This window comes from Salvia miltiorrhiza, chromosome 2, assembly GCF_028751815.1.
Source record: "Salvia miltiorrhiza cultivar Shanhuang (shh) chromosome 2, IMPLAD_Smil_shh, whole genome shotgun sequence".
NCBI classification, from domain to species: Eukaryota; Viridiplantae; Streptophyta; class Magnoliopsida; order Lamiales; family Lamiaceae; genus Salvia; species Salvia miltiorrhiza.
Genome location: NC_080388.1, coordinates 26,917,367 through 26,989,455, shown reverse-complemented (window position 1 = coordinate 26,989,455; position 72,089 = coordinate 26,917,367). Strand labels below are relative to the sequence as shown.

The 72,089-nt window shown below is 37.2% G+C and overlaps 1 protein-coding gene and 2 long non-coding RNA genes across 5 annotated transcripts; 2 read left to right on the top strand and 1 right to left on the bottom strand.

Annotated features, from left to right (window-relative positions):
• The first annotated feature begins 29,446 nt into the window (after nucleotides 1–29,446).
• On the top strand, nucleotides 29,447–31,635 carry LOC131007722 (uncharacterized). 2 transcript variants are annotated; one of them, XR_009096223.1, is made up of 3 exons: nucleotides 29,450–30,476; nucleotides 30,794–30,872; nucleotides 31,444–31,635. It is a non-coding gene; the product is annotated as an uncharacterized LOC131007722 (long non-coding RNA). The 2 variants fall into 2 exon arrangements; XR_009096222.1 differs by having other exon boundaries at nucleotides 29,447–30,872.
• A 21,078-nt stretch (nucleotides 31,636–52,713) lies between these two features.
• On the bottom strand, nucleotides 52,714–56,073 carry LOC131007721 (uncharacterized). 2 transcript variants are annotated; one of them, XR_009096220.1, is made up of 2 exons: nucleotides 55,931–56,073; nucleotides 52,714–55,061 (listed from the first exon to the last, which is right to left on the bottom strand). It is a non-coding gene; the product is annotated as an uncharacterized LOC131007721 (long non-coding RNA). The 2 variants fall into 2 exon arrangements; XR_009096221.1 differs by having other exon boundaries at nucleotides 55,629–55,947.
• LOC131007661 (G-type lectin S-receptor-like serine/threonine-protein kinase At4g27290) lies at nucleotides 52,910–56,210 on the top strand. Its single transcript, XM_057934586.1, has 7 exons — nucleotides 52,910–54,206; nucleotides 54,369–54,503; nucleotides 54,620–54,741; nucleotides 54,810–55,020; nucleotides 55,108–55,345; nucleotides 55,420–55,570; nucleotides 55,652–56,210. The coding sequence occupies exons 1-7, from the start codon at nucleotides 52,910–52,912 to the stop codon at nucleotides 55,943–55,945; spliced, it is 2,448 nt and encodes an 815-aa protein (XP_057790569.1). The 3' UTR covers nucleotides 55,946–56,210.
• The last annotated feature ends 15,879 nt before the right edge of the window (nucleotides 56,211–72,089 follow it).

The following is a 72,089-nucleotide window of genomic DNA, read 5'->3' as shown; positions in this document are numbered from 1 at the left end:
GTACTAAAACCATTGAGTACCCGTTTTGGGATAATATTATGTACGGTCCCCTTGTGGCCTTCATTGATATCTAGATATTTCGATTGATTTCCTTATACAAGTCGAGTCATCAAGAAACCGAATATGCCCCTTTCTTACTCCCGCTCCTAAATTCCCTCCCTTAGTCGCGGTTTCCCCGAATTTGCTATCCTTAGCAAGTGCGGTCGTGACAGATCAATTCAGGAAGATTATGCTAAATCATTCTTTATGCCCGAAAATAATAAACTCCTTGTCTCGTAGATGTGAGTTCTTTATCTAATTTTACACCAAATGAAGTAAATGAAAATATGCTATTATAAGCATAATATTCCTTCTGAAACTAATAGCTTCTTCTAATTTGGATGTAAACAATTCATCCTACTCTGGAGGAACTTCAGAAAATGCAAGTTTAATTTTGCATTATCATCACAACAAAAATCAGGAGCTTCATATTCAAATTTTCTAGCACCACAATGAATGCAATCAGACACCTTTTTTAATCCATGTAGCAATAAACCTAAATTGATAAAAAAAAATATACTTAAAAAAATATTGATAGTTTATCATAATGTAACAAAACATATTTTTATTTTAAAAGAATGTATTACTTACGATTCTAATCACTTCCATGTCGTTTACGTTTCATTTGCTTTTCTAGATTTCTTCTTTATCTGTATACCTCATTAGTTGCAACTTGCAATATATAAATATAAGCATATTAATAAAATAATATTTTTATTTGTGTTCATGTTATGTGATATATATATATATATATATATATATATATATATATATATATATATATAGGGTTAGGTTATATTGAGAAGCTCAAATATGTTGAGAAGTTGAGAAGCAATCTAATAGATGAACATGCCAATTAGTTTTTATGAACACGAGTTTGATCTGGGGTTCGATCCTTGTCGGTGACATATTTTTTAACAAATTAAATAGATTTGTATGTTCGTTAGTTATATTTGGTATGTTCAAAGAATTTATTGATCTAGGGTCTAATTACCATGTTCATCAAAATGTACTAACATGTTCATCTATTACATTGCTTCTCAACTTCTCAACACATTTGAGCTTCTCAATTGAACCACTCCCTATATATATATATATATATATATATATAGGGTGCGGTTATAGTGAGAACCACAATTATCGTGAGAACATAAGAACCAATAAAATTATTGCATCTGTTATACAAATTAATGCATCCGCTATTAAATTTAATGCATCCAAAAAAAATAATTTTTTTGCTCCCTTCAGGATTCGAACCCAGCATCTGCATCCATCCACCAAGATGATGCATCCACCGTAGATCTTGATGATCGAATGGCTTAAAATGGTTCTCTGTTCTTATTTTATTAGTGGTTCTTATTTGAACCTCTCCCTATATATATATATATATATATATATATATATATAGGGCAGGGCTAAAATAAAAACACTTCTTAAAATATAAAATATAAACAATTTTCAGCCCTTAGATCATCAAGATCTATGGTTGATTCGTAACCCTTTTGGATGAATTCGTGGTCCTGGGTTCGAATCCCAAAGGTAGCAAAAATTTATTTTTCACAATTCGTAACCATGTTGGATAAAATTCGTACATTAAAAAACGTTTATATTTATATTTTAAGAAGTGTTTTTACTGTAGCCCTCCCATATATATATATATATATATATATATATATATATATATATATATATATATATAGGGGAAGGCTAAAATAAGAACGCTTCTTAAAATATAAATTAGGAACCATTTTCAGCCCTTAGATCATCAAGATCTACAGTTGATTCATCCCCTTGTTGGATAAGTTCATGGTCCTGAGTTCGAATCCCAAAGGTAGCAAAAAATTATTTTTCGCAATTCATGCCTTTATACAGTTTATTCATGCGTGTTATACATAAAATTCATGCATTTTTGCTGGTTCGTAATTCTTAAAATAAGGGTGGTTTATTGAATAACCGCCCCCTATATATATATATATATATAGGGGAGGGCTACAGTAAAAACACTTCTTAAAATATAAATATAAACGTTTTTTAATGTACGAATTTTATCCAACAGGGTTACGAATTCATCCAACATGGTTACGAATTGTGAAAAATAAATTTTTGCTATATTTAGGATTCGAACCCAGGACCACGAATTCATCCAAAAGGGTTACGAATCAACCGTAGATCTTGATGATCTAAGGGCTGAAAATCATTTATATTTTATACACTTTAAAGTGTTTTCATTCTAGCCCACCCCTATATATATATATATATATATATATATGTGGAAGGACTACAGTAAAAACAGCTCTTAAAATAAAAACTACAAACCAGCAAAAATGTATGAATTTTATGTAGAACACATATGAATTCACTGTATAAAGATATGAATTGCGAGAAATAATTTTTTGCTAGCTATGGGATTCGAACTTAGGACCATGAATTCATCAAACAAGGTGATGAATCAACCGTAGATCTTGATGATCTAAGGGCGGAAAATGGTTCATATTTTATACAATAAAATGTATTTTTATTATAGCCCTCCCATATATATATATATATATATATATATATATATATATATATATATATATATATATATACTCCCTGCATGAATAACTATGTGTATATGTGTGAACCACATATGTAAGACACAATAACAACATATTAATATATAATAACTAATACGAACTATACGTGCAAAAGAAATTTGTGAACGAATAAAATTGTTAGTTTATGCTAAGGATTTTCATATTGTTAATGAATATTTCACAGTCACTGCATGAATTATTTCGTATATATTCGTGCACTAAAAAACATGCAATTCAGAAAACAAATAAACAGAAAATTAATTCTAAAGCATTTGTATTGATCTGGGCGATGCAATGTTTGTGCAGAAAACTCTAGATTACTTCTCTGAGATAATAACGGTGCAAAGTTAAGCCATCATGAAGATATGGAAAACGTGATCCCATAATTCATGGGATTCATATTAATTAATGGAAATGTATTTACCTTATTAACCTCCTAATATAAATCGGCTAACACATCTAAAACATGATCTGGCCGTTTATATAATTGAGATCAAAAGTTGAGATTGAGGCTTATTTTATTGTATAAGATTGAGTTTTATTTTAGCGCAACCCTATATATATATATATATAGGGTTGGGATCTATGAAGAAGTAACTATATTTCGTTCTGAATAAGTCAACAAATTTACCGAATAAATCACGTGACCGCACGAATAATTATTTTACTGAATAAATACGTATATTTTTCGTTCATGCGCTCGCGTTGTAACATCCCAAATATTTAGATTTATTATATAAGTTGAATTATTAGTATTTTATTTTATAGTTTATTTTTTTAGATAATGACATGAAACATATAGATATGCACCATTAATTTTATCGGATGTATTATCATTATTATTATTATTATTATTATTATTATTATTATTATTATTATTATTATTATTATTATTATTATTATTATTAATTCGATTCCTATTAGAACTCGAACTCTTTCTTATAAGAACTATTAGTGACAATTGTATAATATTTAATTCATGGTTAGAGCCTTAAAGATTTGGATAATTAGGCGTAAAAGGAATTTTTTTTTATTGGAGTCCTTAGCTTAGTTGTTGGGTATATTTTTCACCATAGAAACATACAATATTATTATATAGATACGTATATATGTGTTTATGAAAGAAAATTTACTTAAGGCCTTTGTTCTTTAAATATATATATATATATATAATAATAATAATAATAAGTTTTGGATTGATTTTCAAGTGTGATCATTTTTTTTAATTGTGTTTTTGTCCGAGTGGCCTATATGTATTGAAAGCTATTTAAATATATTTAGTTAAATTCATACTTTATTGTGATTAGCTTTATTAGTTGGTTTAATATGTGTTTGGGATATAACTTTATATAGATACGTATATATAAAAGTAATTTATTTTGATTAAATTCATGGTTATCAAGAATTATTCCCACTTATATATATATATATATATATATATATATATATATATATATGGGTTTACAGACGGAAAGAAGGGGGCTCAAAGTTTATGTATACATATTTTTTTCTTCCTTTTTCGGATTGAGGAGTTTTTAAGTTGTGATACGGGATCAACAACATTTTTTTAGGATTCGTCGAAATATTTCAGATTAAGATTAAGGTGAGGGATTTTACGCTTATTCATATTGTTATATATATTTTTACTTTCATGTTTGATTATGTGTTTATGTGCATCTTATTGATCTATGATGTTATGTGTGATCATGGGACATAAGACATTGATCTATGATGTTATGTGGGATCATGGGACCTAAGCCATTGATCTATGTATGTGTTTGGTCATGGGACTTAAGCCATCGACTCAAACTATGATTATGTTTGTCAAGGGACTCCGGTCTCTTGGCGTATGTTTGCAAGTATGATAACGTGATTTGATTATATATGTGACATATATGGATATTTGTTATGTTCCTCACTGAGTATATTTTTCAATATGTTCACTCCTTATCTTTTCAGTTTTGCAGTTTCAGAGTCGAAGTGGCCATGGAAGTGGAGAATGACTAGGGATAAGGATTTTTCATTGAACATTTTAGTTGAACTTATTAAGTTTTATTTTATTTTTATGATACTACTTTAGTTTTGGCAAATTGATTTTTAAATTAGTTTAAATTTTTCCTTATAAATCAAGAAATTATTATTATTATCTTTTGTTATCTAAATTTTTAAATAGTAAAGTTTATGAAAATTGGGGCGTTACACGCGTGATTTATTCAGTAAATTTATTGAGTTATTCAGCCTTCGTTGTTTCCTTCTACATTTAGCATTCTTCATTGATCCCTTCCATATATATATATATATATATATATATATATATATATATATATATAGGGAGATGTTCAAGAAAGAACCACTAAATGAAAGAAGAACGGAGAACCATTTTCAGCCTTTCGATCATCAAGATCTACAGTGGATGCATCATCTTGTTGGATAAATGCAGATCCTGGATTCGAATCCTAAAGGGAGCAATTTTTTTATTTTTTTGAGTGCATTAATTTTAACAGCGAATGCATTAATTTTTACAGTGGATGCATTAGATTTGATGGTTCTCACAAATAATGTAGTTTTCTCTCTAACCACTCCTTATATATATATATATATATATATATATATATATATGTGTGTGTGTGTGTGTGGTGATTATAACATAGAAAAATATTATATAGGTTTCTCTCTCTTAATATAAATAGTTAGAAGCTTGTGCGTCCATGCTAGTAATTTTTAAAACAATTAATACAAAAAGTACTTAAAGATGAGCTTGATTTGCGCAATGCATCTGGTGAAGCTTCACACCAACACTTGATCTAAACATTGAAAGAGGTATCGAAAATCACCTGTATTGTTGAGACGATTCCAGAAAACTTGTAAAACTTAAGAACTTCATAATACTTTTTGCTATTTCATTCAACTTAACTTGTGAAAAAGGTAACAAGAAGTATTTATAGGAGTCAAAGGGTACATCGAACTTTCTACTACAAATCATGTACTCTACATGTTATGGTGCGAACGAGGGTCACTATCTGAAGAATATTCTCTAGTAACTAATTTGCAGCTTTACATGTCACATCCCAAAACCATTTACTTCCTTTGCAAATTTTATTTGAAAATTATTATAATTTCAAGTCATTAATATATATATTAGTCGAGTTTGTGATGAATCTAGTCGCGCCCCTAGTTAAATGTGATTTTGAACTATAAATTATATCTATAAAAAAATAGAAATTTATTTTCCCAAATATTCTTTTAATATGAATTTGGGCCTAAATAAACTATTTGCAGCCTATTTAGATCATCCATATTGGGCCATAATTACTTATTTATTTACTTACTTTTTGGGCTAGATTTTTAAAAGAGCCCATAACATTTTAATAGCTTAATGGAGTAATTCTTTTGTTTGTACTGTTTCCTAATCTTGTGACTGCAATACGTGTTTCCTTTCTCAAGAAGCCACAATTTGTTTTTCCATTTTCAGCCACAAATTTTAGTTCTTGGCAGCCAAGTTTCCTCTTCAGCCACTCAAATTTTCCTCAATTTTGTGCAGCCACATTCGTTCCATTTTTATCTCTTCAATAATTTTTATCATTTATTTCATGTTTATCTTTCAAAATCAATTCACTTATCTACTTCCTCGATCATTCTCAATCTTGCATAAACATTCTCTGTAAAGCTTTTTCCTAACAACTCACCCCCAAAATTTAGCCAACTCAAATACTCTCTTGCTTTTGTAAATTTCCAGCTTGTTCTTCTCCAAATCGGTAAGTTTATTTCCCCAAATTTCAATTCATAAAGAACTTTTGAAACTCTGTCAATTTCTAAAATCTCAGCAATGAAAACATTCAGCCTCTTGCATCCAAGAAATCACACACACCAAAGCATAATCATTCTATTTTCTGCAATACTCCCAACACTTTTACTGTTTTACATGAAAAATCAAAAGAAAAAGGGAAGAATTAAAGGAATAATAGTGAGAAATTAGAAGAAAAGGAAAGGAGGGGATGGGGGAATTGTTGGTGAAGATTGTTGTTGCCGGAGAGGTGAAAGGGGGGAGGCAGCCTGACCGGCTGCTGCTGTCTGTCGAGGGGCAGTGTTGGCGCCGGATCTGGAAAGGGAGATGACTGGGCTGCGCTGCTGTCGACGCGAGGGCGGCGATGGTGGCTGCTGCTGTTGTAGACGAGACGGAGATGAGGACGGAGTGGTGGCGCTGGCAGGCGGCGAAGATCGCCGCCAGAGAAAGGGTGGACGCCGCTGTTGCGCGGTGAGGGGAAATAGAGAGAGGGGAGGCGAGAGATAAGGGAGAGGGAGAGAGGTCGAAGGGAAGGAAGAGATGAGGGAAGAGGGAGAGAGGTTGAGGAGAGGACAGGGGGAGGCAGAGCCGCCGGCCTCCGGCGGCGGCGTGCCGTCAGGTGGCAGCGGCAGGGGGCCGAGAAGAGGAGAGGAAGGAGGGCTGAGAGAGGGTGAGCTGCGTGTGGATGTGTGTGGAGTGCGTGAGTTGTGTGTGTGTGTTGGGTGAAAGTTAAATTAGGGGAGTTGGAAGAGTGGGCTTGGGCCAAGGGGTTTTTTTTTATTTAATGGGCTCAGATTAATTAAGTAATTGGGCTTCATTTAATTTGCCTTGAGCTGCAGATTTCTTTTAATTAATTTGGACTTGGTATTTTTGAACACTAACCCAAATTTTAATAAGAGCATGCATTTTATTATTTGATTCATTAAACCGATGATTATTTTTCAAATGATTTTATGATAATAAATTCTTAAGATTTAAACTACTATTATTATTATTTTAAAGTTCAATTAGGCCCTTATGTTTATTATTTGAATTTATCTGACTAGGTGTGGCGCGACTAGGACGTTACTTTTGATTGAATTACTCAAAGTTTACCTTCAAGTTCAAGTTACAGGTGTGGGATTTATTTCAGTACATGTTGTGGTTAATCTTGTCCATTTTAATATTATGTGTTTACCATATGTGAGTTGCATTAAATTATATCGCTAGGGGCCCGCTCAATGGGTCCAGGACATTAAAGTCCTTGGTATGCCACAATGCGATTTCATGTTACAGTTATGGTTGCAACCAGTCGCCAGGGGCCGGCTCAATCGGTCCAGGACGGAAAGGTCCTTGGTATGCCACAGTGCGACTTTCAGTCACGAATGTATTGATCATATGAGATTCTCATTTTATTAACGTGGACAATGATTGCATGTTCCCACACTGAGTGTACCCTGTATGCTCATCCCATACTTAACATTTTCAGGTTTTAAAGGCCGGAGGCGCGTGGAAGGTCGAATGGCGAATCAAATATTATAAATATAGTTTTACTTAAAAATGTTATATTTAGTAAAGTATTTTAAAATAAGATATTTTATTTCATTATTTTCACATTAAATATTTATTTATAGTCATGATTTTCCGCGTGCGTTTTCATTTAAAATTAAAATGGATTTGGGTGTCACAAGGTGGTATCAGAGCAGGTCTACTTTCCTGTAGACTCTGCAAAATATTTTACATAAAATTTTTAAAAGTCATGTGTCAGAAAGTCATTCGACCACTACGCGCTCCGACTTCAAGGTAAAGATATTTCAAATATTTTTTCAAGGGGATGAGTATAGATTGTTTACGTTGAAAGTATGTTGAAATTTGCTGCAATAATTGAAGTTATTATCAGAAAAGTACAAGTTCAAGTTCAAGTTCAGTATTCATGTTATTATGTTGAAGATTATTGCAGCTATGAACTGTTAAATTTCGAGGACGAAATTTTTTTAAGTGGGTAGGTTTGTCACAGCCCAAAACCATTTACTTCCTTTGCAAATTTTATTTGAAAATTATTATAATTTCAAGTCATTAATATATATATTAGTCGAGTTTGTGATGAATCTAGTCGCGCCCCTAGTTAAATGTGATTTTGAACTATAAATTATATCTATAAAAAAATAGAAATTTATTTTCCCAAATATTCTTTTAATATGAATTTGGGCCTAAATAAACTATTTGCAGCCTATTTAGCTCATCCATATTGGGCCATAGTTACTTATTTATTTACTTACTTTTTGGGCTAGATTTTTAAAAGAGCCCATTACATTTTAATAGCTTAATGGAGTAATTCTTTTGTTTGTACTGTTTCCTAATCTTGTGACTGCAATACGTGTTTCCTTTCTCAAGAAGCCATAATTTGTTTTTCCATTTTCAGCCACAAATTTTAGTTCTTGGCAGCCAAGTTTCCTCTTCAGCCACTCAAATTTTCCTCAATTTTGTGCATCCACATTCGTTCCATTTTTATCTCTTCAATAATTTTTATCATTTATTTCATGTTTATCTTTCAAAATCAATTCACTTATCTACTTCCTCGATCATTCTCAATCTTGCATAAACATTCTCTGTAAAGCTTTTTCCTAACAACTCACCCCCAAAATTTAGCCAACTCAAATACTCTCTTGCTTTTGTAAATTTCCAGCTTGTTCTTCTCCAAATCGGTAAGTTTATTTCCCCAAATTTCAATTCATAAAGAACTTTTGAAACTCTGTCAATTTCTAAAATCTCAGCAATGAAAACATTCAGCCTCTTGCATCCAAGAAATCACACACACCAAAGCATAATCATTCTATTTTCTGCAATACTCCCAACACTTTTACTGTTTTACATGAAAAATCAAAAGAAAAAGGGAAGAATTAAAGGAATAATAGTGAGAAATTAGAAGAAAAGGAAAGGAGGGGATGGGGGAATTGTTGGTGAAGATTGTTGTTGCCGGAGAGGTGAAAGGGGGGAGGCAGCCTGACCGGCTGCTGCTGTCTGTCGAGGGGCAGTGTTGGCGCCGGATCTGGAAAGGGAGATGACTGGGCTGCGCTGCTGTCGACGCGAGGGCGGCGATGGTGGCTGCTGCTGTTGTAGACGAGACGGAGATGAGGACGGAGTGGTGGCGCTGGCAGGCGGCGAAGATCGCCGCCAGAGAAAGGGTGGACGCCGCTGTTGCGCGGTGAGGGGAAATAGAGAGAGGGGAGGCGAGAGATAAGGGAGAGGGAGAGAGGTCGAAGGGAAGGAAGAGATGAGGGAAGAGGGAGAGAGGTTGAGGAGAGGACAGGGGGAGGCAGAGCCGCCGGCCTCCGGCGGCGGCGTGCCGTCAGGTGGCAGCGGCAGGGGGCCGAGAAGAGGAGAGGGAGGAGGGCTGAGAGAGGGTGAGCTGCGTGTGGATGTGTGTGGAGTGCGTGAGTTGTGTGTGTGTGTTGGGTGAAAGTTAAATTAGGGGAGTTGGAAGAGTGGGCTTGGGCCAAGGGGTTTTTTTTTATTTAATGGGCTCAGATTAATTAAGTAATTGGGCTTCATTTAATTTGCCTTGAGCTGCAGATTTCTTTTAATTAATTTGGACTTGGTATTTTTGAACACTAACCCAAATTTTAATAAGAGCATGCATTTTATTATTTGATTCATTAAACCGATGATTATTTTTCAAATGATTTTATGATAATAAATTCTTAAGATTTAAACTACTATTATTATTATTTTAAAGTTCAATTAGGCCCTTATGTTTATTATTTGAATTTATCTGACTAGGTGTGGCGCGACTAGGACGTTACTTTTGATTGAATTACTCAAAGTTTACCTTCAAGTTCAAGTTACAGGTGTGGGATTTATTTCAGTACATGCTGTGGTTAATCTTGTCCATTTTAATATTATGTGTTTATCATATGTGAGTTGCATTAAATTATATCGCTAGGGGCCCGCTCAATGGGTCCAGGATATTAAAGTCCTTGGTATGCCACAATGCGATTTCATGTTACAGTTATGGTTGCAACCAGTCGCCAGGGGCCGGCTCAATCGGTCCAGGACGGAAAGGTCCTTGGTATGCCACAGTGCGACTTTCTGTCACGAATGTATTGATCATATGAGATTCTTATTTTATTAACGTGGACAATGATTGCATGTTCCCACACTGAGTGTACCCTGTATGCTCATCCCATACTTAACATTTTCAGGTTTTAAAGGCCGGAGGCGCGTGGAAGGTCGAATGGCGAATCAAATATTATAAATATAGTTTTACTTAAAAATGTTATATTTAGTAAAGTATTTTAAAATAAGATATTTTATTTCATTATTTTCACATTAAATATTTATTTATAGTCATGATTTTCCGCGTGCGTTTTCATTTAAAATTAAAATGGATTTGGGTGTCACATTACAGATGCTACGTGCTCCTTCAGGCAGCGCAGACTAGTATCATGTCTGCCTACGCAGGCGTCATCTTTCTTATCTACTCCTCACTCGTGTTTGGAGCCCGTAATGTGTTCTCCAGCGACTAGTAATGTTGTATGGTAGCCTGCGTAGGCGATTCCTTAATGAGGCTAGATTACTTCGACTTCGCGGCTGCGCAGGCGCGAACTCGATGTAGCTTGATTACTTCTAATGTAAGACTGCGCAGGCGCTTCTTTGGTGTGGCTTGATTATTTGGCCCTAAGGTTGCGCAGGTGCTTTATTTCCATGATCTCCATGCCTTGGCTATTGACCCGTGGTTGCTATAGTCCTGTACTTGTTAGTTTAATCCCATAAACTCACATATTTTCATATGTTCTGCACTGATGAGATCTTCACTCCTCATCAGCTACTCCCCCTAGTCTACAAAAAGAGGTGGAATGATACTTATGAAATTTCGTAGACAAATAATTGTTATGGATGTTGTGTATTGCGTAGGTTGTGTGTTGCGCAAGAAAGTCAGCCCAAAAAACTCCATTTCTAGTCACGTCCCTTCTCATTAAATGGTCCTGACACTTGCTGTTTTTTTTTTTACTCAATCCTAGTCCTCCGTTCGTAATTGCCATTTTCCGGAATGATTTTGGCCCACGCTTTCACATCGCACGTTCCCAACCCTAATCATTTCTCCCATTTCCACTGATTCAAATTCCCTCTCCTATAAATACCTCTTCCCCCTCATCTTCATCCTCTTCTTCTTTCAATTTTCTACGCTCTTCCGCCATTAAACTTCCTTTCAAGCTTTACCAGTTTCTTCGATCTCCCACCATCTCCGGTTTCCCTGTCCCCCTACCTTGTCCAACCACCACTTTTTCTACCAGGTTAGGTTTTCCTTTTCTCCATCTCTCCCCATCGATCTTTTTCTATAAATTTCCCTGTGTATATATCATGACAACTGTGGGTGAGCGCCAAGGACAAATAAATGAGGAAGACAATATGACATGCTGCGGCTGTCATTTCCCTCGCTCCATCGTCACCACCGCTCAAGTAGCGGAGATGCGGCGACTGTTGTATATTTCGGTGGAAGATACGATATTGAAAATCCGTATGCAACGGAATTCAGACGATATGCCTGATGCGGATGGGAAGTGGTCTGCACACACTATCCCTATTTGGACTGCGCAGGTGATGGAAGGCCTGCGCCTACCCCCCTCTCAATTTCTCATCGATGTCTGTGAGCGGTTTGGGATCCTCTTCTTTCAAATCTCCCCCTCCTCACTCCGTAGAGCACACATCCTTCACGTTCTTTGCGCTGTTAACAATTATAGTCACAGCACAGAATTGTTCCACAAAACCCATACACTCAAATGTACCGGTTGTCACTACAACTTCACCGCCAGACCCCACATGAATGTGAAATTTTTAGGTAGTCTCAATTCTAAGGATAAAAAGTTTCGTGATAAGTATTTCTTCGTACAAGTACGCAGAGGAACCTGGGCAGACTGCGCAGGCACTGATAAAGTAGAATGGCATCGGATGAAACACTCGCTACCTCTAAATAAAGACCGCTTAAATGACACAAGCATAATTTCATAAAGTCTCTTAACGAGGCCTTCGCGGCCAAACACTTTAACGTCATAGACTTAGTCACCACTCCTTCTGTTTTGGCCGGCGCAGGCCTCTTCTCTCGATATCCCTCTAATGCCATTGGTATACCTTGTTGATCATTGCCTATTTAGAACTTTACTTTATCACATGTTCACGTTATCGTTTAGCATTTTAATGATGAGGTCTTTTAATTTCTCTCGTTGTTGTGCAGGCATGTGGAGGTCCCAAAAACATGGTCAACTCGCCAACTTCTGGTTTCTCCCCGCTCCTGACGAAGCGGAAGAAACCCCTGCGTAGACTGTGTCTGCGCAGCGTGTAACGCCAGGGTCCTTCAACCATGGACAACCTCGCCAAATTTTGCCTTCAGTCGGATCTCGACCTCTCCAGTTCCGGGATGAGAGTGATGAGGGCTTTCCTGACGGTGAGCCCCTGAACGATCGTAGGCGCCGTAAAGCCCGACAAACGGCTTCATCTCAGCCCCCAAAGAAAAAGAAAAAACTCTCCACTCCTGCTGAGTTTGAGGGTGGTGGAGATTCCTCCTATGAAAACTTACTTGCGGGCCCTCCTCATAAAGCTGCGCAGGCATCTAAGGGGTCGGACTCCGTGGTAGAGATCCCGGGTCCCCGTGCTCTCCACGACTTGACCGGCCCAGAGTGTCGGTCTCAAATAGAATCTCAGGTCGCCTCTGTCGATCTGCGCAGGTATGATGTCATGGACATGAATTGTAGAAGGAGCTTGCCTATGACATGTGCCTAGATGCAGAGCAAGTACGTCGTGTATGTTCCCATTTTTGAATTGTTGCGTCCAAACATCAAGTTCCTATGTGTTAATCATTTTCAAATTTGTGCAGTTGAGGGTAAAGTACTTGGCTGCTTTTCGACATTTGACCCGGGCAGACTCCATCATTCAAGAGAAAGAGAAGGAACTCATGGCCTCCTTGGCGGACAATACAGATCTACGAGAGCAACTGCACAGGTCCAAGGCTGAGGTGGACAAGATGCGGGTGGAGAAGGATTCTGTCGATGCCGAGTTGGATTGAATATCCAAGAGCAGGGAAGAAGAAATCCAAGCCCTCAAGCATTTTCTCTCATAAGATAATAGGGTAAAGTTGAATGAAATGAAGGCAAGCATTGCCGAAAGGGAGAACCAAGCTTTTGTACGCGGGATCAAGGAGCACCGACGTCAATACTTCCTATTTGGGCGGGGCCAACTCTTCCTACGCTATATGTTGGAGAATACTCTCCAAGTCTTCCGCCATTCTCCTGAGATGCTCCTTTCCGCGGGGCCTGCTATGCAATTCATCGCGGAAGAGGTTGGCCGGTTGGCCTTGGATCAGGTGGGCATAACCCTTGAGCAGCGCAGCCGATTCGATCCGGAGAAGTTGTTAAGGCAAGTGGATGAGGGAAAGTTGAATGGATTGATGGATATTGATCTTACCACTCCTCCCACTCCTAGTTCGTGGCTCCCGGTCTTGGATAAGGCTCTCAAGCTCTTTCCTAAGAATGAGACCAGTGACACCCTGCCTGCAACACAGTGATCCGGTCTTCCTTCTTGGATCAATGGCATAGCTCTGTTCGTTCCCCGTGGGGGAACTATCTCGGGGATAACATCATTTATCCTCCCCCTCCCTCATCCAAGTCTGCCCCTTCTCACCAAAGCAAGAAATCTTCCGCTTCCAAAACGGCTGATTTATGCTTAATTGTTCTAATTTTAGGAGTTTGCATGTTCATATTTAAAGTTAAATCTTCTGAAAATTGGTGCGTTTTATGGTTTGTTTTATGCTTTGTAGGAGATTTAGGTTTTATAGATGGAAGAGTGTAATTTTGGAGATTTTGGGTTAAGAATGGCGTTTTTAGGCATACACTGGTGTACAGAGCTGAAAAGCCTGCGCCAGAGCTGAAAAGCCCGCGCCAGAGCAGAAAAGCCCACGTCAGAGCAGAGCGCGGAAATGCCAGAGAAGAGCACGGAAATGCCAAAGCAGAGCACAGAAATGCCAGAGCCAGAGTTGACTTCCAGAGTCAGAGCTGACCATCTCCAGAGCTGAACTTCACTATCAGAGCTGAATTCTCCAGAGCATAACAAAAATGTCAGAGCAGAGCTAAATCGACAGAGTCAACATATGTTTCCAGAGTCAACTTTGTGTGCCAGAGTCAACATATATTTCCAGAGTCAACTTTGCGCGCCAGAGTCAACATATCCAGAGCGGACTTTACTTGCCAGAGCTGAATATTCTAGAGCTGACTTCCAGCTCTGCTATACCTTTCCAGACCGTACTTTCAGCTCTGCCTTACTTGCTAGAGCTCGCTAATGCCAGAGCTGACTTCCAGCTCTGTTATGCCGTTCTAGAGCTGACTTCCAGCTCTGACTTCCCTTTCCAGAGCCGAACGTGCAGAGTAGCCAAATTCTCGCCAGAGTGAAGATAACTTGCAGAGCATGCTTTTGATGGACTTACCTTCTCTTACACGATTCTATTTCCTTTAGGGTCCAACTTTGCATGGAAAATTTGATGGTGATCAAGATTGAATTGAAGTCTATAAATAGGGCCGTTTGTTATTTGTAAAAATAATCCTTCCGTGCCCTAATCTTCGTTCTGCCTTGCAAGAGTTATTCCAGCGCTGCAACCAAGACTAGGCTTTTATTGCTTTCATTGTTTTTCGAGTTTTCAAGTTCTTTATTTTATTTTGATTTCAAGTTTTACTTAGCTTTGTTTATTTCGATTTTGTGATCGAGTGACTGCGATTGCACCTTCGAAACATTTACGGTATTTCGTATTTTAATTCAATTTATTTTGTTTAATCATGTTCATGCTTTAGTTTTACGTTTATGCTTTCTTTTCAATTATGCAATTTAAATTATGCACTTTAGTTTCACGCCTAGATTAGAGGTTTTTAATTCACAAGTCTTTAATTTTAAGTTGTTTAAGTCTTGCCTAGGGTTTTCATAGCTTGTTGCCTAATTTAATTTACAAGTTCAAGTTTAAATTCACGTTTAGTTTATTTTATAAGTTTTTAAATCAAATTCTTTACAGCTTTTCCTGAGATACAATTAGAAGCCCTTAAAGATCTTCCTTGAGAGACGACTTGGGTTAGCTTACACGTTACAATAGATCTCATACTATAGTGAGTCAATCTAGAGTAGTGTTTAGTTTGAGTCAAATTTTGGCGTCGTTGCCGGGGAAGGTTTTAGGCGTTTTAATTGTGTTGCTTTTTATTTGCTTTATTTAAATTTCTATTTTTCTCATTTTTATTACGTTTCTTTCCACTCGGTGCGTTTAATCCGTTTGTTTAGTGTTGTGCATGCAGGGACGCCGTAGTCTTAAAGGCAAACTCGTGTCTCCGTTTCATAGCACGAGCGAAGGGATTTTTAGGAAGAACAACTGCAAATGAGTGTTTGCAGAGGACATAGTAAACGATTCTGAGTCTAGTTCTGAAGAAGAGGCACGTGACAAAGCTGACTGTTTCTACTCTGACTCTGACCTACCAGAGCAGAGCGTAGAAAATGAGGAAGCCAGCTCTGACCATACAGAGCAGACCACAGACACGGCAGAACACACCGTAGAAACAAAGGTGGAAGAAGCCAGCTCTGCCTCTAGCCGAGCAGAGCATAATACAAACGAGCTCTGTCTTGACACCATTCTGGACGATCCCGCGAACTCTGACCACAACCGTACAGAGCTGAATCCAGCACAGGAGGAGAAGGAGATGGCCCAAGATAACCTACAGTACATGGGCGACTTTTTGCGACCTATAATTGAAGCCACCAGCTCTGCCATAGTTCTACTCACTGCAGTCCGCAATTACATACTGAAGCCCCATGATGCCAACCTTCTGCCATCATACTATGGGCAACCGCATGAAGATGCGTTGAGCTTTGTCAGAGATTTCTGTACCCAAGTGCAGACGTTCCCGCTTCTCAACATCACAGAGGACCAATTAAAGTTGAAGTGCTTTCAATATGCACTGAAGGATAGAGCACGTAGCTGGCTGTTATCTCTGCCGCCAAATTCGATCACTAATTGGAATGAAGCTTACCAGAAGTTTATGCTCAAATATTATCCAAATCATAAGACGCAGGAACTTCGTGCTAAGATCATGGAATTTATACAAGGAGCTGATGAGCTTTTACATGAGGCTTGGGACAGATTTCAGGAGCTTCTACGGTAGTGCCCGCATCATCAATTTTCCAAGATGATGGTGATGCAACATTTCTACGATGGGCTAGTGCAAACTGCCCAATTCATGGTGGACAGCATTGTCGGAGGCAACATAGCTCGTAAGACAGCGGAGGAACTTAACTAAATCATCCAAACTTTAGCCGAAAGTTCTCAACAGAAGTTGATTCGCGGAAAAAGGAGAGTTGAGGCCAGCGCTGTGACGAACCAGTTTGAGATGCAGCAACAATTAGCCTCAATTATGTGAGAAGTGCAACAACTCAAGATGGGCAAGATAGAAAATTCCCCCATCACTGTGCAGAATGTCGAGCCTTGTGGCATATGTGGAGATTTCAGCCATAGAGCTAATGAGTGTAACAGAATGGGCGAATTTACTCTAGAGGGTCAAGCTGAGGTCTACGGAGCACAAGGATTTCAGAGCTATAATTAAGGGCAGAGCAGACCACAATTTGGGCAGAACTATAATCAAGGGCAGAGCAAACCACAAAATGGGCAGGGCTATATTCAAGGTCAGCAAAATGTCAATAATGGATGGAGAGGACAGCAGCCCTATGCACCGCAGCAAAATTTTCCCCAACAATATCCACCGAGATATCAACAACAAGGGAATTTTTAGCCTTCTCAGCAATTTCAGAATGCTCAACAATATCAAAAACACGCTCAGCCCCAAAAGTCATCACTAGAAGATACCTTGCAAGCTTTCATGGAGATTAGCAAATAAAATATGGAGATGACTAAGCAGAATATGGAGTCTCAAGCATCCACCATAAAAAGACTTGAGACCACCGTAGGGCAACTGTCGGGCACCTTGAACCAATTGCAGCAACAGCAGCAACCCGGGAAGTTTCATGGTCAACCTCTGCAAGCTAATCAGGCTCTAGCTATTACCATCCTCCCAAAGCAGACTTGGATACCCGAGCAGACTTGGATACCAGAGCAGACCAGGGTACCAGAGCTGACATGGATGCCAGCGCAGCTCAGTTCAGCCCCGCCAAGCTCAGTGCTGCAGAATCCAGACCTGCAGAGTGCAGCCCTGCCACATCCAGCTCTGGAAAATCCATCCCTGGAGAGTTCAGCCCTGGCAAATCCAGCCCTGGCGAGTCCAGCCCTGACCAATTCAGCTCTGCAGAACCCAACACTGAAAAATTCAACCCTCCAGAATCAAGTTCTGCTGAATTCAGCCATGTCAAGTCCAGCTCTGACAAATTCAGCTCTGCCACATCCAGCCCTGCCACATCCAGCTCTGCAGAACCCAGCTATGCCAAGTTTAGCTCTGCAGCATCCTGCCATGCGTAATTCAGCTATGCAAAATCCAGCCCTGCAGAGTGCAACCTTGCCGAGTGCAGCATTGCAACAGTCAGCCCTGCCAAATCCAGTTCTGCAAAATTATGGCATGAGAAGGGCGCCAGAGCTAAGAAGAGTTCTAGAGCTGAGACGAGCGCCAGAGCTGAAACTCCACAAATCTACTACGCCATATCGACCACCGAAAGTTGTCCAACGTCCCAGCCCACCTCTGCCACCACCCATTGTTGATCCAACCCAACCATTACCGAAGCAAGGAGATCCTGGTAGCTTCGTTCTTGGTATTGGTTTGGGAAGAGCTGGAGAGTTCTTGGGAATGTTAGACTTAGGTGCGGCAATCAATTTAATGCCATTTGTTATTTTTCAGAAATTGGGCAGGAAGGAATATGAGCTTAAATGGACGAATATGAGACTTCAGTTAGCTGGTGGTGCAATTAGCTACACCCGTGGCCTCTTAGAGAATGTCCAAGTCACGGTGAGAGGAATTAAAGTGCGGGCAGACTTTGTGGTGCTTGACGCAGGGCAGGACATTACAGGAGAGAATTGCCATCTTGTTCTACTTGGTCGGCCTTTTATGGCTACTACCCAGACTCGCATTGATGTGGGATCTGGAACTGTGAGTATGGCCGGGTCTGGTAGATCGGTAACGTTCTCGGTTTTCGATAAGAAGCCTGTTATTTCTACTTCTTTAATGCATTTTTGTTCTTTTGTTGAGATTTCTGACCATGTGGATGAAATGGGAATTTTCAGCGCTAACAGCCTTTTGCCAGCTCTGTCCAGCACTCCAGCTCTGACAATTTTGCCAGATCTGCCTAACAAACCAGCTCTGATTACTCCGCCAACTATGACGATGGATGCTAGCGCTGCACATCTTTTGCCAGCTCTGACGAGCCCAGCGCTGCCCATCCAGCCTGCTCTATTGAGCACTTGCCAGAATTTTACTAAGGAGAAATTGATGAGCACATGCCCAGAAGAAGAAAAGGAGGCGCCAGTTTTCAGATCGGCAGAGCTGTCTCGGGAGAAAGAAGGTGTGTTGCTAAAGGATGTGTTTGACCCTGGTGAGAATGCAAAGGAGACTTCCAAAGTAGACGGGAATCGCATGAAACCCTTCTATAGGCACTTGAGTACTCGGAAAGTGGTGGAGCCTCCAGCTCTGCACGATCCTCATTGATGAATCAAAGTTGAAGTCGGGCTAGCTAGCGACTTTAAATCTAGCGCTTGGTGGGAGGCAACCCACCGTGGTTTGGTTTTTGTTTTTCTTGTTCTTTGTTTTCCGTTTTTGTTATGTGTTTTCCTAAGTTTTGGTTGCTTGTGCGGATACTTTGATTTTTTTTTGGTGTTAATATCTTTGTTTTCAGCGCTGCAATAGATACTCTGACCTTATTGCCAGCGCTGCCTAGTCGCGCTGCCCAGTCCAGCGTTGCCGTTTCTACTCTGCAAAAGGCCGCAAACCTTATTTTTCGCCACCTCTCACGATGCTTCAACTTTTCAATGCCGATAATTGACGAAGCTATCGTCTGAGCTTTGTGCAAATAAAATATCCTGTGCCCACAACTAGACTAGCTAGTGGTAAGTCCAGAGTCGAATCCACAGGGAACTGAGCAGTAACTCCTCCTGCAAGGGTGTCACTAAAAGGGTTTTGTATTCTGCAGTGTTCTGACCACAACGTGCTTATGGGCAGAACGGGGTTTCCGACTAAACTAAAATACAAAGGTAGATAAATCGAATAACAAAACAATTCTGACTTGGGTTTGAATCACTAAACATGAACTGGACACTCGATCATTAGTGCAAAGATTAATCACTATACTCGCATACCAGTGGTTATAGGCATAAGAATTGTTGCGCCCCTATTGTCACTTGTCACGCACGCAAAAACCCCTTGCCCAATCTATCCTTTCAGTTTATGATCCCTTAGAAGGGTCAGCTAATGGAAATCAACTACCCCGGGCAACATCCACGCTTTCTGCGATGGCCTATCGCTAGTTGTGCTTTGCCCAGAATGCCTTAAGATTTAGATAGACCCACTTGACTCTTACGCCGATATTTCACAGCAGTCACGGCTCCAACACTCGTTGTACTATTTTGGAGGTCGATGGCGTTTCGCCTTGTGCCCAAAGTATTACTTGTGGTCAAAACTCCCTAGTTAACTAGTGATCAATTAATTAACCAAGTTGTTACAACCTTATTGGAATCAAACCTAGTGTGTCGGGAATATGCTCATACAGTTGTTATGCCCAAATTAGACCTCTCGAGTTAAGTGTTCATGCTTAGATCATCTTGCCCAAATCAGAATATAAAACTAGCCGGAAATAAAGTAAATAACAAAGGCAAAAGACATAAAGGAAAACATAAAGTAAAAACTGAAATAGAAACTTACTTAAGGCAAAGAGTACTTACGGCCAAAAGTGCCGCAGAAAATATGAACAGAAAACTAAACTGCTATGCCCATAAGGGGCGACTACTCCTACCTAACTATGGAAAGTAAAACTACAACAATGGTCTCTCAAAATTCGTGCCTCCCTCTCTACTCTCTCTGCCTCCTCGAATGGTTCACAGCTATGTGGTATTTATAGGCATAAGTTAGGGCTACGCAGGCTCGGCCCAAAAGGAGTGGGCTGGAATTAGGGCTCCTTCTGCCAGAGATTGCATCCTGACCTGGAGGCTGATTATTTCCTTATTCAAACCTCAAGGGATAAGGTTTTTGGATTTCTTTCCTTATCTACATCCTCTGCACTCTTCTTCTCTGCCCTGTCTGTACCTTCTGCCCACGATCATCTTCTGGTGCAATTGGGTCCCGAACGGTACTTATGGGCAAAGGGTCGGTTTTGCCTTGAGCAACTCCAAACTTTATCTAAGCTTTTGTAACCTGCTGCTCCAATCTCCAATTGGCTCTGTAGCTGTGCTCATACTTCTTCCCCGAACCGAAGTCGCATTATGCCCAGAACCTTCTTCTGATGCAACTGGATCCCGCGCAGTACTTATGGGCAAAAGGGTCGGTTTGCCCAACATCCTGCTTCTCGGACTTTTGGTCTTCAAAACAAGCTTTTGAGTGTCCCAAACTCCTCTGCTTCAAACTCATGCCTCTTTCGCGGAATGCAGCAACATTATGCCTTAAAAGCACGTTCTGCCCAAAGAATGGGCCTGCCCTGGAACTACGCCCTCCCAGGCGACTGACTCTAGCAAAACAAAGGAAAAAGACTCTATCTAGACCTAAAACAGACACGAAAAACGAGCACAAACATGGGCATTTATAATCAATTCGTATTAATTCCAAATTAATACAAGATTATTATTTCAAAAATAATAATAATTCATTGTTTATAAATTAAATTAATGAATTAGTCAATTTATGTCAATTCCAAATTAATGTAAAGATATATTCAATATTATTATTCAAAAAATAATAATACTAAATAGAAATTCATTAATCTAATTAATTTATATTAATTCCAAATTAATATAAACATACAATGATTATCATTTTTCTAAAATAATAATAATCAAGATTTATTAATCTAATTAATAAATTTAATTCTGAAATTGGGATTAATATTATTAATTTTAAATCAATAACATTTTTTTTAAACTGTTCCAGCCCAAATGGGCATTTATTAAAACAATTCGCAGCCCAGTGGAAGGTCAATAGTAGCAGCCCATAAAATCAAATAAAACAGGCCCAGTCCAATACATAATCCACGACCCAGACCCGTTTCAGATACCCAGATCCAACCCGGGTCTAGAACTAGGGTTTTGGAAACTTTTCTAGCAGCAGCAGCTGCTCTTCTCTCCCGGCGCGGCGCGTCCTCTCAGTCCCTTTTCACCTGCTGAGTTCACCGGTGACCAAGTCTACTCCGGAAAACATGTCGGTAGAGGAGGACTGACGCCGCGAAGCCGGAAGAAATTCCAAACGCTGGGGTGAAGAACACGAGCGCGCAGCCCGTCGCCGCAGCGCACAGCGGCGAATCAGCGACCATTACTCCGGTGACCAAGTCACGCCGGAGCAACGCTTCTGTTTTCAGGCTATTTGCCGCCACTGCTCAAAGCCGCCACAGCTCCAGTGACTCAGTCAAGGCCGAAAACGGAGGTTACTCGCGGCGGTTCAAAACCGCGGGTGGTGCGCCGAGGTCTATCGATGCGATGAGATTGTGTGATAGCCTTTTTGAACCAGCGGCGGCAGGGGTCGGGCGCAGCACACCGGCGAGCCCTGAGCCACCTGTCACCTCCTCCGTCTATCACTTTCCCGGTCTCACCACCGGCGGTCGCGGTTTGCAGGCTTTAAATTTGTTCCCGGACCAAGTCCAGTAATTTAACCAAGTTTCAAAAACATGATTTCAATAGGGCAACGTAAATATGAAATAATCCCAATTCAATGTGAATACAATTCCAAATTAAATTTCGAATACAGATTTCTAAAATCAATGTATAATTAACCCATAATTTATTAGAACATAAAACAATTATAAATTGAGCCCCGGGCTCTGATACCACTATTGAAAATCCTTGACATTATCTAACGATACGCAGCGGAAAAACAATCAAGAATAAGATCTAAATTTACAAAACAATCAAGAATAAGATCTAGAATTACAATTGATTCATGTGTAGATATTACAAACACACAACAACAATTAGAATAACTTACTTGTTGTGTAGCAAACAATTTTGTAACAATTCTTCTAGCAATTCCTGCAGTTGAATCCACTACTATGGTATCCACGTATATTGCAGATTCGATGCAGGAACAATTCCTGATGCACAATTCAATCTTCGAAAGCTAGGAAATCTCCGATTGAATTCTATAGTGCTCTAAGGGCATGTTTGTTTGGCACAGATTCTGTCCTGGGAAAGTAATCTGATGCTAAAATATTAAATTCCTATATTTGGTTAAATTTTTGTCAGACAGGAAAAATAATCGGAATCCTGAAAACAAGGAAAGTAGTGCAACTTTTCAGGATTCTTATTCCTGTCTTTTCTTAGGTATTCTTTTTCCTCATTCTCAGGATTCTTACTTATATTATATATATATATATATATATATATATATATATATATATATAGGGGTGGGCTACCGTGAGAGCACATCTTAAAATAAGAAATAAGAGCAATTTTTAATGTATGAATTTTATATAGAACACGTATGAATTCGCTGTATAAAGATATGAATTGTGAAAAATAAATTTTTGCTACCTTTGGGATTCGAACTCAGGACCATAAATCCATCCCACAGGATTATGAATCAACCGTAGATTTTGATGATCTAAGGGCTGAAAATGATTCTTATTTTATATCTTAAGAAATGCTCTTATTTTAGCCCATCCCTATATATATATATATATATATATATATATATATATATATATTCAATATTATTTGTATTATTTTATAAAGGGTTAAGGTGCAGATAGGCCCCTCAAGTGGAGGCCCTTAGAGCGTTTCAGTCCCCTTACTAACTGTGTGTACAAATTGGCCCCCGAGCTCAAAAAAACGGTGCAGATCGGCCCCTCTGACTTAACACCGTTATGGGCCGTTAGTCAAGGGGGTGATCTGCACCGTTTTTTCGGAGTTCAGGGGCTAATCTGCACCTTTTAACTTTTTAATTAATTCAACTCTCTCGCTCAAAATTTGATCGTCGTTGTCGCTGATTCAAGCTCCGACGAGGCCGGCGGAGGGCGCCGCCCCTTTCTTTCTCTCTTGGGCGCCGCCGCCTGGCTTTTCTCGATGAGGAGTCGCCTAGCTTTTCTCGATAAGGAGTCGCCTCTTTCTCTCAAATCCGGCGAAATCCGGTGATAAAGGCCGACGATGCCCGTCGCCATCTACACTATCGGCGTGCTGTTGAAGAAGGACGCCTTCAAATCAGAGACCATGGCCAACATGATCTCGATCTCGATTGGGGTCACGATCACCGCCTACGGTGAGGCGAAGTTCGATTCGTTGGGGGTGATTCTGCAATTGGGGGCGGTGACGTTCGAGGGAGAATTCGAGTTTCCATTTCGATTATGTGATTTTCGGGAGCAATGACGCCAATTTGGAATTCCCGATTTGGGGCTTGGGAACTTTATTATTATTATTATTATTATTGATTAATTCATTCATGAATTATTTTAAGAAAATCATAATTTAATTCTTAGAATTATGAATCATTATTATTATTATTATTATTATTATTATTATTATTATTATTATTATTATTATTATTATTATTATTATTATTATTATTATTTAATTAGTTCATAATTTATTTTAAGCGAATTATAATTTAATTCTTAGAACTATGAATCATACTTTATCATGAAAATCTTAATTTAATTTTTAAAACTATAAATCATACTTTATGTTGTACATTATTATTATTATTATTATTATTATTATTATTATTATTATTATTATTATTATTATTATTATTATTATTATTATTATTATTATTATTATGTAAGAAAAAAAATTGAATTTGATTTTAGAATTATAAATCATATAATTAACCTTAATAATGTACTTTGTTGTTACTATAAAATTAATTAGAGAAATTTATTATGAAGATTAAATTACAATTTAATTCTTATATATATTGATTAATTATTTATTTAATGATACAAATTCAGAATCTTAACAATTAGTTTTGGTATTTCCAAACACTGGATAATGAATTTATTAGGATTCATTTTCCACGAAATCATTTTCCTGGGAATAACAATCCAAATTCACATTACTTTCATGACAAACAAACATGCCCTAAGTGTTTTCTCTCTTGTGTTTTCACGTATCTCACGTGCGTTTTACAAAAGAAATATAATCTTATAGGAATAATACACGCGTGTAACCCTAGGTTTAGGGCTGGGAATCAGGTCGGGTTCGGGTACCCTACCCGAATAAATCGAGTACCCGAACCCGAAAACTGACCGAAACACCTACCCGATCCCGAACCCGATTCTAAAATCGGGTACCCTAATACCCGACTCGGGTACCCGAATCGGGTATTCGGGTACCCGAAATTACCCGACCAAAATGAATTGAAATTAAGCTGCGAGAATTGGAGAGCAGAAATAGAGATTCAAAAGCAATAATTAATCACACAGATCCATTAATCCCCACTAAATAAATTCGAAAACTGTTTAAAAAAAAAAAAAAAAAAAAAAGAAGAAGCGAGGGTTGCGGTGGGAGTTGCGGCGACGGCGGGGCTACACCTGCACGGCTGCGGCGGCGGCGATTGCTGACTGGGGACACGGGCGGCGGCGGCGAACGGCGAGGCGATTGCTGACTGGGGACACGGGCGAGGGTTGCGGTGGGAGTTGCGGCGACGGCGGGGCTGGACTCTGGTGTGGGCAAGGGGCGGGGCGGCCGGGCTGGCGAGGAGCGAGGGGCGACGGCGCGACGGCTCTGGAGTGAGAGCCGAGAGGTTAGGAGTTTGGGAATTGATTTAGAATATTTTTGAGGGGTTAGATTGATTTGGGAATTGAGGTGAGGGCCGGCGGGCTGGGTTGGGAGTTTGGGAATTGATTTGGATTTTGGGGGAAAGTACAAAGCAGTACAGGGGCAGGTGGGAAAGTACAAAGCAGTTTGGGAATTAGATTTAGAATATTTTTCATATTAATTTAATTAAATAGTTTAAAATTTATTAATTAAAAAATCGGGTAATTCGGGTATACCCGATACCCGATCGGGTATACCCGATACCCGATCGGGTATACCCGATACCCGATTTTTTCACACCCTAAATACCCGATCCCGACCCCCGATCCCGAATTTTTCGGGTATAGGGTACCCGATACCCGATTTTTTCGGGTCGGGTATCGGGTACCCGATTACCCGATCCCGAAATTCCCAGCCCTACCTAGATTAAACAGATCGGACTTTTCTATTATCTCTAATTAATTAATTCAATAATCAAACTATTTACTAATTAATTAAAGCTATTATATATCAAATATATCCTAATCTAATCCATATATCTTTCAATGAGAATTCCTAATTCAATTCAAACATCAATATGTAGCCAATGCGGCCATAGTCCACGAGAGATCGAAAATTTGTGTGGATGAGCTCAACCATCCACGTCTTATATTGCTATTATAATGTGCTTGGATGTTATCTTTCAGTGCATCGAAAAGAATCAGATTCAAATCGTCTCAGCTTGAAAAAAAAAAGAAAAAAAGAAAGAAAAAGAAGAGCTTTAGCACTCTTTACTTGGGTAAAGGCATGAACTTATGATAGAAGATTGCGGATACCAAATTAACTTGAAAAGGAAAATTAAATTTGTGACTTGAAATCATATTAACTTAGGACGTGAATATATGAGATATTTTCTTATATTTATTTGTACACACGAGGATTCTATTCCGATGAGGCGATCTATTCTCTGTTGGCGTGTCCTCCATGGGCGCTTGCCTACTATTGATGTTCTGATCCGGCAAGGGTTAATTGCGCCCAATGCTTGTTCTTTGTGTCTCCAAGATAGTGAGACGATTTCGCATGTGCTTTGGGAGTGCTCGTGTGTTCGCCCTATTTGGACTGATTTTTTAGGTTGGTTTGGTAAAGAGAATCTCTTGGGGTGCATGGATATTCATTCATTCTTAGTTCTGGCTTGGAATCTCTCTTGGAGTTCCCAAATTGGTTCTTTTTGGAAGGCGGGAATTATCACTCTGATGTGGCGTATCTGGTCTGTGACATCCCGTCCTTTTCATAAGAAATATAGAAGACCATTAAAATTAGAATACTATTGATACACGCCCGACATTTAATAAATTATATTATTTCAAAGGGATTTTTATAAATTGAAGTTCATTACTATTATTTTATTGATCAAAGACCTTGAGCCCGTTATTAAGGTATATGAAAAATATTTTCACAAGTATATACATATATTTTATTTAATTATTTAGCTATTTATTTATTTTTATTGGGCCTCAAGCCTAATAATATTTATTTGTGAGTTATTAAAATTTTCTTGGGCCTCCAGCCCAAAAATTTGTGAGATCAACCCTGGCCCAAAATTTGGAGATCAATGTGAGGAATCGAAACATGCGTGTGTGTAGGGGTGGCACGGTACGGTATACCTTATTAAATCGACCATACCTTATACCTTACCTTTACCTCCGGTATGGAGAAAATTCATACCTTTACCTTACCTTTACCTATGGTATACCTTAGTTCGGTATACCTTAAATACGGTATGGAGAATATACAAAACCTTTACCGTACCTTTATTTCGGTATACCTTACCGAATTTCGGTATACCGTACTTTCACGGTATACCACACTTTAACGGTATACCAAAATAATTGGTATTATCAAAATCGGAAAAATTCAATTGGTATATCGTACTTTATATTCGCATACTTGTATGCATTCATGTAATATATAGTAAATTAAATAAATGTTATAAGTTACATATAATTTATATGTTATAAGTAATATTATTTATAATATAATACTAATATTATAACTATGCTATTATATATGTAACTATTATAAGTTAGATGTATAATTTATTGTAAAACAATAATTTTAGTTATATATTATAACTATACTATAATATCAAAATAAATAATTTTATTTTATTGTACAACTTATACTATATACTATATTTTATTTTTTGTATCATTTGATGATATTTATAAATTTATAAGTTATATAGTATATACTATAAGTTAGATGTAATCTAAGTTATAATATAATATCAATATTAATTATAGCTATGCTATTATATACATAGATGTTACACGTCACATGTACTCCCTCCGTCCCCAAAATAAGTTCCTCTTTGGGGACGGCACGGGTTTTAAGGAAAAATGATAAAGTGTATTGATAGTGGAGAAAAATATGTTATAATTAGTATTGAGAGTGGTGAAAATGTGAAAAAGTGTTATAATTAGTATTGGGAGTGGTGAAAAAGTGAAAAGTAAGAATAAATAAAGTATTATTAATGGTGGGAGTTGTCCAAAAATGGAAAGAAAGAAAGAGGAACTTATTTGGGGGACGTCCCAAAAAGGAAAAAGAGGAACTTATTTCAAGGACGGAGGGAGTATAATTTATTGTAGAACAATAATCTTAGTTATATAATATAGAATATTATATTATAACTGTGTTATGATATCAATATAAATAATTCAGTTATATTAAATTATATAACTTACATACTATATTATATTTTATTCATTTTTATATCATTTGATGATATTTATGTTCGCATACTTGTATGCATTCATGTAATATATAGTAAATTATATAGATGTTATAAGTTACTTATAATTTACTATGTTAGACGTAATATTATTTATAATATAATACTAATATTATAACTATGCTATTATATATGTAACTATTATAAGTTAGATGTATAATATATTGTAAAACAATAATTTTAGTTATATATTATAACTATACTATAATATCAAAATAAACAATTTTATTTTATTGTATGACTTATACTATATACTATATTTTATTTATTTTTGTATCATTTGATGATATTTATAAATTCATGTACAATTGTATATATTTACATAATATAGATTATATACATCATTTTATAAAATTTATAAATATTTTTAAAATTTAAACATAAAATTAAATATTATATATTTTAAAACTATAGATTTTGATACGATATATACCGCGATTTTCGGTATACCAATATATACGGACAACTGCGGTATATCAGAATAAGGTATTGTACCTTATTACCAGTATATACCGAATATTAAGGTATACCAGAATAAGGTATGATACCGCATCACCGTTATATGCAGTAATATTCGGTATACCAGTAATACGGTATCATACCGTATTCCGGTATATACTTTTAATACGGTATTTATTGATTTTTTCGGTATATATCGCGGTATCGATATACACCGGTATACCCCGGTATTTGGAAAATCCATACCTTTACCTTACCGTAAATCTTCGGTACGGTATCATACCTTACCAAAAAAACCGGTATACCTTAAATTCGATATTTTGCGGTATTTTACGGTACGGTATGGCCGATATACCGAGTTTTCGGTATACAGGGCCGGCCCTGACATTCTGGGGGCCCTATGCGAAAGGAAAAAAAAGGCCCCTTGGAAAATGAAGCTTCATAATTTTATAGCAAACTTGAGATAGTTGCATATATAACTAACATTATTATAAAGTGCAATAAATCATAAATTAACGATCAAATAATTATAGAAATAAAGTAGATTTTTAATATTTTGGGAACAAAATTATCAATAACCTCTTCAAGAATACCCCATGTTTAAAGTATAAAATTGCTAATACATTTAACCTTTTTTGAGATATAGTAGAATGCAAATATATTGATTTTAATTTAAAAAAACTTCTTTCTACTAAAGTTACAATAACCAGTATAGTCTTTTTTTTAGGGGACAATAACCACATTATAATCAACAATATTCTATATGCAATAAAAATATTAGAAAAATAATCTAAATTTTTTAATAAGATTAATATTAGTGGACTTGTATTTATTTTGGGGCCCCCTAAATTTAGGGGGCCCTAGGCCCTTGCCCCTTTGGCCCTATGCAAGGGCCGGCCCTGTCGGTATATTTTTCCAGCCCTACGTGTGTGTGATTGTAAGAAACTGAAATATTTTCCTTTCTCTCCAAGTTTAACTGTGCAAGATATTTTTCACAATTTGATATTCTATTCCCAAAAACTTTGGCTTTGTTTCAACCACGTCAATCGTTCCAGCTTCATAAATTACCCCAACTTTTCTTATGCTCTTCCACCGCCAGAATCACTTCCTCAAGCAGCAGTATGAAGCAATCAACATAGTAACTCTTTCTATTTCTCAATCAAGATTCCAGCTGGATTATCACAAAAGATTAACACACGAAATCCAAATACCCAACTGTTTCTATTAAAGAAATACCTTGACCAATGCACCAAAAATCAAAACTTTACAAATCTGAGAATTTCTTTTTGCTGCCTTTGGATTTGGGAATGAGTGAGGAAGAGAGGGGACGGTTGTCGGAGGCCCGATGCTGGGCGATGCTGCAGCGGCCGGCGCCGCATGGGTGGTGGCAGCCCGTCGCTGCTCACGGTGAAGGCAGGGGAGGCGGCGCGGTTCGAGGCAGGACGGTGCGAGGCGGCACCCGACGCCGCTGAACTCGGCCGAGGCAGACGAGCGACGGCGGTGGCGTTTCCTCCATGGCCATCTGCCTTCAGACACGGGCACGAGAAAGGGAGAGGCAGATGGGAGAATGGTGAGAGAGGGAGAACGACGAGCGAGGGAAGGGTGGTGGCCGGCGACGATCTCATCGGGAAGAGGGGTAGCGGCGTGACTGGATGAGAGAGGGGGAAGGACGGTGAGTTAGAAAGGAGAGAGTGAAGGGAGGAAAGGAGAGAAAGAGAGGGGTGACGGAGCCGAAGGCGGCGCCCTTCGCCGGGGAAAAAGGAAGAGGCGGCGACGCTAAGCGCCGCGTATGTGTTGAGCGTGTTCTGGAGAGATCGAGAGTGAGTAGAAGAGAGAGAGGTCCGATTGGTTAAAGGGAGAGAGAAAGGGGCTCATTTGGGCTTTGGAATTGGACTTGTTTATTCTATTCTTCTTGGGCTTCATTATTTTGAAGATGGGCTGCATTTCTTTTAATTGGATCTGCAAGTATGTTCACTAGTCTTATTATTTCTCTATAAGTTTATGTTCTTATATTTTGATACAATCTTTAATTATTATTTTGGGCCTATAAATGTTTTAATAAATTTTATTAATTTTCTTTCAAGGTTAAGGATTTATATTTTTAAATTATTAATTATTTTATAAGTTTTAAATTTATTAAGTTATTAATTATGTATTAAAAGTTTATGAATTCACTCAAGGAGTTTATTAAAACGGGCAAAGTGTATCAATAGTTAGCGATTCCATTTACTTAGAAATTAGAATGATACCTCGAGACCTATTAAGAATATAATTTCTTGTAGGCTTTGTGACCAAGTGGGTTAGCGCTGCTTTCCCAAGACAGGTTTATATGTGTATGATCTTCAGGCTTTGCCTATCCAGGTGGGCTATATTTTGGTAAAATGTATCTTGAGTTATATAAGCTCTGATATTTCATGAAAGTTAATTGTTTATCCAATATACATGTTTTTATGTGCGTTCTGTATTGTTTAATGCTCGCATAAGCATCGATCGAGATTCTCATTTGGCCTAACACGTTAGATGAGGATTGTGTACACAAGGTTAGTGGCTCGGTGGGTTGATCACCATCGTGCACTAACCAAGCTAAGCAGGCGTTATAAGGGTGCTCCTGGATACGTTCCAAAGCACAAATGATGATGTGTTCCGTCTGGGTAGCGTCCCGGGTTCACTTAAGCGGCGGTAAGCGATCCGACGGTGGTTAAGTCCCGGGATCATAAGCAGCGAGTAACAATCGAACGTCACATGGCGCGCCACTTAATGAGAAAAATGTTTTGTCATGCTTAGAAGTGGATTTCTATTTTTAAAACCTTCTGAGTTATGATTATGATATTGGATAAACTGCTCTATTTAAGTATTTCATAAAATATTTATAAACTGCATAACCCACTGAGTACACTAGTGCTTAGCCCAAAATATTTTCAAATATTTTCAGGTTGATCAGCTGGTGCAGATGGGGTTGAGCTGAAGTTAGGGATCCGCTTCGTATTTCACTTCCGCTAACGACTAGCTTGCTATCTTGTCTTTCAATCCCCTAAACTCAGAACTTCTATTATATGATAAAATAATATTTTGTTGAGCTTAGACACTTAATTCATATTTCAATTAGTGAAGCCATATTTGATTATGATCAGAGTCACGAAACTAAACTTATGCGCTCCTGGAAAGTTGAATATTGTTAATCGATTATGTCGCTCAATGCCCATTCATTTATTTTATTTTATTTTATCTTTATTTTATTAATCTCTTCGAAACACAGATACCTAATCCTTTTGGGTAAATCTTCATAATTGATCTGCTTATATCACATTATTTTCTTATTTCTTTTGTTTGGGAAGTTGGGTCGTTACATGGTCGGGACGCAATGCGCTTATTTTTGAGGATTTGTGCTTTGATAGACGTGCGGTTTTGGCCTTTGTCAAGGCTTACTTTTTGGAGATTGATGGGGTTTTCCGGAAGTTGGGTAATATTTCTAATTCTTGGGCTGACTATTCGATCACTCGTGCGATTGGGGTGAGGAGCCGTGCTGCTCCTCCCCCCTGTATGGTGGAGGTTCACTGGTGGCCTCCCGTTGGTCAATGGATTAAAGTAAATACAGATGGCTCGGCGGCGGGAGCTCCTGGAGTTATTGCTGCGGGTGGGGTTTTTCGAGATAAGTGGTCTCATGTCCGAGGTTGTTTTCATTTTAAAGGCGGCAACGGCTTTGCTTTCGAGGCGGAATTGTTGGCTGTGATCTATGCTATTCACATTGCTCATACCCGAGGCTGGCGGCATCTGTGGGTTGAGGCTGACTCTGTGTATGTGGTTCACCTTTTGTACTCTCGCTCGAGTGATGTTCCTTGGAGATTTAGGGCGTTTTGGCAGCATACTCTTCGCCTGCTTCGGGATTTTTCTTTGATGGTCTCGCATATTTACCGTGAGGGTAATCAACCGGCAGATATTATGGCCAATGATGATCGGCAGGAAGGCTGTAGGCCTTTTGCGATTGAGGAGATTAGGATTGCGGTTGCAAGGGATATGTCGACGCATAGTCATATCCGTATGGTTATATAAGCAGGTTCGTTGGTTCCCTTAGGCTTTGGTTGGGTTGTTTTCTTTTGTTGTTGGTTTCCTGTTTTCTTTCTCGGTTCTTCTTCTTCCGGTTTTCTTGAGCCGAGCTTCTTAGGGGTGATGGTTAGGCCGGAACTCCTGAAGTTGTCTCTTCCCGCTCCTGAACCGAATGTGAGTCTTTCACGAGTACTCTTTTTCCTTCTAAGGTCTCTTCTTCTTAGAAGGTTTTAATGAGGCTCGGTCTTTTGTTTGCTCTCTTTTTGTAACACCCCGCCTATTTATATTAAGTTTAGAATTTATTTTAAAAGTAGATTAAATGATTTATGCCGGAAGATAAAATGAATTTATTTTAATTCCAACAAATATGATTTACAAAAGCACTTATAAATTTAGTTATTAAATTTATATGTATTGCATATTTATTTAATTTAGCATTCAAGCATTTTTCACGAGCTTTTAATTAGCACACCCTGAGGAATTATTACAGTTCCAATAATTCAGTTATGAGGGATTTTAATTATCAATCCTCATTCAACTCACTTACACTCATACCTTCCATCAGCCGCCCTACACCTATTCAAGCAGCCCAAAATTCAGGCTTTATGCCATGCTTGGCAGAGGCAATTAAATGCCCCATTTTCAGCCTCCAATCTCATCCCCAAGTCAAATATTGCAGGCAAATCTCCATCAAATCTCCATCAAATCTCATCCCGTCAAATATTTCAGCCCAGCTGCCCTATTCACAACCCATGCTTTGCTACTGTATATGTACTTTAACCTATTCAATCTCACCCCTTCAAATACCTTTAACCTCCTCTCAAAATCATTCACCCAACACTACAACAAGCCCTCCTCGGTAATGTTTCCCCTTCAATTCATTCTCTTCTTTCACTTCTTCTCATCAGTAAGATATTTTGAGACTATCTCCTCTGTTTATTAATTCTTTGCAGAACTTGCAGCATCCCAGAAAATACCAAAAAGGTTTTACCTTTGAACTCTTTACTTCCATTTATTTCATTGCCACAACATAATTCACATCCACTCACTGCAAACTAACCAGCAAGTCATTCTTTCATTCAAACCAACACATCAATTTTTACAAAGGCTGTAAACGTATGAACTTTATGAAATGTGTATACAAGTTGGAATACAAGTAGTGGAATAATATTGAACAAGCATGTATAGAACTAGCCTTGTAAACTGTAATTTCAAACTTAAGTCTTGGTCTTGGCTGTTGAATGTTGAGTGAGAGATCTTTTGTTGAACTTGTGGTGTGTCTGTTGCTGGTCATGAGAGTCGAGAGTAGAGGGGAGGGCAGCGACGGCTTCTCGCTGTCGTTCACCGGAAGTCAGGGGAGAGAGGGAAGGCGGCGGTCAGCGGTGGCTCCGAGCTGCTGTCTGGCCGGAGCGCGTAGAGAGAGAGAGAATGAAGCCGAGGGTGCGTGTGTTCTGTTGGCTGGGTCGGAGCTCGGCGGCGGCGGCAGCGGCCTGGCAGCTGCTGTCTGTCGAAGCCAGTGAGGGAGAGGGAGAAGGAAAGAGAGATGGGGCGGAGGCGGCGTCGTGTGTGGCGTCGTCGCTGCCGGAAATTTAAGGTAGGGTCGATCTAGATTTTGGGGATCTAGGGCTCCAGTGGGATTTAGAGAGAGAGGAAGGTTAGGAGGGGAGTGAGGTGATTTAGGGCTTGGGTTTGGGCGAGCGGCGGCGGCGGTGGTTGCAATGCCGCTGCGGCCGCCGGATTTCAGAGGGAGTCGGCGGCCTAAGGTGGTGCGTCGTGTGTGTATTCCGTGGGAGAGAGACGAGAGAGAGAGGTCAGAGGGTGGCGTGGCGTTGACCGGGGTTCCCAGCGGTTGCTGCTACGCCGGAGGAGGGCCGGCGTTGGCCGGAGATGAGGGAGAAGAGAAGGGGAGCCGGTGGGGAGGGGGGGTGTGTCTGCGCTGGTGTGTGTGTGTGTGATGTGTGAGTAGTGTGTGATTGTGTGTGTGCGTGTGTTTTAAAGAAGAAGAAGAAAATGATTTGGGCCTATTTTATTTCTTCATGTTGGGCCGCTTTTAATTAAACTCTGGGCCGAAATTTTAGTTTAAATGGTGGACTGCTATTTACTTTTGTTTGGGCTGCGAATTTTTATTTTAGTTGGGCCTATACATTAAATTGTTTGGGTCATTTTTATTTAAGAAATGGACTGCAAAGTATTTTTATAATTTATTTACCTTACATATTTGATTGATGATTTAATTTCCTAAATATTTAATTAGATCAAACCGATTTATTTTAATTATTTTTTTTAAGATTAAGTTGCATAATATTATTATTATGTGCATATGTATTAAGTGTGATTATTGGTTATATGTTTTAAAGCATGAAAGAGATTTGCATAAAAAAAAATTTGTGCATAAAATCATTTATGATTAAATTGACTTTATTACTAATTCAATTATTTAAGTAAAATCGAGCAAGGATATTGTTGGTGTCTTTGACTCAAGAATGTAGTTTTCAAATATTTATTAAATTTTGAAAACCCGGCTAAGTGAATCATAGAAAGATAAGCACTACACTATGACTTAAGATTAGATTCAGGAGACCTATTAAGATTATAGATTTCTTGTAGGCTTTGTGGATCGTGAGGAGTAGCACTACTATACCAATTCAGAGTTAAGAATAAACGACAGGCATTGCCTAATCAGGTGGGCTTACTTTCCAAATGTACAAAGTATGATTGAGTTATTAAGCTCTAAATGTTTCAATGAAATGCAAATTATTTATTTAATGTAATGAAAACTGTTTATCCAATAAAATATTTTGTGCACTCTGCTCTGTTTAAGGCTCGCAACAATGAATCGATCGAGGTTCTCTCTTGACCTAACACGTTATTTGAGAATTGTGTACACCTATTAGCTGACCTGGTGGGTTGATCTCCATCGGGCACTAATCATGTATGAGGCGTTATAAGGGTGCTCGACGGGATGTGTTCCGGAGCATTTGGTCCCAAATGGGAACTTGACTGGGTTACGCCCTCAGTTCAAGTAAGCAGGAGTAATGGATCTGTCGGTGGCTAAAAGGTCCGAGATCACAGCGAGTAACGGAAAGGGAGTGTGACAATTGCGCGCAATATAATAAAATGTTTTAACATGCTTAGAAGTTCTTTCAATTTAAAACCTTCTAAGTCATGTCATGTATAATTGGATAAACTGCTCTTATGATTATGAAATGTTTATAAAAATGCTAGCCCACTAAGTACATTAGTACTTAGCCCAAAATTACTTTCAAATGTTTTCAGGTTGATTGGTTGGTGCTGACGGGGCAGAGCTGAGGCTAGGGTTCAACTCCGTATTTTGTCTTCCGCTGTTGCATTAGCTCTTATTTGTCTTATGTTTCTCTATCTTAAAAACTTTTATGTTAAATTCTGAATTATGTTTCTTATCGAGCTTAGACTCTCAACTCTAGCACTATGTTATTTAATATTGGTTATCAGAAGCATGAAACCAAACTTGTGATCCTAAGATTTAGAATGTTATTAATTGATTACTATCAGTTGATTTATGTCTTTCTTCACTCAAAGGGCGTTGCCCGACTTCTTATCCTATTATTTGAATTTCACAAGGTCCTTCCCTTGTTCATTTCTATGATTTTAATCGCACCCCGATTATAGTTTATTCCTTCAAGAATTGGGGTGTGACACTTTTGCGCTTTCTTGGATGTTTTGTACTCTTTTACTTTTCCATTAATACAAGCCTTATTCTCATCATATATTGTGCTAAAAGCTCCTTTTATATTAGTATAGATTTATCAATTAAAGAGAACATACTCTAAAATTATACTCCATGTCTCCCAACGAATGTGCAACGTATGAACTATGAAGTCTAATTTTTTAATTTTTTTTTATAAAATAGGAAAAAAAATCACTCACCAACTGTCTCCCAAAACAACTGATGTCAGAACAATCAATTGATAGAAACAATTGATATCAGAACAATTAATTGATAGATGCCAAAACTAGCTTCACGTTGAAAAGTCCTCCTAATAAATATTTCATTTTAAAATTTAAATAATGATAGAACAGTTGATGCTAAGTCTACTGATTTGCTACTATAAAATAACTAGTGTAACTCCCGCAGCAATGCGCGGTTGAATGTGAATTAAAGACTCGCGTAAAATGTGCATATATATTTTATACTATTAATATAAACTAATAAAATTTAATATCAAAATTATTTTTTGCTAAGCGATATATTTTAATATAACCAATGTAGTTTATACAAATATATAACTTGTGTCTATATATAGATATTGTATCACTTATATAGAGAGTTTCTATAAATATACAAATTAAACCAGATTTATCGTATAAAATAAGTTGTGAATGAATTTGTTATGTAACATTATAATTTTGGTGCGAAAATGATGAATTAAAAAAATAAATAAATAAATCAACCTATGAAATTCAAACTATGGACCAAAAATTCACTCAGCAATTGAAGTTATAATTTCACCAAAGATCTTCGTAATTTAAGGGATGAAAGTAGTTGCTGTTAAGCATATTTGTCATTGACAGACTATATCTCAACACATATTTTTGAGATATTAATAAACACGTAAAGATATCTAAACTTAATTTAATACCTAGCAAAGATAATTGTATGGATACAAAATATATATACATATACATTAATAAAAAATAAAGAAGCTGCCATATTTAGAAAGCAACACTAATTTTGAAAAAATTAATTAAAACATGTATTTTCTTTATCTCTTATAACTTTTGATTCAGTAAAATTTAAATTATTTAATCTTGAATTTAATTTTCATTTATTTGATGATGAAATAAATAAAATTAAAATAAAAACTAAGAAAATTAATATCTTTTAACATATTTTTAGATAGTAATGTTATTTGTTGATTAAAAAAATGTTATTTGTTCTATTAACAATTTGTATACATTAAAATAGATTTTATTAAAAAGAAAAGAAAATATCCAGAGCACAGAGGAGCAAACTAAGGGTTGAGCCTCGTTGAAACCCTTGTAAGGCAAACCCGCAAGGGAAAATCCTTAAAAGGGAAAAAGAATACCCGTCGAGAAACAAAATTTGCGAAGAAGTGTAGGTGAGACGACTTCAAAGGTTCCGGCCTAACCATCACCCTTAAGCAGCTCGGCTTCCCAGCACAGATAAACAAGACAAAAGCAAGAAACCAACTGGAAACAAAGCAAAGAAAAAACGCACACCCCTCGGATGCCAACCCGCACGAGACGACCACAAAATCAAAGTCGAAAAGGAGATAACACTCCGAGATCCAGCACGTCAACGACGAGAGCCGCTGAATCCCTCAAGAAATCGACACAGTGAAAACAAACGGAAAACCAACGGAGCCCGACCAGCGTCGCCCCCGAACCGAGCGCTAACAATTTGTATACATAAAATAGGTAGAAATGCATAATATAATAAGAGTTAATATATAAAAGTGTCCACTTTCATATAGTAAAATTAAAATTTGGCATATGAAATAAAAACATTAAAAATTGGCCAGTTTTTGTGTAAAAGTACAAAATTACCCCTTACTTTAAAATTTTAAAAAATGGCCGGTCTCTCTTTCTCTCTCTGTTCTCTCACAAATCCACCGCCACTCATCATCTCTCTCTCTATTCTCTCACAAATCCACTGCCACTCTGTTCTCTCACAAATCCACCGCCCAATTCATCCCTTTTAGATTCACCTACATCTCGCCATCTCCACTGCCGTTGCCAACCGCCTTCGCCCCCGCCGCATTCTCTGCAGCAGTAGGCACCGGATCTCGCCTCCTCCTTCATCACCTCCAAGATCTCCTCCAGTTCGCAACACCTCCTCCTCCGCATCGACGCCACCATCTCCACCTAATTTGATTCACCTAAAATCGGGGGTTCTAGAAATAGTTTTGAGGAGATAGAAAATAGTTGAATTTCGAATCCGAGGAAGAAATTAGGGCACGTTGAAGCAGATTTCGTCAGGCGGTGGTTCGAGTCTCGACGGCGATGTTGTGACGAACGGCGCTGCTATAGGCGGCAGAACGAAGTGCAATCGAATGCACTACAACTGATGAATGAGAGAAACCGAGAGAGGGGAGAAATAGGGCGGCAGAGAGGCAGCGACAACGGCAATGGCGATGGCGCGACGTCGGCGATGGTGTGGCAACTACGACAAGGAGATGAGATAGAGAGATGTAGGGGAAGGCAGGTTGGGACGAGATAGAGGCGATGATTGTGATTTGTGAGATAGTGTAATTGGAAGTAGCGATTGCTGCCCAAAATTGCCGGTAACAAATTCTAGAGAAAAAAAATTGGATTATCAAGTTTGTTTTATGATGGATTTGAAATCAATTGTATTCATCTTGATTCAGAATTAATGTTGACTCTGTGTCCTTCAATCCAAATGCAAGAGAGAGAGTTTTGAAAAGAATTAATTGATTGAATGAGAAAAAAAATTATGAATAATTGATTAATAATGTTGACTCACAATTAGGTTTATGAATTCACATTTTAATGTTCTTCAATTCACAACCAGATCTATGAATTCACAATTTAATATTCTCGAATTCACAATCGGATCTATGAATTAACAACTTAATGTTCTTGAATTCACAACCAGATCTATGAATTCACAACTTAATGTTTTTAAATTCACAATTAGATCTATGAATTCACAACTAGCTCGGTGAATTCACAACTAAATCTATGAATTCACAACCAAAATAAATTCTAGTTTTAGTTGTAAATTCAAACTTTAAAAACTCAAATTTACAACTACTTGAATTCACAACCAAAAAATTCTGGTTGTGAATTAAATTTTGGTTATGAATTAGACTGGTTGTAAATTCACAACCAAAAAATTCTGGCTGTGAATTAAATTTTGGTTGTAAATTCACAGTCGAAAAATTCTTGTTGTGAATTCGACTGTGTAGGGTTTAGATTTTAGGGTTTAGATTTTAGGATTTAGGGTTTAGGTTTTTGGGTTTAAGATTTAGAGTGGGTTTAGGGTTTAGAGTGGATTTAGGATTTAGGGTTTAGGTTTTAGGGTTTAGGGTTTAGAGTGGGTTTACGATTTAGGGTTTAGGTTTTAGGGTTTAGAGTGGGCTTAGGCTTGTGAATTCACAATAAAAAAATTCTTGTTCTGAATTCGACTGTTTAAGGTTCAGGGTTTAGGGTTTATGGTTTAGAGTGAGTTTAGGGTTTACGGTTGTGAATTAAATTTTCGTTGTGAATTCGACTGGTTTTGAATTCACAAGCAAAAAATTCTTATTGTGAATTCGACTGGTTGTGAATTCACAACCAAAAAATTTTGGTCATGAATTCAATTTTGCTTGTGAATTCACAATCAAAAAATTATGGTTGTGAATTCGACTGGAATTCACAACCAGTGTGAATTCACAACAAAAAAATTTTGGTTGTGAATTCACACCGGTTGTGAATTGCGGGATTTTTTTAAAGGGGTGATGTTTAAAGGGTAAAATGAAGTGGATATTTTTTTAATTTTTAATGTGAAGGGTATTTTGGTAACACTGGTCATTTTTTAATATTTTTATCTTAGTGGACAATTTTTAATTTTACAATATGAAAGTGGCCATTTTAAAAATCCACTCATTCTATAATCTATAAAAAAGTTTATTTTCTTTTTCTTTAACTTTTTATTTCTTTCTAAAATTATGGAATTCGCTTAATTATAATATACTTAATATGCATATCAATTTAAAGACCACGATAGGAGCTTTAATTTGATAAATTTTACGTAAATAATTTATTTGAAATATAAAAGTTATAATTATTTAAAGATTAAAATTAAAAAAAAAAAATCTTTCTCCTCTCTCATCTTTTTTTGAATAAATCTATATTTTAATTATTTTTTGTTTTTTTTGTCTTTACATAATATCAATTTTAATTATTGTGAATTCTTTTTTATTTTTTCGCTTTTCAATATTCAAATAAAATATATCTAATTAATTAATTTATTTTTTCTTATATTTATAAATATAATTGATGTGTGTATTTTAGTTGTCATATTCTTGGATTATTTGCGATTTAATGGAATTTAATATACATAATTAGGCGTATTTTGATGGAGGAATTGAAGAGTTCGATATCCAGAAAGTAGATTTGGAAAGAAGTAATTTTGATGGAATTTTTTAGAGAGCTTGAAAGATGATCAAATTCATGTTAATTTATTAAATCACCATTAGTGGGTTTGGATTTAATCTTAATTATTTAAGAGTTTGACCTTAATTTTTTAATCTTAATTGATGGTGCAAATATATAATTGATGAGATACTACACAAGTATTTATAGTCTTTGGTCAAGATGTAGTTTGATTAAAAATCGATATGGGATATGAGATATGAGATATGAGATATGACTTGTGAAAAAATGAGAATGAAGAAGAATAGAGCATTTTTAAAATGATGAGATTCTAGATATGCCACATAAACTAAACCATTTTTCTATTATAAAGAAGATGTCTTATCATTCAAATCAAAGACATTTATAACTCTATTATCGACAATAATCAAATTAAAATCTACACTAACAAAAATCAAAGGTTGTGTTGGGTAAACAAATGTTTCCGTGCATTATGTAAACAAATCTTTATATAAAGTTTGAAGGCGTTTACTTTGGAGGATTAGTCTTGATATATAAATTACGAACGGGAAATGGCTAATTAGAATATGCAGCAGCGCTTAGAAACATAGTTACACGATTTCCCAGCCGCCCGAGACGGGGGTTCCTTAGGTAGGAAGGCTAATCCCTTATTTACTTTGATTGCAATATTGAGATACTACAAGGTTCTTGATTATTTCTATCATTCAAGCTAGTTTTGCTTTATTCTTATCCAATGTAAAGGGTGAGATTGTAGATATCATGTGCTTGAGGATAAAAATAATCAATCATGCATATAATCAATCTTGCAAAATAAACGTCCACTTTATATATATTTCATTCGTGAAGCTCTCAATTGAGCCTAAGATTTGTCATGTCATCTATCTCTATTATATGACCCATAATGTCATATATATATTCAATTATTTGAATTGAATATATCTTTTGTATTGGCTATTAACAAAGTCAAATATTATAGAAAAATTAAGTATTCTTTCGAAGTTTTGATTGAGAAAGGTAACCTATTCTTGTGAGAAAAACATTATTGTGTTTAAAAAATAGATGAGGTGGAGTTCCACGGACACTCGTAAGTTTTTTTTTTTTTTTTGATTTTTTGATTTTGAGGGAAGGAGAGCGGTGGAGTTTGATTCCTGAACCTCACTATTTGTAAACAGGAGTTCACACCGCTTGACACTCGTAAGTATTCTATTGATTAGAGTGCTTGACACTAAATAAGTATCAATGTGTATATATAAAAAAAATTAACTACTTTAATCGTTCAAATTTATTCCATCGAAAAGGAACATCAGTTAGTTTCTAACAAACCAAGACTTGCTAAGAATAGTGTTTTCACATAAAGATATGACAACTTTACTAAAGACCGTCGACATAGTTTATGTGAAAATTTGAAATAATAATAAAATATCTAAGTCAACTTTTACATGCGAATTCAAAATATTAAATACTCCTTTTGTTCCACTTCAAATGTCTTGTTTTCTTTTTTGAATTGTCCCACTTCAAATATCTTATTTCCTTTTTTGAAAAAAATTATTCTCAAAAAATAAATTTTTTGGGACCCACATCACCTTTTCAACTCTACACCACACCACTTAATAATATAATTAACATTTTTCTAAATAACCGTGCCAAAAAGAAACAAGACATTTTATTTGAGATGGAGGGAGTACTATTTTTAGTCGATACATGAATTAAATTCATTGTATTAGAAATGAATTAAGTTTCAAGTTATAGACCATTAGAAAATAACATAGGTAGTTATCATCTAAAAGTTGTCATCTAAAAATAATGGAGATACAAAATGTAATATCAACACAAAGTTGTGAATTAATTTTTTTTGAAACAAAGTTGTGAATTAAATCAAAACTTACTAGATTTGATCATGGCACAGTTCTTCTTGTACACTTCATTCCTCTGCCATCTGCTTCATTACATCTTCTTTCTGAGTTTAATAGTTGGAGCAGTTGACAATTGCAGTCTTGTACCAAATCAAACGCTTGTTATCGGGCAGACTTTGATCTCTCAAAACCAAGTTTTTGAAATGGGTTTCTTCTCAATCCAGCGCCGCCATCGCCGCCGCCACCACTGACGTGCAAGAAGCACGTTGCCGACCTCAGCAGCGGTGTCGGCGTATATGCCTCCTACTTCCGCAAATCGGACGCGCAGCAACACCCTCCGCCTCTCTTGTTTCCGTGATCGGTCTACCCTTACATCTCGCGGTGGACGACAATGCCGGGGCCGCCTCGTGGCATATCCACGGCCACCAGCGGAGTCCTGCTCCGCTTCTTCGTTTTGGTTCTCTAATTTGATTCCCGGTCGTCGGAGAAAGCAGATTTTGTCGTTCTCGATCGGAGCGCAGCAAAGAGCATGCCGGAATCGAGATCGCGGAATGTCATCGGCGAGATGCTCCGACGATGACGACGACGAGCATTGCCACGGCGGATCGAATGGCTACTCGTCGAAATCGTTGCAGGGGTGGAGGCAGACGCCGCGAAGGACTCCAATGGCGGCGCCGGATTGAGGGAGAGGTGATCGACGGCGCCGAGGGAGATGTCGGCGGTGGCTGAATTGGAATTGGGGTAGAAATTGAAAGAAAAAAGAAATTGAAGTTAATTTTTTTTTTGAATAAATAGGCTTAATTGATCTATTTTGCGAACTTTGAGGGCCTATTTGCAAACACAGTGACTATGGAGAGCAATACGCTATGGAGGCCTATCTTACAATGGCCTATCTGCACCTTAACCCTTAATAAAATATAAATAACATAAGAAAAATTAAATTTATTAGATTATTATTTTAATATATGGATTCACATTATTGAATAAATTTTTTAGGGTTAATAGCCGGAAAATACACCAACTATCACTGAATTTGCATATTGCACATCACTTTCAAAAATAGCTCCAAAATACACCACCTTTTATTTTAGTTGTAATTTGCACACGCGTTGAACACCACCTTTCAAAACTTCACCGTCGCTTGGAGGACGTCGCACCTTCTTCCTCGGATTCGCCTGGGGTAAAAAGTGGAGAATGCTCAAACGACGCTCCGACGACTAGCGCGGCAAGGAAATCGGCAGCGCCGGATTTATCCTTGCAAATTCGGTTGGTTTGGTTGGTGGAGGCGATGGACCGGCGCGAACTGGGGTTTGTTGTTGCGTGGCGTGTGTGGGTCGAAGAAGGTCAGAGGTGGCGGTGGCTCTGCCACTGATAGGGGCGGCGTCACCTTCGTCGCTTGGGGTGAAAAGGGGGGAATCCCCAGATCTGCACACGAGCCCAGATCTGCTTCCTCGGATTCGCCTGGGGTAAAAAGTGGAGAATGTTCAAACGATGCTCCGAAGACTAGCGCTCCGGATTTATCCTTGCAAATTCGGTTGGTTTGGTTGGTGGATGCGATGGACCGAAGGCGGTGGAGGCATTTGATCTATGTTTGGGGGTGGCACAGACGGCGGCGAGGAGGGAGAGGAGCTGGGGTTTGGTGACGGGGGCATGGGGGTGGGGAGGCGCTCAACGTCGTGAGAGGCATGGAAGGTGCACTAGGACTAGATGAGGCGGCGGAGGGTGACGTAGGGCGCAAGGTCGACGTCGGAGGGGGGAGAGGGGCAGCCGCAAGTGCGGTTTTCAGGTGCTGGAGTGAGGGGATTGCTCGGTTCTTCAATTTTTTTTATTTTTTTTTAGGAAGGCAATTTAATTTTTGGGCAAAACGACGTTTTTTTCACGTGGCTTGCCAACGTGTAAAAACTGTCACGAGTAATGCCATGTAATGTTAAATACCGTCCACGCCATCACCGATCAAACTTAAGAGTAATCGAAATCTTGTCGTGTACAAATTACAACTAAATTAAAAGGTGATGTATTCTAGAGCTATTTTTGAAGGTGATTTGCAATATGCAATTCCGGTGATAGTTCGTGTATTTTTCGGCTATTAACCCAATTTTTTACTATTGGTCAAAGTAATATTAGATAAATTAAATTATTTTTTAATAAAAATATAATTGTTTATTTGGCCAACTAAAAGTTAACTGATCAAATTAAATTGATGGTGTAAATATATAAATGATGAGATACTACACAAGTATTTATATAGTCTTTGGTCAAGATGAAGTTTGATTAAAAATCAATGTGGGATAAGAAATATGACTTGTGAAAAAATGAGAGTGAAGTAGAATAAACAATTTTTAAAATGATGAAATTCTCGATATGTCACATAAGTTAAACCATGTTCCTATTATAAAGAAGATTGCATAAAATATATACTTTTGTTTAGATTTTTAACTTAAAAACTATCATAAAAATCAATGGTGAGATTTAAATTTTTTCATTTTATTTTTACAAATCTGTTTTTATATAGATTTTACATTTTCTAAAATCTATATCTATATTATATTAAAAGAGGAGTTTCCAATTTGAAATCAATTTCAAATTGATTTTAATGGCAATTTTGTGAATATTGATAAATGAAATGGCTAATTGACAATTTGTGTATATTTATAATAACATGGTTTGATGGTTTTTTTTTTAATTTAGGTCACAATGACGTGGGTCATTTTAATATGCAAACCACGTTACTTTTTTCCCCAAAGAGAAAAGAACCGCAAATAATGCGCATAGCTGCATTTCTCTTCCAATGTCTTAAAATATTTCGATTAATTATTTTTATTCAACTTCAGTTATGTTGTTTATACCTATATTTTCGCTTATTTATACTACAAACAATTTTTTTTCCCTTCTCTTTACCCTGAAAGAAAGTTTATTTTTCCTCAGATCTTATGATTTTTTAAATCTCTTCCGATTTTTTTCTTTTTTCTTTTTTCTTTCCTTTTCTTTTTCTAAAAATAGATAGTAGTATAATTTTATTATGATAAAATATTCAATATACATATCAAATTAGAAATTGTGATTTGTGATACAAGCTTTAGTTTAATATATACTCTTTCCGTCCTTTAAAATTGTGCATCACTTTTGGTGGCACAAGTTTTAATAAATGTTACGTGACTTTGTTGTATACAAATAAATCTGATATCTATCTATTTCTCTCTCTCTCTCTCTCTCTCTCTCTCTCTCTCTGTATATATATATATATATATATATATATATATATATATATAGAATAAAAATACATTTCTAATGATACTTTTTTCCATAAATCTCTCTCCCTCTCTTGAATCTTTTTTAAAAATCATAAAATTTAATTCATCAAAAAATATTTAGTATGCATCTTAAATTAAAAATCATATCAAGATCTTTAATTTTCTATAAAGATATATAAATAATAATTTTGTAATTAATATTCATCTATAAATTTATATTAGTTTTAAAAGTATAATTTGTATTGATTAGAATAATTAGTTATCATATATCTAAAAATAAAATTTCTTATATGGTTTAAATTTATTTAATATGTGGTAATGTTTTTATACGAATAATTTATTTATTTATATAAACATATTTGATATTTATATAGATTAAAAATGAAATTTTAAATATGGTTTACATTTATTTGTTTTTACTTTTTCAAATTATTCACTATATGTTTTTTTTAGATAATATTCATTATATGTTAAATTTTGATACAAAATTGAAATAATTATACGATATAGTAATAACTATTTTACCGTTAGTTACATATAAAATAAAAATATAATGACTATTGTAATATGCAACAAATGGTTTGTACATAAAAAAAAATCTCAAATTGAGTTATCATTATCGTAATTCATTTTATTTTTTACAATACTCATTAAGCTTAATATTATAGACATTGAGTTGATAATATTGTTATTATAGACTACTTCAAATAAAATACTCCCTCCGTCCTCGATATCGTTTCCATTTTATGGACGGCAAGTATTTTAAGAAAGTGGTGGATAGTAGTTAATAGTAGTGGGTATTGTTGGGAATGAAGTTTGAGTTACACTATTAAAATTGTGAGTGAAGTTTGTGGATCATATTGCTATAAATGAAAGTTGAAATGATATATATTATGGATTGTGGGAGTAATATTTTAGTTAACAAAAATTACTTTTTTTGTTGCCAATTAATCTTATTATAAAATATTTAATATGCATATCAAATTAAAGATCACGATAAAAGCTTTAATTTGATATATTTTATATAAATATTCGATTTATAATGCAAAAGTTAGTATTTATTTAAACATTAAAATTTAAAAATTCTCTCAATTCTCTCATCTTTTTTTGAATAAGAATATTTTTCAAATCTCTTTTTTATTTTTATTTTCCTTTTTTACCTTTTCTTATGCCTTTTCATAATATCATTTTTTATTATTGTGAATTCTTCTTTATTTTTTTAATATTAAACTCAAAAATATTAAATTAAAATTTATTTATTATTATATTTATAAATATAATAATTGAGTTGGTATCATTTCTATATAAATATGAAAATATAGCAACATTTTCCGTGCATCGCACGGGGTGCAAATGCTAGTTATATTAAAAAGGGAGTTCTCAATTTCAAATTGATTTTAATGGCAATTTTGAAAATATTTTTAATATGAAGGTTAGGAATTAATTAAATGATCCATTCACAACCCCACTATCTCATACCTAATTAAAGTATTTAAGTCCACTAACTCATCAAAGGTTTATTTACAATTCTATAATCTATAAAAAGGTTTATTTTCTTTTTCTTTAACTTTTTGTTTCTTTCTAAAATTATGGAATTCACTTAATTATAATATACTTAATATGCAAATCTATATTATATTAAAAAGGGAGTTCTCAATTTCAAATTGATTTTAATGGCAATTTTGAAAATATTTTTAATATGAAGGTTAGGAATTAATTAAATGATCCATTCACAACCCCACTATCTCATACCTAATTAAAGTATTTAAGTCCACTAACTCACCAAAGGTTTATTTACAATTCTATAATCTATAAAAAGGTTTATTTTCTTTTTCTTTAACTTTTTATTTCTTTCTAAAATTATGGAATTCACTTAATTATAATATACTTAATATGCAAATCAAATTAAAGACCATGATAGGAGCTTTAATTTGATAAATTTTACGTAAATAATTTATTTTAAATATAAAAGTTATACTTATTTAAAGATTAAAATTAAAAAAAATCTTCTTCCTCTCTCATCTTTTTTTGAATAAATCTATATTTTAATTATTTTGTATTTTTTTGTCTTTACATAATATCAATTTTATTATTGTGAATTCTTTTTTATTTTTTCGCTTTTCAATATTCAAATAAAATATATCTAATTAATTAATTTATTTTTTATTATATTTATAAATATGATTGATGTGTGTATTTTAGTTGTCATATTCTTGAATTATTTGTGATTTAATGAAATTTAATATACACAATTAGGTGTATTTTGATGCAGGAATTGAAGCGTTCGATAGCCAGAAAGTAGATTTGGAAAGAAGCAATTTTGATGGAATTTTTTAGAGAGCTGGAAAGATGATCAAATACATATTAATTTATTAAATCACCATTAGTGGGTTTGGATTTAATCTTAATTATTTAAGAGTTTGACCTTTTTTAATTAAGGGAGGTCTCTTTCATTATAATAGAAAAGACGTGCAGTAGAGATTTCTTTCTTCATCTTGGCGGCTGGAAGTTGGGACGGCAGAACAGACTCTTGGTGGCAGTAGATTATACTCCCTCCGTCCCTGAAATGGCTTCCTCTTTGGGGACGACACGAGTTTTAATAAAAAGTTGTAAAGTGTATTGATAGTGGAGAAAAAGTGATATAATTATTATTGGAAGTTGTGAAAAGTGTTATAATTAGTATTGGGAGTGGTGAAAAGTGAAAAGTAAGAATAAATAAAGTATTGTTAGTGGTGGGGTAGGTTTCCAAAAATGGAAAGAAAGAAATAGGAAGTTATTTGGGGGACGTCCCAAAATGGAAAAAGAGGAAGTTATTTTAGAGACGGAGGGAGTATTTTAGTTATTAGTTTTTTTTTCCTTTTGCACGGCAGAACAGACTCTTGGTGGCAGTAGATTATATTTTAGTTATTAGTTTTTTTTCCTTTTGTGCACAAGGTTGAAGAACAAATATCAATTGAATTTTTTTTTAATTTAATTATGATTTCTTGTTTATTTATTATGTTTTATTTTATTAGTATGAGTAGCTAATTTTCTTGATTTAATGAGAATAATGAAACACTAGTTTAAAATCCGTGAGACCTAATTGTGTGTTTAATTGATTCAATTGAATTTTAATTTATTCCCTGAGCAAGGTGTTTTAATCTGATTTTCTTGAGCCTGATCACCTTAGGTTAATTCAGATTAATGTTAATTAGTGACGAAACTATCGTATCGGTAATAGGTGAATAAATTGGTGGACGAATTATTACTTGCGTTTCTTGGGTAATTTGTCTAAATTGGGTTCCTTAATCTTAATGCTATTGAAATATTAAATTTAGGCCTGGCATCTACAGCTAGGTTGTGTTTTGATGAGGGAAATAGTTAGGTCTGACGTCTACAATTGACTATTGATAAAGTAAGCGGAATTGGGATACTTCCGTTGCATTCACGGTATTCTATAACTGGTTGGTCCATGAGAATTGATTTATCTTTGCGTCTATGATCAGAGTAGTGACTAGTGTGAATTTATTCGAAATCGAATCCATTTTATTCTTGATTTATCTTGTTTGCTATTTTAGTTTATTTATTGTTTTCTTAGTTAGTAATTAATCTCTTCAATTTTAGGCGTGGTGGCTACACCAAACTCGATCTTTAGGAAATTGAGTGCATTTACCCGTTCTCTGTGGTTTGACCCTGCTTATTGCTTTACTAATTTAATTCTTGGTAGGATTGCATGAATTATTTGGTGGTAAACAACAACCACCAATAATATTGAGTTGATATCATTTTTATATAAATTTAGAAATATAAAAAATATTTCCCGTGCATTGCACGGGGTGCAAATGCTAGTATATTAAAAAAGTGTCATAAAAATCAATATGAGATTCAAATGGCATCATTTTATGTTTATAAATAGGGTTAAATGCATGTAATATCATGAACTTAAGCCGAAATCTAAATTTAGCACGACTTTTAAAAGTTCCAATTAATATGGCTACCTTTGCTCCGTGTTCAATTTTAGCACCGATTTATTTTCCGGCATAACCACGTGGCAATGACGTGTATTCCAAGTGACACGTCATAATCTGTAACTTACGAACCTCCAATTTTAATGTGTAACTTACTTCGTATTCAATTTAAATGTTTAACTTTACTCCTTGTTCAATTTTAGCATTGAATAGAGAGAGAGAGAGAGAGAGAGAGAGAGAGAGAGAGAGACGGGCATGGTCGGAGAAGAAGAAGAAAAAGAGACGCGGCGGTTTAGCTTCATCAGTCGGCGGCGCTTGGGACGACGCACGGCGAGGCCGACGCTCTTCCACCCGGCGTCGCCTTCCTTTTCCTTTCTCTCTCCCTCTTCGCTTCCCTTTCTCACACACAATCAGGGCTAAAAGGGCGCGAGCCCCATTTTTTCGATCCAGACCAGGTGAGGTCGCCGTCGCTGCCGCTGAAGGCCCGACGAACGGCCGCCGCTCCATTCTCCACCTTCTCTCATCTCGACTACTCTCAATGGAAGCACACAATTAAGGGGGAGAGGGAAAAAGGGATCGAGCCCTAGCTTCTCCGCTTGAAAGCGCGGGTAACTGCATGCCGCCGCGCCTTCGTTGGCCTGAGATCGCCGCGCCGCTGATCTCCGTCCTCTGCTTTCGTTCGGTGAGCGACAGACACGCTGGCCACCGCCGCCGCCCGGTGGAGATTGGGGTTTTTGTCTTTTTGGGGTTGCCGAAAATTGCCAGGCACTCCCACCGGAAACTGGAAAATTGAAAGAGATGGTGGACTGATTTCTAGAAATTTTTGATCGGAGGTGGGGACTTTTTGTGGAAGATAAACAAGGTTTTTGGGGGGCTGTGGAGATTAGGAACTGAAACGGGTGAACGCCGATTTTGCGAAGGAAGCTAACCGGAGAAGATGAGGGGCGGCGGGAGAGAGAGAAAGCTTGGCGAGCAAAACACAACGTTTTGCTCGCCGGCCGGAAGCTTATGCCGGCAAGCCACGTAGGATCGAAGCGTGTGCCGGCAAGCCACGTCAAAAAGGGGTGCTAAAATTGAACACGGAGCAAAGGTAGCCATATTAATTGGAATTTTTAAAAGTCGTGCTAAATTTGGATTTCGGCTTAAGTTCATGATATTACATGCATTTAACCCTTATAAATATATTTTTATATAAATTTACATTTGCTAAAATATCGTAAAGCTAAATATTAAATTACAGAATTAATAAAATATAAATAACATAAGAAAAATTAAATTTATTAATTTATTATTTTAATATATGGACTCACATTATTGAATAAATTTTACTATTGGTCAAGGTAATATTAGATAAATTAAATTATTTTTTAATAAAAATATAGTAATTGTTTATTTGGCCAACTAAAAGTTAATTGACCAAACTAAATTGATGGTGCAAATATATAATTGATGAGATACTACACAAGTATTTATAGTCTTTGGTGAAGATGGAGTTTGATTAAAAATCGATATGAGATATGAGATATGACTTGTGAAAAAATGAGAATGAAGGAGAATAGAGAATTTTTAAAATGATGAGATTTTAGATATGCCACATAAGCTAAACCATTTTTCTATTATAAAGAAGATGTCTTATCATTCAAATCAAAGACATTTATAACTCTATTATCGACAATAATCAAATTAAAATCTACACTTACAAAAATCAAAGGTTGTGTTGTGTAAACAAATGTTTACGTGCATTATGTAAACAAATCTTTATATAAAGTTTGAAGACGTTTACTTTGGAGGATTAGTCTTGATATATAAATTACGAACGGGAAAGAGCTAATTAGAATATGCAGCAGCGCTTAGAAACATAGTTACACGATTTCCCAGCCACCCGGGAGGGGGGGTTCCTTAGGTAGGAAGGCTAATCCCTTATTTACTTTGATTGCAATATTGGGATACTACAAGGTTTTTGATTATTTCAATCATTCAAGCTAGTTTTGCTTTATTCTTATCCAATGTAAAGGATGACATTTGTAGATATCGTATACTTGAGGATAAAAATACTCAATCATGCGTATAATCAATCTTGCAAAATAAACGCCCACTTTATATATATTTCATTCGTGAACCCTTCAATTGAGCCTAAGATTTGTCATATGTCTTTTAAAATAGTTCAATTAATTTATCTATCTTTATTATATGACCCATAATGTCATATTCAATTATTTGAATTGAATATATCTTTTGTATTGGCTAGTAACAAATAGTCAAATATTATAGAAAAGTTTTGATTGAGAAAGGTAACATATTCTTGTGATAAAAATATTATTGTGTTTAAAAAATAGATGAGGTGGAGTCCCACAGACATTCGTAAGTATTTTTTTTTTTTTACTTTGAGGGAAGAAAAGCGGTAGAGTTTGATCCTTGGACCTAACTGTTTGTAGACAGGAGTTCACACCACTTGGTATCCATTTGGAGGCGACACTCGCAAGCATTCTATTAATTAGAGTGCTTGACACTAAATAAGTATCAATGTGTATATATAAAAAAAATTAACTACTTTAATCGTTCAAATTTATTCCATCGAAAAGGAACATCAGTTAGTTTCTAACAAATTACCAAGACTTGCTAAGAATAGTGTTTTCACATAAAGATATGACAACTTTACTAAAGACCGTCAACATAGTTTATGTGGAAATTTGAAATAATCAAAAAAGATCTAAGTCAACTTTTACATGCGAATTCAAAATATTAAATACTCCCTCTATCCCACTTCAAATGTCTTATTTTCCTTTTTGGATCGTCCCACTTCAAATGTCTTGTTTTTTTTTTATGAAAAAAATTATCCTAAAAAATAAAATTTTTAGGACCCACATCACTTTTTCAACTCTACACCACACCACTTAATAATATAATTAACATTTTCCTAAATAACAGTACCGAAAAAAAACAAGACATTTCATTTGGGACGGAGGGAATACTATTTTTAGTCGGTACATGAATTAAATTCAATGTATTAGAAATGAATTAAGTTTCAAGTTATACACCATTAGAAAATAACATAGGTAGTTATCATCTAAAAGTTATCATCTAAAAATAATGGAGATAGAAAATGTAATATCAACACAAAGTTGTGAATTAATTTTTTTTTTGAAACAAAGTTGTGAATTAAATCAAACTTACTAGATTTGATCATGGCACAGTTCTTCTTGTACACTTCAATCCTCTGCCATCTGCTTCATTACATCTTCTTTCTGAGTTTAATAGTTGGAGCAGTTGACAATTGCAGTCTTGTACCAAATCAAACGCTTGTTATCGGGCAGACTTTGATCTCTCAAAACCAAGTTTTTGAAATGGGTTTCTTCTCACCTGGAAAATCTTCAAATAGATTCATGGGAATATGGTACAAGAGCACACCAGAAGTAGTAGTCTGGGTTGCAAACAGAAACCATCCCATCACCGCCTCACAAGCACCAGTTTTCATGATCTCCAGAAATGGAAGTCTTGTTATAAGCAGTGGCAAAAGCATTATCTGGGTGGCGAATTCATCAGGATCAGCGGTGGCATCAAATCCAGTTTTACAGCTCCTGGATACTGGAAACATGGTTCTTTTAAACGACAACACAAGCACGACGGAGGGCTACATGTGGCAGAGTTTTGATTACCCAACTGACACCATGTTACCAGGAATGAAATTGGTGGATGATGTTGATGCTGGTGTTGAGAGATATCTGACGTCATGGAGAAGTCCGGACGATCCATCTCCCGGTGATTATGTTCACCGGATCCAAAATCGGGGCTTGGCTGAGACGGTGACTCTAAGAGGGGCAAGCAAAAGATACCGAGTAGGACAGTGGAATGGGATGTATTTTTGTGGTAACGCACCCTTTCCCAATTCCATTTTCAAAACAGAACTGGTTTTCAGGCAAGAGAGGTTGATATCCATTGAAGAGGTCTATGAGAACTCAATTCCGGTGAGAACTACTTTGGATACATCTGGTACACTCCAGCGCCATACCATGAATATCAGAAAAGACAAGTGGAATCATGTCATCTCTTTTCCACAAGATACGTGCGATGAATATGATAGCTGTGGCCACAACTGTATCTGCAGATCTGACAGGCCAATTAGATGCCAATGTTTAAAGGGATTTGCTCCCAAGCTCCAAAAGGATTGGGATCTTCACGATTGGTCGGGTGGATGTATTAGAACTAAACCGTTGAATTGTGAGGGCGGAGATGGATTTCAAGAGATTAGAGGGGTGAAGTATCCTGATACCTTGAGATGTCTGTTAAATACAAGCATGAGCCTCGCTGAGTGCAAATCTGAGTGCCTTAAAAACTGTAGTTGCACCGCTTATGCTAATTCGTTCATCACCAATGGGGGCAATGGCTGCTTGATGTGGTTTGGTGATCTCATGGATACCAAAGGACTCTCTGAAGCAGATAGTAAGCAGAAGATCTATATCCGTGTGCCACTTTCTGAACTAGGTTAGTAGTTTCATAACTAGTAACTACCATTTACGCTATCTAGATCTGCATATCTCAGCTCCAAACTTAAGATGGATACTTGCACTACGTGCATGTTGTGACCTAATTGTTTCGTAAAAGTATGAATCATTAAACATAGAAGCTGTTCGAATTTGCCTGTAGATTTTAGCAGAGGTTTAGAAGAAGGGGAGTATAAAAGGCCTACTAAATTCATACTGGTATCAATTGCTTCTGGTGTTCTCGTCTCAGCCATTATCAATGGAGCTGTACTTTTTATGTCAAGACGAAAGGGGCAAGGTAACAATTGAACTTCTGTAGTTGACTGCTCTAAGAAAGAGAGTTTATTCATATTCAAAGCATAAACTCAAGCTAACTCTCAAGCATTTATTCTTTTTTACTCTCGCTTTTACCAGTAAAATGGAATGATGAGGATTTAGAATTAACTGTGATCAAAATGGCAACTATTGTGCAAGCCACAAATAATTTCTCAACGGAAAACTACATTGGAGTCGGAGGTTTCGGTACTGTTTACAAGGTAACATTCTAAGTGAGAGTGCTGAAGTTGGATTAAAAGTATACTCGTATTCTAACTTCCATAAGCAGGGGAAAATGCTATCAGGAGAAGAAATTGCTGTCAAAAGATTATCGAAATCTTCACAACAGGGTCTGGAAGAATTCAGAAATGAAGTTATGGTGATTGCAAAACTTCAACACAGAAATCTTGTAAGACTATTGGGATGTTGCATTGAAGAAGAAGAAAGGATGCTAATCTATGAATACCTGCAGAATAAAAGCCTTGACCTCTTTGTTTTTGGTACACTCTGATTAGCTTGTCATATCCCATACTTGTTCATCCTGCAAAAACCATTAAAATATTCATATGATGTTCAATCATTTGCAGATCACAGTGGGAGGAGACTACTGACATGGCCTAAGCGTTTTAAGATTATCATGGGAATTGCAAGGGGATTGCTATATCTCCATCACGATTCCAGATTAAAGATTATTCATAGGGATCTCAAAACGAGTAATATTTTACTAGACGGACATTTAAATCCAAAAATATCAGATTTCGGCTTAGCAAGAATATTTGAAGAGGATCAATCTCTTGCTAGAACAAAAAGAGTTGTTGGGACATAGTAAGTTTTCTTCATATCCTTAAATTCTTTCATTCATTTTCTATGGTGGCATTAAGATGAATACATTTATGCAGTGGATATATGGCTCCGGAATATGCAATTGATGGGAAATTCTCGGTGAAATCTGACATCTTTAGTCTTGGAGTGGTTTTGTTGGAGATTATCAGTGGGAAAAAGAACAGAGGATATGGAGACTCCGACCACTATCTTAACCTCTTGGGCCATGTATACAAATTAAAACTTTGATGCCATTTTCATGAAACAATTTTTCTCAGTAACTTACTTGTTGATATATCCTTGTGGCAGGCATGGTTGCTATGGAAAGAAAACAGGATTTTGGAGTTAATGGATGAGTATTTGAATGATACATTTGCGGAGTATGAAGTGAAGAGATGCATGCAAGTGGGATTATTATGTGTTCAGAAATTTGCAGAAGATAGGCCAAACATGTCATCTGTGGTGTCAATGTTAGGAAATGATGGAGTAATTTTGGCAGAACCTAAAGAGCCTGGGTTTTTTATGGAGAGAAGTTGCAGTCTTGCGAGAAGTAGTACTTCAGAAGATAAAACATTGACCATTACTGACCTGGAGGGCAGATGAGGAGCTCCACATCCATCATTTCTCGCTCTAAATCTAATCTTTTTCCGACGACGACTGAGGATTGTAGTTGAGTGTGTTGTCGATAAATTGAATTTGAAGTTGACAGTTAGGCGAAAATTAGGCATCTCATTTTTGAATGAGCTGGTCTTGTGTGAGGTCACCGCATACTATGCGGTTGGGTCAGCCCTAACCCGACCCGTATCAAAATATATTTCCAGATTTTTATAAATATAAACAATTGTGTGGGGTGGTATAATTTGCAACATGCGCTATACTTCTTAACCCAAAGGACAGGGGTTCGAAACCCACTGCCCCATGGTTCTTATTTGCTTTTTTTCGCCCTCTATTCCTGCGTTTTTCTTACTTTCCCCCCCCCCCTTTTTTTTTCTTGCCTACGTTTTTACCTTTTTCTGTTTTCTTCGAAACCCACTGCCCCATGGGTCTTATTCGCTTCCCCCCCCCCTCTCTATTCCTGCGTTTGTTTTGCTTTTTTTTTTTCTCCCTTTTTTTGTTGCCTACGTTTTTACCTTTTTCTCTTTTCTTGCGCGTTTTTTTTATTTTCTTCATATAATGCTTCACATTTTTCTTATTCTTTTTTTCTGATTTTTTACAATATTTTTTTTGTATTTTATTTATTTTCACATTATATTCCAAAGTAATTATTATTATTATTACAAATAGTAATTATTAACATTAAAAAAATAATATTTTTAAAACATTACTTTTCAGCATTTGAATAGTTACTTTTTCTTACAAAAATTATTACTTGACCAAATATACAAAATTACAAGTTCTAACGAGTAAAAGTAACATTATTTTTATACATATTAATAATTATTTTTATTACAATAATAATTATTTGATCAAATAACTAAATGTATAAATTGTCATGAATAAAAGTAACAATTATCATGAACAAATGTAATAATTTATAAATATTACATTTCATTGTAACAATAATTACTTTTTATTACGACAATAATTACTAAACCAAATAATTAAGAATAAAAGTACTAGCAAGTGAAAATAATATTACTTTTCTTAATATCAATAATTACTTTCACTTACAAAAATAACTACTTGAGCAAATAACTAAAAGTAAAAGTTCCTATAAATAAAAATAAACATTATTGTGAAGAAATGTAATGTTTTGAAAACATTACAATTCTTCATAATGATAATTACTTTTTATTACAACAATAATTATAACAAATGTAATCATTTTTAAACATTACATTTATTATAACAATAATTACAACAAATGTTAATATAAGTATTTACCTTTATTCATGGGTTAATTACGCCAAAACTCATGAACTTTGGGCCAATTTTCAAACTTGCCATGAACTTTTTTTTTTATATCAAAAATTCACTGAATTTAAGGGAGTGAACAATTTTTCCACGATTTTGAGCTCCAGTGAATACCGAGCTGACGTGGCAATTTTTAAACAATATCGAGCTGATTTGGCGCTTACTTGTACTGAAAAATTAACACATGGAAAATAATTAATGAAAAATATAAAAAATTAAATTAAATTAATCCATTTCCTTTCCCCACCTCCAGGTTCGGCGGAACGTCGCCGCCGGAATCGCATAGCGGTTGCCGCCCTTTCCAGGTGCTTTACCCTTTCCCGAATTCTTCGAGCTGCAAAAACACCCCCATTTGATTTTGCAGATCACACCCAACCAAAACTCACAAAACTAAATAATTATATTAATAAAAACACCCCACTCCCCACTAAACACGAGCACACAAATTATAACCTGTTCCGCCATGGTTGCAGGCCAAGCAATGCAGATGAGAATGAGGAGACGGATGCAATCGATACAAATTTTCTGTATGTTTTGGACTTTAACGATTGTGTTTCACAATAAATGCAAATTGTTTGTTCAGGATTAAGGCTTAGGGTTTGGGTTGGCCCAATAATTGGAAGTTGGTGCTGTGAAATAATAAGGGTTAACTCCGATGAGCTCTACAATTGCAGAGGGACCTCTGCCGCCTTCCTTTTCCTCCAACCACCCCCACAGACCTTTTACGGCCGCCGCCTCCCAGTTCGAGCTGTGGCATGGTTGGGGCTCCGCGAATTTGGAATTGCTGCCGCTGCTGCTCGATTTCCGGCGAGCTCTGCATTTGCAGAGGGACCTCCGCCGCCCTAATGTCTTATTTCTCCTTCGAAATCGAGTCTAGCTCTCCTCTCTGTTGCTGAATCCGATCGTCCCTGACTCCGGCGAGCAGCAGACCCGAAGCTGCCACCGCCAAGCGGGAGGCATGGTTGGGGCTCAAAACGACGTCGTTTTTTCTCCAACTAAACGACGTCATTTTGGTGCACCGCCGGCAACGCCATGCCAGCACTCAATTTGGGGATTCTTGAAAGTCATGAAAAATTGTTCACCCCCTTAAATTCAGGGAATTTTTTATATAAAAAAAAAAGTTCATGGCAAGTTTGGAAATTGACCCAAAGTTCATGGTTTTTGGCGTAATTAACCCTTTATTCAATATAAAGTATTATATTTTCTAAACCATAAACCTTGAAAACTAAACCCTAAACCCTAAACACTAAAACCTAAGCACTAAATTATAAACTCTAATAGAAATATTTACTTTTAATAAGTATAAAATATACATTTATTAGTACAAATGTATACTTATGTTAATATAATATTTACCTTCATTCAATATGATGACGAGTAGGGGTGTAAATTTGGGTTGCGGGTATCGGGTATACCCTCACCCGTCCCGATACCCGCACGGGTATCGGATACCCGATACCCACAAAATTGACAAAGAGGGTCGGGTGCGGGTATTGCTATCACAAAAAATTGTGGGTATCGGGTACCCTCGGGTTACCCGGCGGATACCCATATACCCGATTATAAAATATTCAATTAAATAATTTTTATAATTATTACTTTAATTTTAAGGAAATAGCCGAATTATTCCCAAATCTCAAACTCACTCGCGGTCCGCCCCTCTGAAATTCGGGCCGTTCCGGCAACTGACTAGCGCCGCCTTTGGCCGTTCCGACGACTGACTCACGACATACACAGAGTCCACACCGAGACGCCGGCGATTCCTCCCGTCGACGCTCGCCTCCGTTCTACTAACGCGTCGCTTGTTCCCGGCGATTTCCCGACGCCCACCGCCGCTTGATTTCCCCAAAACTGGAGGTATATTTACTCTTTAGTCGTTACACCATTTCGTATGGTTTGCTTCCTTTTTTAATTAAGTCGTGTGATTTGCTTCCTTTTTTAATTAAGTCGTGTGATTTCCCCAAAATTGGAGGTATATATACTCGCCTTCTTCTGCATTAGCTGGTTGAAATGAATCAATGATTTATGCTTAGATATATGATAGCAAGTAGTAAAGTGTTTGTGGAGTGTTGGCCCAATATCATTAATTCCCAACCCAAACCCAAGCCCAAGCCCAAGCCCAAGCCCAAAATCACTCACCCTCATTTACCCTAAGTCCAAATCAGCCCCCCCCCATTTCCTCACTCCCCTGCGCCGCTCCTCTCTCTCCCCTCCTAACCTTTTTTTTTTGTCTTCCCCTCTCCACCGCCCTTCCTCTCCCCCGACCTTTGATCTGCTGATCCCTCGAGCTCTCCCCCCAATTAATGGCTGCCCCCTTTTGTCTTCCCACCTGCCTTTTGCTCGACCTCTATTAATCCCCACTGCATTGCTTTCCATTGGAAGGAGTTTTACACACTAATTGACCGGAAGGCTCTGCTATTCCTTCCTGAAGTGTCGCCGGATTCCTGTTCGTGGTTTCCTGATTGGTGACTGTGTGTGTGAACCTCGCTCCGATTGATTGCGTGTATCGCCGGATTCCTGTCAATTGGATTCCTGTTTGGTGATACACTGTGGATTTTTGGTGGCTGTGCAAAGCGAGACTTGAGTGCCGATTAGTTCTCCATGTTCCTTTGAGCCGTGATCATTAACGCTGCCGGAAGAGCCGAGCCTACCGTGGGAAAAATCTGAGCCACCTGTGTCCCTGGGACACTTTTTCCCACCTCGAATCTTCTCCGATCTTTCCTACTTTTCTGTCTTCCTTCGTTTTCTCTCTTTGTATCTGTTGACTTGTTGCTTCTCTTGGTGTTCTGCAGGTACAGACAGGTGAAGACGAAGGTGAAGAATCGTGAAGTGGATCTTGGCACTAGAGTGCAGTGTGAAGGCGGCAGGACGGTCGGAAACCAAGAGGTGAACCTCCGGCTAGGCGAAGATACCCAACAGTGGTATCAGAGCCACGGTGACCTAGCCGGGGCACCCTCCGACCGCACCTCCTTCACCCCGCCGCCCCTTTGGGCTGCGCCGATTCGCTCCCGACGAGCAAGGAAAGAGGTAAGTCCGGCCTCTCCCCTTCCTGGGAGAGACGGCTCTGGTAAATCGGCTTGATCTTGAAACTCCTAGCTTCTAGGGTTGGTGTTGTTGCTGTTGTTTGTGTTTTGCATGTTTTGCTTGTTGAAGATCTTGGTATCTTGCGATCCTGTTTTTCTTTTGTGCTTCCGCGTGATCAATTCCAATATTTTGTGCAGCACTGATTTGACAGGGCTAACCTTATCAATCGAGAATTATCTTGGCAGCCCAACGACTCGGCTCCAAGCTCAAAACTTATGTAATAAGGGCTTAAGCCTGATTATTTAGATAAATGGGTCTTAGAGGTGAAATGGGCCAAGCTCACTTAATAGCATATAAATAGGGGGTCATTCATTTTTTACTTATAAGTTAAGTTAGATAAGTTTAAAAAGTTAGTCATTCTAGCAAATTCTCACAACTTGTAAATGTAATTGCTCCCCAATTATAGTGAAAACCCCAAAAATTCACCGTGGATGTAGATCTTTATGATCGAACCACATAAATTATTTTGTCGTTTATCATTTTATAGTTAGGTGTTGATTTTTGATTCATCAACTGGCGTCGTCTGTGGGAAAGTGAGCTAAGGGGTGAGATTAATTAATTTTTCGGTTACTATTAAAAAAAAAACAACTTTCTGGCTGCTTCTGGTCTAGTTTCCGGCGAGAAGGCCGATTGATCTGGATAACTGGATTCCAGTTTCTTTCCCAAAAAATGGCAGCTCTCTTTCAAGAGATCTCCAGCTCAAGGGTTTTTTCCTAAATCAGCTCCACAACCGTCACCTTCTTCCTCAAGCACGAAAAAAATCCTCCAACTCCCAACAAAAAGAAAAAATTGGTATCGCCATGTTCTTCTCCAAATATTCCGATCGAATAGCCGTCAGCGACCGCCTGCACCCCGCACCACCACAAAAATCTCCCAAATTTTGACCAGTCGCCATCTTTAGCAAAAATCAAGGATCCCCAATTTTGAATCTCCATAAAATCCCCAAAACATTTGATCCAAAATCCCCATCTCCTCAAATCTGTGCTTCCTATCAGTTTATGCTCCAGCGCCCAGTTTCTCGAATCTAAACCCTAGAATCAACGTTTCTCTATGATTTTCTATCAAAGCCGGAAACGATCCCTAAAGTCCCCACGATTCTTGGCGAGATTCGCCACCCACAGCCAACCACGACCACCTCGAACGGAATAAGCCCCAATTCTCGATGCCCCGCCTCGTCCGGTCGGTGACGCCTTCGCCTGACTCTCCTCTCTCTCCCTGCCTCGATGATGAGGCGACAACCACCGCTTCTAGCTTAAAGCAACAGCTAAGGGAAGGGATGGAGCCCTAGCCCCTCTTTACAAAAATCATTGTTGCTTTACCTAAAATTGGCAAATGATTGTCATCCCTTCCTATCCAGCGAAGCAGAGGTCTGCTCATGTCTGCATATCGCCGCCCAATGCCGCATCGTCGGGTGACTCTCTCTCTCTCCCCTATTTTTCAAAAGGAGAGAGCAGGATAATTTATTTGGTTCTTTTTCTCCAAATTCCCGGTGAGTTGCCGGATATCAAAAGTCTCAGTCTCCCTCTCCCTAAGTGGGACTCATATTCCATGCCGAAAATCGGCGATCGACAATCGCCCCCTAAATATGGCGGCATCAGACATCACTGTTAATGAATAAGATAAGTTATCTCTATCTCTCTCTTAATTCAATTTGATTGAAATTAATTGGGGAAAACTAAGGATATGTGCCTATGGTCCTGCAACCTTCTTGATGAATGGTTTTATTATTATGATGCATCTTGCAAGTCTTAAACAACTATGCTCACAATTATCTCTTGAGAATGCTACTGTAAATTGTATATGGAAATGTATTATAACTGCATATAAGTTGTATACAATTATTTAATGGTTCATATGGACTTGTGACATATTCTAAGAATTAAAGTTACAGCAGTTGTTGGAATTGATCACAAGCTTTTGTTTGATTTTAGGTGGCTTTCGCTATAGGAGTCCCATGATCTATGATCTATGAACTTATCTAACTAGACTTTGCTATTTACAAATTTGAAGTATGGAATTCATTGTCTGTGAATTGACAATATTTACGAATTAATCAAACATGACAACTTTGGTTCAATTGTTGGAGGCAAATAAATATGCGCACTATGATTGTGATGATTAACCTTTTGTTTATTACCTCCATCTTGGAGGTGCATATTAAGGGGGGTGTATTAGTTCAAGACTTATGTAGATTTTAAAAGTCCATGGATTTTAAAAGTCTATAGAATTATCAGGGATTCTTCATGATTTTGAATGAATTCTCGGTCAGATTTTTAATGAATTAGCAAGAATTTGACGTGATTTTTTCGGACTTGAAATCCACAAACCCAGCGCGCGCGGGGATTGAACGAGCGATGGACAGGCACCCAACGGCCGCTAGGAGTCCATGAGCGCTGGACACCCCCGAGCGGCCGCGGCGCCCCAGCGAGCGCCGGCTTCGTTGGACACGAGCGCTGGGTCCAGCGGCCGCTGGCTTCTTGGCCGCGGGTGCTGGAACCCAGTGAGCGCAGGGAATTTGCAAGATTTGTGAATTCTCGTGGTCTGTCTTCGGATTTGTTCATGCCTATTTTTTTAACGAAATTAATGAAAGTCATTCCAACTTTAAAGTCCATAGATTAACGAATACACCCAGATTTGCATAGACTTTTAAAAGTCTTGAACGAATATACATACAAATTTTTTTACAGACTTTTAAAAGTCTTGAACGAATACACCAAGATTTTCATAGACTTTTAAAAGTCTTGAACTAATACACCCAGACTTTAAAAGTCTGCAGAAATCTATTAAAGTCTTGAACTAATACACCCCCCTAAGATTTAAGATTGCAAAATGTGTGATTGTATTGAGTATGCACAGGTGTTTACGTGTGCTGAAAAAAGGTGAATTGAATGATTATGAATCAAAATTTTACTGATCTGGAATCTGTCATAAGCACAAATAATGGATATATGCTTGGTCTGCTCATTTTATTTAAATTTCTGAATGACTCACGATGGCGATATAATCCCAAGTCCTTGGGTCTGCCCCAGTTTCTAGGCTGGATTTTTAGAGCTTGATTTTGAGTTAAATATGATTGAACTCAATTAAGGATATACTATGAATTTGGATAGTTATTTGCGTTGTTTAGTGATTAATGCGAGGATCATGTGGAGCAAGACAAAATAGAGAAAGGAAAAGAAATCGGTGTTCTCACATCATCGGGGAACGAGATCAGCATTCTCACCGAATCTGCCCCATCTAGTAGAGATTTCACTGAAACTATTAAAGATTTTCTTGAATTGAAAATTGCAACAACCAGTTGATCCCCGAAAATCCGCTGCAATCTTAAGGTTATGTTCTCTTTCTCTCAAAGTGCTTAATCCATATGATTGTCAGTAGTTTAATACTTTTACATGAGCTTTTGTGGGATTTGAATAGCCCCTGTGATTATGCTAAGAAATAAGCTAAACATTTCATGACAACTCGAGTTCCTATTTACCTAAGTTTTTGATATTGAATTTGTAAATTTGATAAACTAAACTTTTTGAAAGTTTGTAAATTGATATTGAATTTGTAAATTTGATAAACTAAACTTTTTGAAAGTTTGTAAATAAAACCAAATCATCAAATAAACCTTATATCTAGCATATTAACACATTTGATTGCATATATATATATCCTTGACCAATTAGCAAATTAAACCAAAGAATCAATTATACCCAATTTACATCAAACTAACTCATAGGAATTTTCATAAATAAAAAATCAAACCATCAATCTAATCCATGATTCATCACATTAGCACTCTCAATAACATAAATCAAGCATCAATTCATCAAATCTCATCACCAATCAAAACTTCCCAAATTTTAGCAAACTAACTCACAAGAATTTTTATAGATCATCATAATCCTTTTAAAAACTCATGGATATCAACTCAATGGATTCTCAATTACATATAAATCACCTCAATTAAAGAAAAGAAGATGATTTTTTTGGAAGGGTATAATACCCTAATTTTCAAAAATTTCAAGGAATGGGGGAGGGGTTGATTTCTTGCTTCAGGCTTGCTTCTTCCATATACTCACATACTCATCTAATTTATGATTAGATATAAGTGAATCTATCACTTACTCAAATATTTGAATGAGAGAATGAAAAGTTCCCTTTAACTTCACTTCTTGAAATTTCTCCAAACTTGATCTTGATTCAAAGCTTGTATAGGTTTAAAGATAGATCTTGATAGGGGATTAAAGTATAGAAGATTTGAGAGCTTGAAGTGTTTCATCAATGGAGTTTAGTGAGAGAAAAGAGAGAGTGTAGAGAGAGAGGGGAGGGGGGGGGGACGAAAGAAAAAGATGGAGAAGAAATGATTTTTTTCTTCTTTTGCTTAAGGTAAGCTTGCTGGCTCACTAAGACAAGGATAAAGCTTCTCCAATAAGTTCTTAATGAATAAGTTAACAAGTGGCTTGCCCACTGCTCCACTTGTATAAATATCTCCATTAAAGAATAAAGAAATAATGTTACACTAGTTAATGAGATCAAACTTGTAGGAAAAGATAAATTAGGAAAATTTCTCACTAATTAAATCATAAATCAATCATCGTATAATTGTGTGACAAAAAATAATTATAATAATTAGTGCACACATAATTCACAATACACATAGCTCATAAAAATAAATTTTGAAAAATCTCGTTCGGAAAAATTATAAAATGAATAGTAATATCACTGTTGGGGTCCCGGAAGGTTGACTGAACAGGTGTATGGGGGGAGGGAGGAATACACCTGAAGGCTATTTTTGCGGCGTAAAACAACTATCTAAATTTCAATTAGAAAGATGGTCGAAGACTGAGACTGAAGTGACTTCAGTAATTTGACTTCAGTCAAGCACAGAGCTTAACTAATATCCACGTAGGGCTTCAGTCTAGAGTTTGCAAAACAGAGTAGAGTTATTGATCTTACTGACTATCAGTTGATTGGTCAGTTAGATTAATATCTCAGCAACGGAAATTTAAACTTAACGCTAATAGCCTTTTGAAAATATTTGTCACTTATAAAATTCTTAGTTATACTTTTTAGTTAATCCAGTTCAGTTGAAAACAGATTTAGCACAGATAAGGAAAAACTGAAAGCAGATAAAGAACACAAGGATTTTTACGTTGTTCGAAAACAACGTTCCTAATCCACGGTCAAATGATTAGTTTGATAAACACTCTGGGCAAATGCTTAAAGGTGCACAGCAAACCCACCAACACCCTGGGTTGGATTTCTCGCTCACTCTTAGCACGCTAAGACACACTTGTGCCCGGACCCTGGTCTGAACTCCTCTCTTCTCAAACACTCTTTTCGCTCGGTTGAAAAGTGAGTTTGATCTCTTCCAACTAAGACTACTGAGAACAGGTTCTCAGGTAATCTATTCTAGGCTTAGGATAAAACAAGGGTTGCCTAGATTTCTAAGAGAGTTAAGGTAATCAGCTAGACTGATTTTACAACGTTTGGGTACTCTCTTATTCGATTCAAGGTTATATCTAAGAAAGGGCTGGCTTGTTATTTTGACAGAGCTTCAGTGTATGTCTTGAATCGGTGAAGATTGCAGGTGTTCCTCAAGCTCTATTTATAGACGAAGTCTTGAATAGATCCGTTGGAGAGATGGTCTTCAGAATTTTTGCCGTTGTGAGAGAATGTCACTTCTTGGGTTGGGGTGACAATCTTCAAATACTCCTTGTAGCAGATATTTGAATTGCCTTGTCCTTGGAGTATGGTACTTCTGCATCTTTACACGAAAAGAGAAGTTCTGGTACTTGCAAGGACAATCTTCAAATCCTCGGCATTTAATGATGTTGCAGAAGCATTTAATGCGGCGTGTCTGATACTCTTTACTTCAGTACGATGCAAAATGATGACTAGTACTTGATTTAAACTTCAATTCGACTATGAAATGAATTGCATGAGTATCTCTGACCGGTGACTGGTGATTTTTAGTCAGGGTGCGTCCTTTTGTGGTCCAGTTCAATATGCTTCAGTTGTGTTGCCTTCAGTCTTTAGTTTTTAGTCTGTAGGTCTTCAGTCTTCAGTATGTTGGTCTTTAGACATCGTCTTCAGTCCTGTTCTAAACAATTGATCTCTAACACAAGAGTTTAGTGAAAAGACCTATGCAATAAAGAGAGATCTAAATGTTTTGGTATCATCAAAATTGAGGCAAGAATATTTCATTAATTTCCCAACAATCACTATTCACCAATTAAGACTATCTCTTGTAGTCCAAGAAAAATTTATAAATTACTCAATCTCAAATACATTCATCAAGTAGGTCACATATAGGACAATCAATATTCTTAACTCACATCAACTCTATTTCTAGCCGGGCATCCTCATAAAACTTTACAAAATAAACCATCACGAAAATAATTATGCTCTCTTAATCGGAAACATAAACTATAACTTCTTATCAATTCAATCAACATCTCTATCTGAACTCATTCTATTAATATAACTCCTAAAATACTCGTATCTAAATCTACTGAGAAAATTCCATCCTATCCGTTATAACCTCTCAAGCAAAAATTAGAAAAAGCTCGAGTCACCGGGACTCTATGCTCAGGTCTGCTAAACCTTAATGCATTCCTTAACACTAATTATCAGAATAATGATAGAATAATAATAATGATGATGTAATACGGGGTGTTACATCCTCACCCCTCTAAAAAAATTTCGTCCTAAAATTTGATTATTGTCTTCGGGGAAAAGAAATTCTGAACACTCTTTTCTCATCTTTCATTGTTTATATTTCATGCAGCTTCTCCTTGATCATGCCGTTTCTGTTGCTTCTCAAATAAAACAATAGACTTGTTTTGAACTACTGATTTTTCGATCTAGAATAGCTATAAGTCTTTCTCTACATAACCCTGGTCAGTTTCAAGACATGCTCCTTCACAATGAATGACGTGCTCAGGGTCAAACACATACTTCCTCAGTTGTAATACGCCAAAAACATCATGAACATTTGGAAAGTTTATTGGTAACGCGAGTCTATATGCGATTAGACCTACTTTCTCTAATATTCGGTATGGTCTAATAAAGTTGGGTTGGAGTCATCTCAGTACTCTTCTTCTATTCACTCCTTTAGAGGGTGAAACATTTTGGGAAATCTTGATTCTCAACTTTCAACTGGTTGCTATTCATCATGTGCCAGTATACGGCTTTCGACGGTCTTAACCTTCTTGATACATTGCCTAACTTGTCGCACTGTGGCAATCATCTATTTCACAACTTCGAGTCAAAATGCTTTTTCTTTCTCCTGCTTCATTGCAGAGTGAAGATCAGTAATTTCTCCCATATAGTGTTTCATATGGTCCATGTTAATAGTCGATTGGCAACGACTGTTATAATCCACTCAACCAAGGGTAACTTTGGTTCCCATTGGGCTCGTTTGTGCAATATAACTATTCGCATCAAATGTTGAAGGATCTGGATAATTCTTTCCAGATTATCCATCCGTCTATGGAGAAAAAGTTGTTTCAAAATTTTACTCAGTGTTCGCTTCTTTGGGTAAGCTCACTTGGAAACGTGATGCGAACTATAATCTCATTACATGTGAATATCATCATTGGGATCCATGCAATCCTACTCACTTACAGATATACAGATAAGCTAATTCACCATATTCATAAGTAGGCAGTGTCGTTAAGACTTCTCGCAAATGATATTTGTAATTTCCTATGCCTTGCAATCAAGATCAGTTAATGGCAAGTATATATAGGGTCGAACCCACATGGAATCTGTATATCTCGGTACTGAGTGTCATAGTTTATTTGAGGTTGCCCTTCTCTGGGCAAAGGTGTCACTTGCCAGTCTCTTGCCAAAACAGAATTTAAAGCTACTCGGGGCAATATGTAAATGCTGAAAATAAACACAAGAAAATATCAGAAATAAATGAAATCTGGTTGGGCATAGTCTAAGTATGGTATTGGACTATTGGGTAATTCATTCGGTCATCGATTCAAGGATTTTTATTGTGCCTTCATGTCTTTGGTTATGGGCCGTTGATCAATAGGTTGTGCCCCCATTGTCACGATGTCACGTACACGAGCCTACCCAGCCCTCATCCACGCCTTTCATGTTGGGTGAAGGTGTACACCCCTTCTCTCTCTGCCCTAGTAGATTCCCCGCATCAAGCAGTAGTTGTGCGGGTATGCCCAGAACGCATTATGGCATAATGGACCCAAATGGTCATAGGCATGCCTAGGGTATACTACCACCTCCTGCATTTACCGCACTATGTGGAGCAGAATTTCTCCAAACTTGAGCCCACGTACTGCTTGTAAGTTGGTCGTGCACAGAACATTACCGGCCGTATAAGGTATCGGATTTGCCCAAATTGTGTTGGAATCTAGCCAAATGCTTCGGGAACATGGTTACATAATTTTTTTTAGGTGATGGTTACACAATTATTAAGTTCATTTTGACCTCACGAATATTGATTACCCCATACCAAACCTTAACTTAACCCATACCGGGTATAAAAACTTAGCTACTCATAATAATGAAAGTAAAGATAAAGCATAAATACAAATAAAACATACTTGAATTAAAGATGTCTGGGCAAAAACTATGAGTAATATTTTCCGATACTAACTCTAGGTGTAACAAAACAGAACATAAAACTAAAATAAAAAATGGCTTGTGGCCTTGTATCTGCCTCACACGTTCAAAACATATAAAAACGGACTAAGGAGCAAAATAAGAAAAGAGGCCGTGTAGGGGGTCGGCCTGGATCAGTGCACTCGTCTGAAAACTCAAAGGGTGTCAAAGAGTTCTTCCTTTAGGGCAGTGCATCCATATTTATAGAGAAGGCATGGGATAGGGTTGCGCACGCAGTTCTTTCCTTGTGCGTCATACCCCAGAATCTGCGAATCCTTCAGATATGGTAAGATATCGCTCCGAGAAGGTAAGTGGATCTCCTTCATTTTCTGGACATGTGGGCAGATGTACCCTGCTTTTGCCTGTGTGCGCCAGTTGTGCCCATATGCACACTTCTCTCTTGGCCTCATTTCCTTTGCCTTTGTTCCCTCGTCCTCTTGTCACGTCCCTATCATCTGGGCATTCCGCCTGAACACGACTCTATCCCGCGCGGTACTCGATATGGGCAAAGCATGGGCTTTGCCTCTGTATGAAGTCGGGTACTTGTCTCTTTCGCGGAATGGAGCATGTTCTGTCCCATACGGCCCCTGCACACTTATGTGCCCAAAACATGCCCTCCCAGGCACAAACACACACACAAGCATGCAAAAAGATTCGATCTAGACCTAAAAATAGACTAAAAAAGAACACGAAAAATAGGCTCGTCAGTCCTATTAAAATTTTTCAACTATCGAAAATTGACATGGATAGCCGGAGTTCCAACATGGCATATCTACGTGGAATTATATATCTAGCTGGAAAAATGTTTTAATATGCCTCTAAAAAAAACTGAAGGACGTCGTATGGACTCCTCCTTAACATCTGAAATCTGAAGTCTCATTGCTTTAAATTGCGGCAGAATAAGATTTTTGAACCGAGGTTTCTGTTGCCACCTCATTCCAATACTCCACTGTGATTTTTGCTTTGGACAGGAGCTTTGCAACTTTGATTATCGTAAGAGGAAGACCATCACAATGCTTCACAATCTTCTTCCCCGCTTCCTCGATCTTAGAAGGGCACCATTCCTCACAATGCTTCACAATCTTACTGATGTCAGCCATTGCGAAGAGAGAGAAAACCAACAACCCTGCATACCAAGGGCGTGTGAACTGATGTTTGATTTAATCGAATAGATCAGTGTTGGGAACCTTGTGGAATATCCTAACCCTTGTTTTGATGATACCAAAATTCATAGGACTTATATGTAATAGACTAGAATCGTTTTGAACTCAAGTGTTAGAGTTCGTTTCTAGTTTAGTTGCGGTGTCGAAGACTGAAGGCTTAAGAACGAAGACTGAAGACTGAAGACTGCAGATACCAACTGAAGTATCAGTTGAAGACTGATTATTTAATGCGCGCAAATGACTGATAATAAAGTCAAGTATCAGTTGAACATTCCTCCTAGGACTGATCTTCCAACGTTCAGAGGAAGCCACGTACGCACAAGTACAGCCGCATTAAATGCAGAGATCTCAGAATATCTTATCTCTGCAGAGGTCATTCCTATCTGGTGGTTACTTTTCAGAGATGTCACATCTCCTGTCCATCAAAGAGAGTCATTTCCACGCAGACAAGGAACCTCGAAGATTGAAGCCTCAGCCCAAATTCGAATTGCTCTCCAACGGAAGAAATCTTGAGGACGATTTACGCCAATGGATCTATTCAAGAGTTCTCCTACAAATAGCGCTCGAGGATCACTTCAACCTTCACCGATTCAACGACATAAGCTGAAGCTCTGCCAAAGTTGCTACTCAGCCTAAAGCTTAACCGCCCCAAAGCTTGAATCGAAGAAGAGAATTCCAAAGCCAAAATCAGTCACTGCTGATTTCATACATTCTCTTAGACCCTAGGCATATATCTGTTTACCCAGAAGCCAAAGGTCAAACTTGCTTCAAAGAACTTGTTCTTTGTAAGTATAGTTGGCACTCGTTCAAACCTCCCCCCCATAAGAGTGTTTGAATGGTTCAGAGTTCAGGAAGGTACTCTGAACTCTGAGTGAAAAGTCTGAGCATGAGGTGTGCTTAGCAGGAAAATCCTACGCGAGGTGTGTGGGTGCTGAAGAAGGGTTTTCTTCAGTTTACGGTTGTGTGCACCAGGCAAGCACACGGGTACGGTTTGCAGTGCACCAGTGAAGCACTTGCGGAGTGGATTGTTGGTCTGATCAACCAGCCGTGAATGTAGGAAAAGGGTTTTTCCGAACCACGTAAAAGTCTCTGTGTTATTTACAGCTTTCAGTTTTACATTCTTACTTGTGCTATTTCAATTGATAAAACTGAACACTGAATAACAGCAAAGAGAAACCTTAATCCAACAATCTGCTCCACCGAGGCTATTACGAAACTAAGTTTAAATTCCACTGCGTATGATATCAATCTGACTGAACTATCCTCTGATAGTAAGGAAGAGTGATATCATCTCTATCTTTGCAAACACGACTGAAGCCCTTACTTGGATCAGTTAAGTTCCAGTAACTTAACTGATAACTCATTACTGAAGAGCTTTCAGTATCAGTCGTCAACCCTGTTGGTCAAAACTGATTTCAGTAAAACAGGAGTCCCTCTGATTTCAGTAAAACAGGAGCTTTCAGTATCAGTCGTCAACCCTGTTGGTCAAATAGCGTGCAAAGTTTCGTTTTGATCTCTGACTGAGATCCCTCTGATTGAGGTTAGTAGATTAAGTCAAAAATAGCCTATAGGTGTATTCCCATCCCCATACACCTATTCGAGACCCTCAGGACCTAACAATTGGTATCAGAGCAGGTTGTTCGCAAGAACTATCTGCATCTGACTAGGTTCTACTTGAACTAGATCCTTTTTCTTAAAGGTCTCGAAAAAGTTTTACTCTTTCTTTTTGTGCTTGCTATTTGCTCTATCTGCTGTTATCTGTTCTCTCTTTTTTGATGGAGACTAACCACAACAGATTATCTTCTCTACCTATGTTTAGTATTGAAAAATACGACATATGGAAGTTTCGGCTTGAAAGCTTCCTCACCGCCCAACATTGCCGAATGTGGGAAGTCATCACCAGCGGACCGATCACCATCACCGAAACTGTCAAAAGGGTTCCTAATGATCTCCATCAGGATCCT

Coding starts and splice junctions, on each gene's coding strand:
- LOC131007661 (XM_057934586.1), top strand. CDS start 52,910: ATGGCACAGTTCTTCTTGTACACTTCAATCCTCTGCCATCTGCTTCAT. Junction 54,742..54,809: donor GTTTCGGTACTGTTTACAAG/GTAACATTCTAA, acceptor TTCCATAAGCAG/GGGAAAATGCTATCAGGAGA. Junction 55,571..55,651: donor ATCTTAACCTCTTGGGCCAT/GTATACAAATTA, acceptor TCCTTGTGGCAG/GCATGGTTGCTATGGAAAGA.